At 42.3% G+C, this 52,248-nt stretch overlaps 4 protein-coding genes across 11 annotated transcripts; 1 reads left to right on the plus strand and 3 right to left on the minus strand.

The window, feature by feature from the left end:
* Positions 1–10,720: 10,720 nt before the first annotated feature.
* Positions 10,721–20,075, plus strand: LOC127763182 (DNA repair protein RAD5A). Of its 3 annotated transcripts, none has more exons than XM_052287815.1 (20): positions 10,722–11,380; positions 11,448–11,581; positions 11,676–11,811; positions 12,286–12,339; positions 12,408–12,551; positions 12,636–12,787; positions 12,878–12,962; positions 13,063–13,332; positions 13,496–13,642; positions 14,308–14,463; positions 14,641–14,708; positions 15,434–15,556; positions 15,628–15,727; positions 15,808–15,920; positions 16,131–16,403; positions 16,492–16,692; positions 17,702–17,795; positions 18,403–18,474; positions 19,420–19,518; positions 19,695–20,075. In XM_052287815.1, exons 1-20 carry the CDS (start codon positions 10,829–10,831, stop codon positions 19,815–19,817), a joined length of 3,096 nt encoding a protein of 1,031 aa, XP_052143775.1. In that variant the 5' UTR covers positions 10,722–10,828; the 3' UTR covers positions 19,818–20,075. The 3 variants fall into 3 exon arrangements, with proteins under 3 accessions (XP_052143777.1, XP_052143775.1, XP_052143776.1); XM_052287816.1 differs by having other exon boundaries at positions 10,723–11,380; positions 12,411–12,551; XM_052287817.1 differs by lacking the exons at positions 17,702–17,795; positions 18,403–18,474; positions 19,420–19,518; positions 19,695–20,075 and having other exon boundaries at positions 10,721–11,380; positions 16,131–16,399; positions 16,492–16,632.
* A 399-nt stretch (positions 20,076–20,474) lies between these two features.
* Positions 20,475–21,539, minus strand: LOC127763183 (uncharacterized protein At4g22758-like). The gene is made up of 2 exons (XM_052287818.1): positions 20,983–21,539; positions 20,475–20,858 (listed from the first exon to the last, which is right to left on the minus strand). Exons 1-2 carry the CDS (start codon positions 21,380–21,382, stop codon positions 20,656–20,658), a joined length of 603 nt encoding a protein of 200 aa, XP_052143778.1. The 5' UTR covers positions 21,383–21,539; the 3' UTR covers positions 20,475–20,655.
* A 4,395-nt stretch (positions 21,540–25,934) lies between these two features.
* On the minus strand, positions 25,935–29,467 carry LOC127764376 (heat stress transcription factor A-3). Its single transcript, XM_052289254.1, has 2 exons — positions 28,783–29,467; positions 25,935–27,482 (listed from the first exon to the last, which is right to left on the minus strand). The coding sequence occupies exons 1-2, from the start codon at positions 29,158–29,160 to the stop codon at positions 26,364–26,366; spliced, it is 1,497 nt and encodes a 498-aa protein (XP_052145214.1). The 5' UTR covers positions 29,161–29,467; the 3' UTR covers positions 25,935–26,363.
* Positions 29,468–38,670: 9,203 nt separating this feature from the next.
* On the minus strand, positions 38,671–47,612 carry LOC127762140 (serine/threonine-protein kinase CTR1-like). 6 transcript variants are annotated; one of them, XR_008015389.1, is made up of 18 exons: positions 46,903–47,612; positions 46,522–46,820; positions 46,293–46,440; positions 45,870–45,973; positions 45,325–45,533; positions 44,605–44,761; positions 44,402–44,517; positions 43,695–43,735; positions 43,354–43,422; positions 42,948–43,048; positions 42,761–42,845; positions 42,512–42,610; positions 41,996–42,064; positions 41,777–41,908; positions 41,595–41,689; positions 41,363–41,512; positions 39,867–40,061; positions 38,673–38,814 (listed from the first exon to the last, which is right to left on the minus strand). XR_008015389.1 is itself a non-coding variant. In XM_052286522.1 (16 exons), the coding sequence occupies exons 1-16, from the start codon at positions 47,440–47,442 to the stop codon at positions 41,419–41,421; spliced, it is 2,358 nt and encodes a 785-aa protein (XP_052142482.1). In that variant the 5' UTR covers positions 47,443–47,611; the 3' UTR covers positions 41,102–41,418. The 6 variants fall into 6 exon arrangements, 2 of the variants coding, with proteins under 2 accessions (XP_052142482.1, XP_052142483.1); XR_008015390.1 differs by lacking the exon at positions 39,867–40,061 and having other exon boundaries at positions 38,671–38,814; XR_008015388.1 differs by lacking the exon at positions 38,673–38,814 and having other exon boundaries at positions 39,495–40,053.
* Between the last annotated feature and the right edge of the window lie 4,636 nt (positions 47,613–52,248).

Genomic DNA, 52,248 nt, shown 5'->3' on the forward strand with positions numbered 1-52,248 from the left:
CAATATTATTAGGTGGCTAAATGAAATATTGTAGATGCCCTAATGAGCAGACTTCATGGCTGTAATCAAGAGATTAATTTCAGTCCACGCATATACTTCCTCCGTCCCAAAATATAGTCATTTCTAGCATAGTGTTTTGTCTCAAAATGAAGCTATTTCTCCACCTACCTCATCCTCTCAACCAATCACAACCATTCTTCTCCACCTACTTTTCCTTTCAACCAATCACACACTTCCTCCAATCATTCTCACCTACTTTCTTAATATATGTGCCAACCTTAAAAATAGCTACATTTTGGTACAGATGAAGTATGTGTTTATTCTGCTCCGATTGATTGATAGCCCGACCTCTTCTCGATTGATTGATGTATTAATTATATATATATATATATATATATATATATATATATATATATATATATATATATATGTGTGTGTGTGTGTGTGTGTGTGTGTGTGTGTGTGTGTGTGTGTGTGTGTGTGTGTGTTTGAGAGCTCCAGTTGCTTTATCTTGGATTGTTGCATTGTACAACCGGGACATATGCTAGATTGATGAATCAACACCAGCACTGGAGAAGATTATCTCGGCTCACCACTGTCCTCTTGGTAGGCAGAGATATGTTTTTTTTTTCTCATATTGTCCATCGTTGATCTTGATAATAGGTATCTGGCTCAGATTAACCTTTCACGTTGGAGCCGTTCAGAGTGGTAGCCTTGAAGTTAGAGAGTTTTGCTATTTGGGTTGGGGTCGTCCTTTCTGCGGTGCCCTGGTTTGAAATCAAAACCTCCTCTCTCAGTAGCTACTGAATATGTTCAAGAACATTGGCTGCATTATCATCAGGTCGTGTCAATCCACGGTAGCGCTAGACAGAAACGTTGTTGTCCTCTTGATCTGAGGCAGGCGATTTTATTTTTTATATTTACCCATTCTTCGTTCATTGGATGGTTCAGATTAACCTTTATTTCCCCTTTTGCCTAAACAGATAGTCATCGGTCTATTTGAGAGGTTCAACATTTTTCAGAGTGATTGAACCGATTTAGCCTCTACATGCTAGTGACTTCTGGAAGGTCACCCCTCCTTTTTCATGCTTAGCTCATACGTTCTCTTTTTTCAATTGATTTTGTCACGTATCTTTTCTCTAATGGCGAGGAACAAATAGGTCCCCAATTTTTCTATCTTCCAGTTTCATTGGTTTGTTGCCAATGAGAATAATGTTGTATAATAAGTTGTTGGTTTCACAACATTTGAAGGATTATTTCCACTTTTTTTAGTATCACTTCTTTTCATCCTAATGATGTAATTGCATCGAGCGAATTGATCAAGAAGAAAGGAGAAGTGCAAACGTGCAACTAATATTCATTTGCGTGCAACAATACACAGGTGATTGATTATTAGCCTGTTGAGAACTTACTTTAAGCATACACTAACCAGTTTTTAATTATGTTTTCAGTTTTTTATTACCATCCATTCACGAAGTATTGTTGCTATCCTGGAGTATCTTATGAAATACACAGGATATGATGAACTATTTATGCTGGTGCATCTTCCGTCCTTCTGCTTGCTGTTTCAGAGCATCAAAGGATGGATATTTCTGAAATTTAGTGATCATAACCATCTGAAAACATCCATTTTACCTTATATACTGCAATAGTACACACTATCAGGTGGATTATATCCTAGCAAAGGACTAAAACGGGGGCCTTCTAGGGCTGGTTTGATTTATGGCCTAAATTGACCTTACCGGTATTTGGTAATTTTAATAGTTTTTAGTATTTATTTTGTTTCAAACCAAATTTTGACAAGCCTAGAAAAATATATCATTTCAATAGTTGACTTAGGCTACCGTGACTTCAATCCAAACATAAGTTTTATGGAACAAAAGGAGTAGAGAGTAGTAATCAGCTTGCGCAAATAATCAGTTTGGGTATAACTGTGCTACATGTTAAATTCATGTTGTTTTATTATTTTTATTGTTCTACTGTGTAAAAAAGCATAAAATAAATTATATGATAAATCAAGCCTGACAAGGAATCAAATCAAGAGATTACGTACGTGGAAGCTAAAAGTTACCACATCAATTGGTACGTCTCCTAACTTAGTGTGTTATGTTCAATAAAAGATGGAAAAAATTAAGGTCTTTGATCGCATAGCTTTTTCTCAGTTAACTTACTACGTTGAGATGATAAGCGATTTAAGGAAAATTGGCTTGCAACAGTTTCTTCCACCAGAAAATAGAAACCGACTGGTGCATTTCAGCCAAATTTTATTCATCGGTCTTCTAAATATTTCACTATTCCACTGTATACTTGTGGTATTATCTTCATCCATCCATCAGTTTGTAATAAACAAAATAGCACCAGCCAATAAAACCACTGAATACCTTATTTATTAGCCTATTATAAGCTAATAAAAATTGGACGCCAATTAAGTACTCCACCTATTTTAGAATGCAAGGTATTTTTTTCAAGTCAAAGTATTTCGATTCTGACCGAGTTAATAGAAAAATATAGCAATATTTACAACAGTAAATGAACCACCAATGAATATATTTTTTCTGCTAAATAAACTTGGTTAAACTATTAGTAAAGTTTCACTTCGGGTTAAAAGAAGACCACAAGTATATAGATGGGCTATGAAATAACGGTCGTGCCAACTGGCGCGACAATTTCTAGTTATTAATTAATTCTGAGCGCAAAGTTACTGTAGACTAGATTAAAAGAAATTGCACCAAGCAAAGAGAATAAAAATTGTCACTAACTTGTTGCCATCTTTAATGATTTTTCATCCTAGGCTCTACATTAATCAGTTAATATTAAACCTACGCACTATCAAGATTTCATCAAGAACCAACAGAAGAACCACGGAACACATCTAAACTATCAGCTAGCATTAGCAGTACTAGCAACTAAAAATAAATAAAAGAAACATGGTAATAAGAGTACAAATGTATAATTCTCCTAGGTTGCAGTTTTCCGCCACAGCTGCACGCAATGTTCGGTGTTCCGGTGAACATGTTGATAATAATACCGTGTCCGCATGTGCAATCAGTGTTGTTAATTACAACGGATAGGTGCAGTGTCGCCTCAGTTAATCCTACTTTTTGTTTCGATGGCTACACCAATGGTATTATTAACTCGCCGGTTTTATTCCGTCCTATGTAAGCTTCTTTGCATCTGCACCATATGCTGCCGGTTCACGTGCATAGTTGGCCATGAAAAATAGTTGTTGCTGTGAAATGCAGTACTACTACTTCTACGTGCTAATTGTGGTGATTTGGTGAAAGCTTCCTTTAAACTGAGATAAAAATAGATACGTTTTCACAAATAATTTTGTAATATTACGAATATATACACTATGTAATAATAAAGGAAAAAGAAAATGACTGTAGTAGACGATAGACTAGAGATACATTATCCTTACATGCCACCAGTCATTACCTTTTCAAAAAGAAAACCTAAAAAGTGTAATATGAAGTTTCATGGAACAAGTCTCTTGTCACCATACCTTGTCTTATAGGGAAATTCGATTAATAGGGTGTTTAGATATAGGGGTGTAAAGTTTTGGCGTGTTACATCAGATATACGGACACACATTTGAAGTATTAAACGTAGTCTAATAACAAAACAAATTACATAATCCGCTTGTAAACTGCGAGACGAAATTATTAAGCCTAATTAATCTATCATTAGCAAATGTTTACTATAGCACCCACATTGTCAAACCATGGAGCAATTAGGTTTAAAAAGATTCGTCTCGCAAATTAATCGCAATTTGTGCAATAAGTTATTCTTTAGCCTATGTTTAATACTTCACGCAGATGTTCAAACGTTCAATGTGACAGGATAAAAAATTTTAATGTGGAATTTAAATAGGCCTAATTTTAACTTGCATATTGTAAAAGGGCATATACAATACAATAGCTAGCGTTGTCTTAAAAATAACTAGCAATAATCACGCGCTACGCTGCGTGTGGATTTGAAGGTAACATCATACTCAAAGCAGCCCAAAATGGTCACAGTTGTCAAGTTTGCGCCAAGAGCATACTTGCATTTACAATTTATTAATATTTTCAAGATCAAATGTGAATTGTTCTGATCGGTTCGTTCAGAGAACAATTTGTACAACCAATGCACAATAGTGTAAAAGCCTTTCCAGTGTGATGTAGATTACAGAAAAAGATCAATGTTGAGTCGGTAATCATTAGAAGGCAAGGCGCATACCTGAAAATTTTTCATATAGAAATCTTCATCACGAAACAATGAGATCTTTTCACATAGCACCTGCATTGTGAAGGATATTTTAGTGTTTCGGCGCAATAAAAACAACAGTATATAACCAAATATATGTGCAGCAATTTAGATGGCTGCTGCTTACTTGGAAAGTGCCAGTGACTACTGAGCTATGTCCAATAGGCCAACATTATGTCCAAGAGTTCGGTTTTACATGCATGAAGTGGAAACAAAATGTTGCAATTTCGATTGATTAAGCGCAAAAAGAACTAATGAAATCATAATGTCAAGTCAACCTATGATGCAAACTTCATAGAAGTATATGTAAAAACAGAGATTCAATTTGAAAGATGATGGGTCGGTAGCAAATTCCAGAAATATCGCTGTAAGGAAAAAAAAAGAAAGAAAGACCCCATGTGCACCTATTGAAGCATATTTTTTTTATATCCATCATTTAGAGACTTATTTAGTATATCTGACAATTGTAGTTGCTATGATTAATCGAATTTACGGAGACTACCTAGATGTGATGGCCAAGAGACTTTTAGCATGATATGATATACTTACCTTAATCGTGGCCAAAAGACTTGAAATATGATATGATATAGTTGCTCTGAGGTATGGAGGTATGGCTATTTAAAGTTATCTGCATGATCCAAATATAGGGGTAAAAGGTGGGGGGGGGGGGGGGCAGCAAATCAGCAGAAAAATTATCATAGATGGAAAACATACCAGATGGAACATGTGGTTGCTGATTTACATTCCATGCCAAGGAATAAAAGGGAACGTATAATTTATAAGTTTGTATTGTCCACTTGCTATTTAAATTCAGAATATGTAGATTATTTTAAAGTAATGATATTATCTGAATATCCTTTTTCCAGAATATGCAGACACATTTCAGGTTTATAAGCTTGGAAAAAAAGGCACTAACGAATATTCCATCATTGGTCAAAGAATCCCATCATAGATCAACTGGCCTAAAAAAGAAGAAAAATAAGTGTTTCATGCATAGAAAGTGGTTTCAATTTTATATCCATCTGTTGGATATTAAGACAAAACTTGAAGGAGAATAACTATTCCACATTGGTTCCAGATAATTAATTACATCCTTTTCATGAGAAAGCAACAATTAACAATTGCTTTTGTTCCCCATAACACATTGGGCCAGCTGTACTTCCCAACTATCATGAACAATTTGTTTAAACAAAAATTAGCAATAAAACACATGGGACATTATTCAAATACCAGTATGTCCACTATCATTGTCGGTAAGTTCCAAACACTGTCAATGGATTGTAGCTCCTACACTATAAGAACTACCTCATCCAATATCCTACTATCCCCAACTGGTTGTCAATAACTGTAAGCCTACCTGACCATTTGAAATTAAATATTTGATAGTTTTGGAACACAGGTAGCTGCTTAAATAGTATATAGTCTTCAATATGAAATATCACATTTTAGCAATATGACTATGCATGTAGCATGTTAAGCATATTTCTCATATCAATAACTTTTTCAATTCTAAACAAAAAATACAACAAGAGTATATGTTTTTCTTTATTGCCTAAATTCACACACCTCAGATGAGATACCATACTTCCCAAAAATGCATTAGTGCTCGTACAGAGAGAACCTAGCTAGTATTTCTTAGTATACCTCTAGCTAAGAAGAGGAACCAAATTAGGCGACAAAGACTAATGCACCTCGTGCAAGCTGGTGTATAATAAAAAAAAGTCCCATGGCTACATCATAGGACAATCTTTGTTAAAATTCCAGTTCTAAATAGGTTACAATGACTTCGTATGATGTTCAAAAAAAAGTAATTGATTCGTATCGAGGCAAAACAAAACTTACATAGATATGTTCCACTTCATATGCACTGGGAGGGATACCTGCATCTGGAGAAGCTTATAAGCACTGATAAATAAAGAACAGTAGGGCATTTAGGGCATTTATAGTATGGTCTGAAAGGCTTTGAGTTGGATCTGCACTATTATGTTTCTATTATGTTTCTTGTTTACATAATATGAACTGAATCAGCCCAAGAAGAACTTTAACTTGGCAACCAAAGAGAATCATTACATACGTGTCAAAGGTATCCTAAGCTTGATATAATGAACGAAAGCCCCAAATCGCATAAATATGCCCTGCATCACAAATGGGAACAAATAAACCTATCAACAATATCGTTTTGCCCTCCAAAGCTGTATATGCAATTCCTAACTGAAACAATTAATCACAGCATAGAGAAATTTGAGTAGCAGCGTGTGTTGTTTCAAGCTAAACAGTTTGATCACACATGACAGTGTTGAAGTACATGCAGAGGGAAATTTCTCCACACAACCTACACACTATAACTGAATAATGCCATACACATTAAAAGCAAATCAAGACTGGCACTGTAACTAAATCAAGGCTTACACATTAGAAGCAAATCACGGTTGTAATCATCAACAACTAAGGTCCAACCACTTCCTTCTCATGGCCCTATGGCACTGAGCTAGAACGAAAAGGAAAAAAGAGAACAGGAACGACCAGGCAGCTATTGTCGCGGAGCCGCAGCTGTCTTCATCGCGGTCCTGGCCAAGCCGACACTCTCCCTTCCCTTCTCATGGCACTGAGCGAGGCTCTCATGGAGAGGGAGAGGAGAAGATGGCAGTGGCGGCGGCCTGCTGACTCCGTCTAGGCGGAGAGGGACAGGAGAAGAGGGCAGCGGCGGCGCCCTGTTGACTCCATCTGGGCGACCGATTCAACTGGAGGGGAGGCCAAGATTGATGAATCAGACGGTCCCCGAGCCATATTTGACATCGCAGAGAGGGAGCGGCGGTGGCAGCACGGTAGAGGAGAAGGGAGCTGCGGCGGTGGCAGCGCTTGCGAGCGGAGGAGGTGGGCGTCTGGGCGCCGGATCCGCCGGCGAGGAGACCGGGGTCACCGGATCCGGCGGTCCCGGCCTCCTCACTAGGGGATCCGGCGGCTCATTGGGAGGGAGCGGCGGCCACAGCACAGTAGAGGAAAGGGAGCTGCGGCGACGACGGCGCACACGAGCGCAAGAGGCGGGCGAGGTTGCGGTGCGAGCTGAGGAGGTGGGCGACGGCGCACGCGAGCGCAGGAGGCGGGCGAGGTTGCAGAGTGAGCGGAGGAGGTTGCGGCGCGCGCGTAGGGAGAGGAGAGGACGGGCGGCTAGGGTTTGTACCGGTTGGCGAAATCCAGGCCATCCGTCCATAATCCGACGATCGCACGGGTAAGGAAGGGCCGGCACAGCGGGACACGTGGACGGCCAGATCGACCCTACGGTGAGATCGGACGGTGGAAAGAAGCGAGGACCAGCGCATAACTAACCAAAAGTGCAGGGGTTTTTTCGCAAAAATCGATGATGTGGCACTCCTACTCTTCCAGCGTTCCCACGGCTTTTAAGTAAACCTATATAAGCTGCCCATCAACTGCCAACTACAAATCTACTGACGTGGAGGGGAGAAAAACATGGATGTTAAGCTAACATCGATTCTTAGCGCGAGATTAAACAAAATTTCCCTGAATGATGCCAGAGAAAGGAAAAAAAGAGTAATAGAAAGTTATTTTAGAGGATTAAGCCTTTATGGTATTTGACTTTTTAGAGGATTAATTAACACTCATATAAATATGTGCACACTTAACTATAAAAATGTTGCAAGGGAATACTTTTTTGATGACATGTATTACCTATATTCTTATACCAGGCTCAATTGTTGTATTTATCCTAGGGGAAAAAACTTAAGTTATTTTAAGTGTTTTTGGTTAGTGACTTTTCGTGTTGTGCATTCTGGAGTACATTTTGCGGACTGCCAGCAAAGGTCATTTTGCCTCCATCAATTATAGGGCGAGTTTAATTTTTGTCCCTTAATCGTAAAACCGAGTACAAATGAAGTCCTTAAGACAGTATTGAGTCCGCTTATTATGTGACGCTAACGTGGCTAGTGAACTCCAGAAACAGGCTAACTCATAATAAGCGAGACAAGGCAGGCCACCTAACCAGATAGGCTATAGGCCGAGTTGATCAGGCCCGTTAGGACCCAGTTGTCCTACCGGGCCGATGATTATCGGCTTCTCTTCGAGACGGCCGTACTAATCGGAGCCCATCAAGGAAGCAAAGCCTGCATATGTGCCCTACCGGCTACCGGACGAGGAATAGGTAAGGTCCCTTAACTTGTCAACGAATCCGATTTTCGTCCTTCAACCGCAAAACCAGATACAACAGGTCTCTCAACTATTAAAACCAGTGCAGATTAGGTCCCTCGGCGGTTTTGGCTGACGTGGCACCTACGTGGCTAATTTGACTTGGTCTTGATCTGACGTGGCATTGACGTGGCGCTTACGTGGCAATTCGATCCGCAAAAATAATAAAGCTCGTGGGACCCACATGTTAGTTTCACATAGAAATTAATAAAAAATGGTGGGGCCCACATGGGCCCCACATGTCATCCTCACCCCTCTTCTTCCTCCTCTCTCCCCGTCTCCCCTATCTTCATTTCTCTCTTTCCTCACTGACCGGTGGAGCGGGGCGGCCGGCGGGAGCAGGCCGGCGGAGCGGAGCAGGTTCGCGGGCAGAGCGGCAGCGGCATGTCACCCTCACTCCCCTCTTCTTCCACCTCTCAACCTTTTTGTCGGTGGGGAGCTGGTGCGGTGACTTGGCATCGGCGGCGCGCGGGAACACAAGGCAACGGCGGCGTGGAGGAGGGTGGTGCCGTTGGCGTGGCAAGGGAGGTGCTGGCGACGATGGGGGCGGTGGGAGAGGATGAGAGCGTCGGCAGTGTGGGAAAGGGCGACGGGCGGCGCAGCAAGGGAGGAGTTGAGCAGCGGTGGGCGGCGGGAGAGCGGGAGAGGGCGACGGGCGGCAAGGGAGGAGCTGAGCGGCGGCGCGCGACGGGAGAGAAGCTGGGCGGCTGTCGGCTGCCGTCAGGGAGAAGGTGCAGTTCCCCACTTCTTGCCACTGCCGCTCCACTCCGCCCGCGGCCCATCGCCGCCCTGCTATGCCCCGGCCACCCCGCTCCGGCCGCCGCCGCTCCGCCCGTGGACTTGCTCCGCTCCGGCCGCCCCGTCCTGATGAACTTATTCCTACCAGACGATCCCATACAGATACTTCTAAGATTTGTCTTTTTTAAGAAACATGTATACAAATTCATGAACCGTGGGCGCTTTACTGCTGACAATTACATTGTCTATTACTGAAAAATACATTGTCTATTACTGGAAAATAATTAAGCGTAAATACGAGCACCAATATCAAATTTAGAACTTAAATTCATATGGGCTGATTCAATCATAAGAAGCCTAGGCCATATTTGGTATAGCTCCAACTCCTAAATTTAGCTTCAGGAGTTGGGTTTGGAGTGGAGTTGTGGATCTGCCTAAACCCAGCTCCACAACTATAGTTCATTTTATGAGAGAGCTACACCCAGCTCTACTTCCATTTTTTGTGGAGCTGAAACTATTTGGCTGAGCTCCAGCTCCAAGAGGGGTGGAGCTAGAGCTGGAGCTGTGCTAAACATGCCCCCAGTCAGTTAAGCTACGCTCACTTCACATTTGGAATTGCTTTTGAAACAACCTCATTTCACTTTTCCAGGACGGTAAAAAAAAATAGCATCTTTTGTGCTACTTAAGGATTATTATTTATCCGGAACACAGAAATGCTATAAGTTTCCATAGAAGTTAATTTAAACCATATAAAATTCTTGCGATATTTTTGGGCAAAAAATTGTGCGGTACAAGTACAATTGCCTATCTTGTAATTCACTGGTTCTAATTTGTAAATTAAGCGAAACTTCATGAAAATTGTGAGTTAACTGTGTGTTATTGACCGTGTTTGTCTGCGCTGTTGACTGGATCAGTCTTTTGCTTATTTTCTCCTGAAGATGTAGATTAAAATTAAGATTAAGATTAATTTTTTTACGTAAAACGAGGTGGTATTAAAGTATGATTGATTGAGTTTTAACTATTACAAACTTGAAAATAGATTAATATAATATTTAGAGCAACTTTCATATATAAAATTTTTGCGCGAAACACACCGTTTAATAGTTTAAAAAATATGACATGAAAATTTTAATATTCATCCAACTCTTGTTGGAGAAAAGAACGGCCATACTCACGCCCGCAATCTTGTAGAAAGGTGGTGCCACCAAAGATGCTAATGTTTCCTCTAAAAACGACTCTGAAGTCTGAACTCTGACTGGGTCATTTTTTTCTGAACCAAATTCTCCGCTATTAGATTATGTTAAAACCAACTCAGAAATCCTGTCTCAAAACTAATCACAGACACACCTGAAAATATGGGCTAATGAGAGCAAAAGGAAAATATCATTGGAATTAGCAAACAATCCGTAAACTTATGCTCATTTTTTTGGGTTTAAAATCGCGTATCTGAATTCATGAAAAAGAAAGTAGATCCATCTCAGCACAACCTGGGCAACTCCCATCGCGTTGGACCCCAAAAGGGCAAGCTTCCCGCGAAAGCTATAGGCGGTGGCGCGAAGCCGAAGCGGGAGGGTTTGAGAGGAAAAAAAAAAAAAAAGAGAAGAGGAGAGAAAAATCTCACGGCGAGCAGCGTCGCCGGAAGATGGGGAAGGAGAGGGGAAGGGAGGAGCAGGTGGCGACGGTGCGCGCGGTGCTCGGCGATGGGACGCCGGAGATGGACATCATCCGCGCGCTCCACATGGCCGGCGACGACCCCACCAGGGCCATCAACATCCTCCTCGACTTCACCCACGGGCCGCCACCGCCGCCGCCGCCGTCACCGTCGCCGTCGCCATCGCCTCCGGCGGGTAAACCCACCAAACCACACCCCGAATCGACCCCGCCAACCAAAACCCCTGCCCGTTCGAATCCGGCGGCGGCGGCGGCGGCAGAGAAACCTAGGCCCAGTGTCGCGCCCGAATCCACCAATGGTGGCGGCGGCGGCGGCGAACATTGGTGGTTGGTGGGGAGCGTGGAGATGGCGGGGCTGTCCACGTGCAAGGGCCGGCGCGTTGCCTCCGGGGATGCCGTCACTTTCTCGTTCCCCAACTCCCCGGTCGCCGCCGCCGCCGGGGGCAAGAGCCGTTCCGGCCGCCCCGCCCTCGTTTCCTGCTCCTCCGAGATCATGCGCTTCTCCACCCCGCGCCATGGGGAGGTACATTCGATTCATCACTCCCGCTTTCGCGAATCACCGTGGTCTCACGATTTTTGTTGTTGTTTAGGTCGGTCGAATCCCCAATGAATGGGCGAGGTGCCTGCTCCCCCTTCTCAAGGAGGGGAAGATAAAAATCGATGGCGTATGCAAATCCGCTCCCGAAGTACTTAGCATCATGGACACTGTCCTCTTGTCCGTAAGGTATCTGAAGAATTGCGTCTTAAAATTACTATAATCCATATGCAGTTCTGCTGTTCCATCTATGTTATTGTGATTGTGGCTGTGTGCTCTGTAGTGTCTACATCAACAGCTCAATGTTTCATGGCCAAAAGCAATCGACACCCAAGGCTGCTCGGGCTGCTACCGAGGATTCCACGTTTCATCCGCTGCCTGCACTTTTCAAGTTAACTGGTCTTTCGCCCTTTAAGAAGGTGAGTGTTGTTTGGCTTATGTGTCTCTTGTTCATTGTGTTATCTAGCAAAATATATAAAAAAAAGTGCTGCCAAAGTTTCTTGTTAGAAGAATTGAGACTGCTTTAGATCATGGTACGCATGGGTGTAGAACCCCACTCAGTAAGTTTTAGTCATCTTTGGCTCGAAGTTGAGTGTCAACTGTCTATCATTCGATCAAATTGATGCCAAGTTGCTTCTTGATGCTTCACAAAGTTCACCGCTATAATTACACTCTTGGAATGGATAAAATTATCACTGATAAACATTGTAAAAAAATTGAAAAGTATGAAAAAGGGTACTATTCTGCTCAGCACTGATATATGTATAAATAGGTAACGTAGAAAACCATATGGTTGTTTCTTTTTAAGCCTGCTTGCTCTTTTGCAAAAAAAAAAAAAAATACAGCATATTTAATTGTTAAGATCTTCTCTTTTTTGTTCTAATCAAAACCAGGCAGCATTTACTCCAGAAGATCTCTATTCCAGAAAGCGTCCGCTTGAAACAAAGGTAAACTATTACTGTTTCATAAGCAATGCTAGGTACTGTCATAAAGGTTGGCCTCACATCTGCCTCAGCAGAGCAGTGCACCTGCCACAAAGTTGACTACTGAGAAGTTGAGATTATCGTCTGATGGAAACGAAGATGATCATGCTGAAAGAATTGTTTCAGATTCAGAATTGGATGATATAATTGGAATCTCAGACAGTTCTGCTTTGGAGGTAATTGAACTTATCTGTTTGTTGAAAGTTTCAGAGACAAGCTTATTGTATGACTTCAGCAGTGTGCTAATTTATATTTTGTAGGAAAGGGACCCCCCTGATGCTCTGCAGTGTGATTTACGCCCTTATCAGAAGCAGGCACTTTATTGGATGATGCAGCTTGAGAAAGGCAGTTCTTCTCAGGATGCAGCTACAACGCTGCACCCTTGTTGGGAGGCATATAAACTCGAGGACAAGTATGGCTTGGTTATATTGTTTGAGCCGTTTCTCTATTACAATGATTTTTTGAAATTAACATTAGGACGTTTATACTGCATTCATTTCAGGAGGGAGCTTGTTTTATACTTGAATGTATTTTCAGGCGATGCCACCACTGAATTTCCTAGTACACTGCAACTTGCAAGAGGAGGGGTAAGGATCTTCTCAATATTATACATCCTTCCTTTCTTTCGATAATTATAATTTCTGGTTTTAGCATATCCATTTTATTAACTGAACAATAAATTATAAGATTCTGGCAGATGCAATGGGACTGGGGAAGACTATTATGACAATAGCTCTTCTTCTTGCCGACTCTAGCAAAGGATGCATCACTACTCAGCATTCTACTCACATATGTGAAGAAGCTAGTGGACTGGGTGAATTGCCAATTCAGCCTCATGATGATGTGAAGAAGCTAGCTATCCCTTTCTCTTTTAGTAAGCTTAGGAAACCTAAAACCCCGCTTATTGCAGGCGGCAATCTAATTGTCTGCCCAATGACACTACTTGGTCAGTGGAAGGTATGAATCTGGCACTGTCACCATTTCAACTTTGTCTATTGAGCTATTTTTATGCACGTTTAGTACTTGTAGAAATAATTGGAAATGTAAGCTGGACTTGTTCCTAAATGTGTTGTTAGAACTATTGTCTTAAATTCTCAAATTTTTATTTTTTCCCAAACAGGCAGAAATTGAAGCTCATGCTACACCAGGTTCTGTAAGTATATATGTTCATTATGGGCAAAACAGACCAAAAGAAGCAAACCTTATTGGTCAGAGTGATATTGTCCTGACTACATATGGTGTTCTGTCATCGGAATTTTCAAACGAGGTAACATCTAAGATTTTATAGAACACAGTCACACCTGTCTTCAATATATTATTAGTATGCTGAAGCATTTGCTGAAGTCTTTTTCATTGGCACCAGCACATGTGGCTGACTTGTTTGTATACCACTTGACCCATTGTTAGGCTTTGGCATATGCTACTACACCCTCTGTTCATAATTTAGGACAAAATTTGGTCAAACTTTTCAAATTCTTACCATCAATTTTATATTAGAATAAGTTTATAAAATCTGTCATTTATTTTGTTTTTAAACTAAGCATTTTAGAAAATATTGATGGTTGCAATTGTAAAAATTTGACCGAATCTTGCCCTAAGCATCAAATATTTATGATCCAAGGGGGTATTTACTTGGGTTATTTGTAAAGACTAAAGAGAGAGTTCAATGGAATACAGATAGCACATCATCACTTTGCTTGTGTTCTTCCTTCATTCACATTTTCTGCCAAGGGTAAATATTTGTTTGGTTATGTTGTGCACTTGTGCCTATATAATCTGTTGGTTTAGAAGTTTGGCTTTCTTACAATTTGGTTTAGGGATGAGGATTTTTATATACAAATGATGAAAACTGTTTTGGTCACTACTGCTATTTTATACTTTGTTTGATTATGCGATCTGATTCTTGACTGAAGTCTGCGTGCTTTCTTGCAGAATTCAACAGAAAGTGGGGGTCTGTACTCTATACATTGGTTTAGAGTTGTGCTGGATGAAGCACACATGATAAAATCTCCCAAAAGTTTAATATCCCTCGCTGCTGCTGCTCTTACGGCTGATCGGCGTTGGTGTCTTACTGGTACACCTATTCAGGTGAATACAGGAGTAGATTTGACTGTCCATATAATTGAACCAATCCTATTTAACCCTAGTTTTCATAAGAATGTTGCAGCAGATAAATAGAATGTGCACTCCTAGTTTTCCTGCATCTATCAGCCTCTTAGGTGCTTATGCATTCAATGTTTTTTACGAGTTTTACTCTGATGGCAGAACAACTTGGAGGATATATACAGCCTTTTCCGGTTTTTGAGGGTTGAACCGTGGAGGAACTGGTCTTTGTAAGTGGATCATTTGTTTACCTTCATTGACTAGTTTTGTTCTTTTGTCAAATTTGTGTAGACCTTGTGAAACTTAGATGCATGTAGTCATAGAAATCAATTGTACTGTTGTAGGATGCAAAATTGAAACTTTTGACGTAATTTACTGTTCAGATTCTCTATTTTAGTGCATATGTTTTATGTTGTCTTGTCGATTGTTTTCTTATAGTAGTAGTTCCACCTTTTCTGTTTGAGAACTTTTTTTGGGTTTACCCTAGAGTGTTGCCGTGATAGTTCCAACTTCCAAGGTGCATGACCACTGTTCTCCTTTCTTCCATTTATTAACTTGGCTATGCACTTCATTTTGTTTTGCTGACCTGAATCTGCTGTTTTGCGCAAACGAAGTATGCTCGTGATGTTGTAGAGTTTTTGTATATTCTGTTAGCCCTTACTCCCTCCGGTTCCATAATTCTTGACGTTTTGGACAATGACACGGTCTCCAAAATGTCTTTGACTTTGTTTTCCTATTATAATATATACAATAAATAAATGCATGTCTATATATGTTGTTCTAGTTCCTTCAAACTTAATATTTTTAAAGTTATTGATCATCAAAGTTACAAAAGTTTGACCTCAACCTTTTCCAAAACGTCAAGAATTATGGAACCGGAGGGAGTACCTTGCAATAAATTTCAAATTTACTATTGTCCCATATACACGAATTTTATTATCGTTATGCTATTCAGGTGGCATAAACTTGTGCAAAAACCATATGAAGAAGGCGATGAAAGAGGTTTAAAGCTAGTACAGTCCATTTTGAAGCCAATAATGTTGAGAAGGAATAAAAACAGCACAGACAAGGAAGGAAGGCATGTTCGACCTTGTCTATGAAATATTTCAATTCCTTAGCTCTGTAATTTACACTTCTGTTTTTTTGCAGACCAATCCTTATTTTACCCCCAGCAAATATCGAAGTCAAATACTGTGATTTGTCAGAGACTGAGAAGGATTTCTATGATGCTCTGTTTCGACGATCTAAGGTAATGCATCTTCAACCAAAGAAGTTCTACTCGTTTGGATTTCTGAGAGACAAATTGATAGTCTTGTTCTGCTTTGATAGGTGAAATTTGATCAATTCGTGGAACAAGGAAGGGTCTTGCACAATTATGCTTCAATTTTGGAGTTGCTTTTGCGCCTTCGGCAGTGTTGTGACCACCCATTTCTTGTTCTTAGGTTAGTTTTCAGAAGTCACAATTAGCCTGTTTAACCAGATTTTTCACCAAACAAAGATAAATGCATTTGTGCTCTCCAGAGTAATAGGTTCTGAAAATTTTGGGTCCATTTGATCCTACATGCAGGCAATAACTTCATCTAGAAGTTGCTATCTACATTATCTATTTGTTGCCATTGGTTATTTTCTGATGAGAGCTTCAATGTTGGCAGTCGTGGAGATACACAGGAGTTTGCTGACCTAAACAAACTTGCAAAGCGTTTCTTGCATGGTGGTAATGGTGCTGTGAATGGTGACTCTTCTCTTCCCTCCAGAGCTTACATTGAGGAAGTTGTCCAGGAACTGCAGAAAGGTGAAGGGGAGTGTCCCATATGCCTGGAAGCCTTTGAGGATGCTGTATTGACTCCCTGTGCTCACCGTTTATGCCGAGAATGTCTCTTGTCTAGTTGGCGGAGTGCATCAGCAGGCCTTTGTCCTGTCTGTAGGTAGATTATGCTCACTGTTCCTTATTTATCTCTGAATTTTGTTTACTTGGTATATTCTGATCTTTATCTTTTGATTCCACTGCTACAGAAAGTCTATGAGCAAGCAGGATCTTATTACTGCTCCAACTGACAATCGTTTTCAAATTGATGTCGAGAAGAACTGGGTTGAGTCTTCCAAGATTTCTTTCCTTCTACAGGAGCTAGAAGTTCTTCGCACTTCTGGTGCAAAGAGCATCATTTTTAGCCAGTGGACTGCATTTCTGGATCTCTTACAAATTCCACTTTCCAGGTAAAAACTAGAGTATTAGATTTCAGAGATCTGTCATGAGGCTATTATTTACTTGCTAAGATAACCAGACTTTATAGGCCAGCATTTGTGCATCATGTTTATTTACTTGCTAAGATAACCAGACTTTATAGGCCAGCATTTGTGCATCATGTTTCTCTTTTTCCTTACTGCTGGAATCTCTGTGCGTGATAGTTTTCATATTCTTTATTTCAAACTCTTTCGGACATGTGACTTGTCTGGATCGTTCTAACCTGTTGATCCTGTATCAAGCCCTTATTTTTCCTTAAATGGTTGGATGACAACTCTTTTGGCCTCTTTCTCTATACTAATTGGGCCCCCACAAAGCTAGAAATTCCCATTAATCAGAAAAGCTAGAAGCACCCATTTATTACATCTACGGCTAAGATTTGCTATAATATAATACATGCAGTGATGACAAACAAATAAGTTTTTTGCAACACGTATAGGACTTGACTCCAGTATGGATTCATATTCGGTTGATTGTTGCAAGCAAGAAGTTGTTGAGTCCTTTTCACTAAATATAAAATTTAGTTTAGATCTCTTTATACTGTACTACAGGTTGATGACTAGTTGAATTAATTATAATATTATCTAAAAGGGAAACAGAAAATTTTGTTGTTCCAAATCATGGATACTATGAAAATTCGTGTATCAGTATCAGGTACCATATTGGTGTTTTGGGGAATGGTGTATTGCCACATTGCATATCTGTACCCAGATTGGCCCATCTGGGTATCATAGTTTTGTTACGTATTTTAACATAGCAGCAATTCATGAGCATGTTATCACACTGTCAACAGTCTATTAACCGTTTATCAAATGCTCCTTTGTGACATACTTGAAGTATTTGATCATGGCTCTTTGGAGGAACTCTACTGTTATTTTGAGTCCAGTTCTATATGGATCTTTTATGTTTTCATTGTAGCAACCGGGTCTACCTTTGATTTTTTTTTTGGTACCAATTAGTCTTTGGGTTTTTGCATGGCAGACATAATTTCTCATTTGCTAGACTGGATGGAACCTTGAATCTTCAGCAGAGAGAGAAAGTAATCAAGGAGTTTTCTGAGGACAAAAGCATTTTGGTATGCTCTTCTTTTATTATATCTATTGGCTTCACTTTAACTCTTCTTGGTAGATGTGGGCATGTGGCGCTATAAACAGAAGTATCTAATATTTTCGTTAAACTAGAAAAAATGCCCGTGCGTGTGAAGGCTATTTTAATCTTATTATTGTTATATGTTTTATTTGAGATGAAATTCACTGTTAAATTCGCTTGGATATATATTTTGTTAGAAAATCATGAGCTGCAATTAGGAATCTGATCGTCACAAGTTAGCATGCGAGTTTTTAAAGAGATTTCCTATACAATTCCTTTTGTATTTCCAAAAGCAAACAAACTTAAAAACCGACTCAAATACGGATTTGTATTTCCAAAAGCGAACGAACTTAAAAACGACTCATACACGGATGACGTACCAAAGTACCGACAAAAACATCTTCAATTTTTATAATTGTAGCGAAACGAACGAACTTAAAAACTGACTCAAATACGGATATATATTTCCAAAAGCAAACGAACTTAAAAACTGACTCATACACGGATGACGTACCAAAATACCAGCAAAAACATCTTCAATTTTTATAATAGTAGAGATATGGAAGTATATTCATAGCAATTGACTTATGCAGGTTCTGCTTATGTCCCTGAAAGCTGGTGGTGTTGGAATAAACCTAACTGCTGCATCTAATGCATTTGTCATGGTATGTTACCATCAAGTTCTCTGTGCATAGTTTCTGAATGAAAACATTTCGGCATTAAAACATATAGTTGTGTATACTGGAGCTCTATAACTTCCTTTTTTATGAGATTAGAATTTTGGTCTTCCTACTCTAATCTTCACTATTCATATTTATTGTTAACGAGGTTCACTATCCTGATTGAAAGCAACCTTATGAGATTTTGAATCTCGAGTATAAGTAGAACTAGATTTGTTTACTAGTTTTACAGCTTAACCACCTAAAATCTGGTTTATCTAGATTAAGAATTTAGTATAAAACCATACTAATAAAACACTTTTTCTTTCTCTATAGTTCACAATTATGAGTTTATGAAAACAGTCTAACCCTTTTATCAATCCTAACTGATCACTTAATTTAGAATTACAAAAAAAAAAAATCACTGGAACATATTCACATAAAATCAATTAGAAAGCATAGAAACTCATCAGACAAACAGCTAGTAGGAAATGAAAATAATTGCAACCAATCATTTTTGTTTCATCTGCAATATAACAGTATTTTGAATTTTTTGAAATGCTCAAAATTGATTAGCAAGAATACACAGGAGAACTACATATATCCTACACCAGATAATGTCGTAAAGTTTGTGATGTAACGGCAACTATACGATACTATTTTACTTTTCAAAAGAATGATTTTTCTACAAAAGTGGCTCATAGTATCCAACGTTGAAATGGTCCATACATATGTCTTTATTCTAATGTTACAGTGTATGCTTATAAGGCTAGCATAAGGTAAAACTTTTGCTGAGATCCGTTGGTGAAAAATCCTATGGGCTCATAACAGCCTATAGTGGTCTACCGACTAAAACATTATACATTTCTTGTGCTATAGTGATCTACTAATTTTTTGCCGTGTTAGCATATTCTTAGCATCATTTGAGTATCGTAATCATGGTTCCTTCAGGATCCTTGGTGGAATCCTGCTGTTGAAGAACAAGCTATCATGCGGATCCATCGAATTGGTCAAACAAAGAGTGTTTCCATCAAAAGATTCATCGTCAAGGTACTTTGTAGGTGCCATTTGTTAAATTTAGTCTTCTGATAACTCGCAGAACCTGTGCCATTTGCTCAAGGACTTGAGAAGATGGAAATAGCTTAACTAATACACACTGAATCTGGTCAACATAATGCAAAATCTTCATTGCCATACTTTCTTAATTATGGTTTATGATGACACAGGGCACTGTCGAGGAACGAATGGAGGCTGTGCAGGCTCGTAAGCAGCGAATGATTTCTGGAGCTTTGACAGATCAGGAAGTACGCAGCGCACGTATAGAAGAACTGAAGATGCTTTTCTCCTGACAAACCAAGAGTCGCCATTCGTTTACTGAAAGCCAAGAATAGGAAGGTAAAACGAGGGGTAAGAATTCCAAATGTTGCAAAAACTCGAAATTCAGATATCATACGCCTTCTGGCATTTTGCTGTTGTTGTATACCTTTCTTGTGTATACTAATATGTATGAATAGTGGCGTGGAAGAAAGATTGAGAGCTGACAGAAGAGGTAATTCATTGCATATGTATGTACAACATGGGCTTAATTAATGGTACCCGTAACGTAACCGACCAAGAGTCCCAGACGTTTCACCGAGTGGGACAATAACCGAAAGCAACATGGAAAACGATGTGCATTGCCATGGTGATAATATATACTAGTGCCAATCATTCTTCCACTTGCTTTCAGTATTAGATGCAAAAGATGGCTACAAGACGTGTTAATCAGATATTTATTAGGACCAATAACTATTCTGGACCAATAAAAGTACTCTTCTGAGAATTGACAGTTTTGTAGAAAAATAGAATTGGATTCCCCAGAGGAGATTGAAGCGTCTGACTTTTGCATGCGGGCAGTATATGTTCAATCTCATACAGAATCTAAGTTCGCATTGTACAATTTGCAGCTACATCCAAATGAACAATTCGACTTTGTATGCCAATTATGAGCCACAACAAATCGGATCTCCAAAACTGTAACAGTATAATTTCACTTAGTAAACACTAATGTATATATACATTTAGTAGAAAAAAGAAACTAAGATTACCATAGTTCACAGATGCTGCATACCATTATCCAAAAAAAACAGGTGATACATGCAGCTTACTGTGACCTACACAAATGGCAGTATTAACTAGTACTATAACCTACAGCAGCGGCCAGAAGTGAAGGAACCCTAGCCATGGAGCCAACACGCTGGGCTTCTTGGCAGAGTTGGCCTCGTCTTCCCCGGACAAGCCGCCGGCGTCTTCGCCCGACGAGACGGCAGCCACGGCGGCGGCGGCGGCCTTGGGGCAGAGGAAGAAGCTCCTGCTGCCGAGCTCCATGAGCTTCTCCTCCGGGCTCAAACCTACGCTCAAAAAAACACGACAGCCGTTTCCGATCAGGGGAGGAGCTCTCGCCGTCGCCGGCGCCTCAACGAAGGTGATTAAAGCTATAAGCAGTAGAAGGAGAGGCGTCACCGCGTCACGTACTCTGCAAGCTGAACTGGGAGAAGTGGAGTCCGAAGGCGGCGGGGTCGGCGGACGGCAGCAGCGGCCGGCGCCCCTCCCGGATGTAGAGCTCCACGGCGGCGGCGACCAGGTCGGCCACGCTCCACTCCGCGCGCGCCATCACGTGCAGCGGCCACATGCTCTGCCGCACCGCCACGGTCAGCAGCACCCTGCTCGGCCCCGCCGGCGCCCGCCCCTCGCCGCCGCCTCGCCGGAAGCTCTGCCCCCTGAGGCCGGCGAGCAGGTCGGGCTGCGTCCGCGGCCGCTGCTTCAGCAGCGAGTGTCGCTGCTCCGCCTCGCCGCGCCCGTGGAACGACGCCGACCGCTGCCGCGGCTTAGCCACCGCCGCCGCCGCGTGCCGCTGCCTGTCCTTGTGCTCCATCGTCGATCAATCAAACCAGAAGCAAACAGCGAGGAAGGAAGCAGAGGAGTGAGCTGCGATTCATGGCATGGGAGAATCTCGGACTCGAGCTGCTCTTTATATAAAGCCTCTGAGGAGACTTGGGCGTGCACGAGGAGAGGGAGAAGCGAAGAAGGGAGGAAGAGAAGCGAAGCCGTCGGTTTGTGGTGCGCGTGTACAATTATTGGGGGGGCGCGGGGGGCCACGTGTGAGGTGGCCCGCGCACGACCACCTCGGACGGAGACAAGTGTAAGGTTTAGGACCCGTGTGAGATCGCGGCTCGCGACTGAGGTCTATTGGCGCGCGTGGAGCACGCTACGCTAGTACGATCGATCACCATTGTGGTGCTAGTGTAGCCAGGGCGGACACGTCGATTATTAAGCCCGGAGATGATCGTGATTTTTACCGTGATACGGCACGTATGCCAGCTGTTAATTGGACCTCCCTTTGGATTTCCTCGGAGGTGTTCACGATTCCCCAATTTGTACCCAGCATTACAGAGAAACATTTTTTTTAACGACTCGCACCAAACAATGTGAAGTTCATATTGATATAACAGGAAAAAATACTACATGATTACAAACTCGCTTCGGACCGTGTGAAGTTCATATTGATAGAGCATAAAAAAAAAGTTACAAGATTAAAACCCTGACAGGTCGTAACTAGGAAAACAAAGAAAAATAGCCACCACCCACGCACCGACAGTATCAATACACAAACCCAGGAGAAAGCTACCATCGGATTGGCCGCCACTAAGCGTGGCCAACTGTCGTTAGACCAACAAAGGAACTACAGCTGGGATCGCCCAAAACTCAATCGATACCAAACTCCACTCTATCCGCATCTTTGGAGTTGAGGGAGAAATGGTGAGAGAGAATAATGGAACCGCTCTCCACCTAGACCATCCAACATGGCCAACCTGCATAAATTAGGACACCGACACAAGAGGACTTAATCTAGAGCGAGCTTGTACCCATTGTTTTGGAGGTTTTGGCAAGGACTGCCTAGACGATACCTCCAGGGAAAGAAGCGACGAAAGCGGTGCCGCCGCCGTTCGTCGAGGTCCCAAAGAGAACCGAGACCGAGTTTTCACCTGACAGCCCCGATAGAGGGAATGAGACAGCACACAATGTCCTCAAGAGGGGAAGCGACGCTCGGAAACACCAACATTACCGGCCTGGCCAAAACCGGGCTATGTTTTCACCCGCCGCTTGTCGCCTGCCAATACACAGTGAGACACCATTGCTCCACCACCGTCTGACCTCCGTTGGCACGTAGGCCTTGCTGTACTGGCGTCCCCCGTTGGCCAACCTCTATGTGCCGCCACATGGCCACCCTCGCCGGCCTCCTATGCACGTCCTCACGCTCGCGCCGCGTCGGTCTCGCCATCACCGGCCACGCATCTTGCGCCATGTGGGCCTACCGCCGCCGCCGCCGCCTGCCGCGCCACCTTGCCGCACGCCGGAGATGAACTCAATCAATTAAAAAGAAAGAACTTGTAATAACGATTTAGGATAAAACTAAATAAAATAACTTGTAATATTGCAACATATAGAACGCGGAGGGACTAGGACTATGCCGTAAAGCGTAAGCAGAATCTTTGATAGTTGACACCCACTCGAGGTTACGCGGCATATCCGACTATTCGTCGGACAGATCGACCGTGAGCACCTGACCTGACTCATTTGGCCATTAGCCGGGCCGGATAAGCTCGCAGGTTGGTTGCCGAAGGTTTGTTGGGGTTGATTGGTTTGGTTAGGCATTTTGGTCACGCGCAACCGCGCGCTGGGGAAAAGCGACAGCAGCGCGCGAGTAGTACGTGACTGACGCGGTGGAGCTCTCCCTGTGTCTGTGTGGGGGGCGGGGCTATTTATGACGACGATGGCGGCTGCTAAACAACAGAGGAGCAAGATAGTACTCCGGTCCATAGGCTTACCTATCTCCATTTTTTCTTGTCCATTTTCGAAATGATGTACTAGGTGGTAGTACTGTCTGCCAGTTGTGCCACTCCCAATCAGCCTGAAACATGTTTTTCAGGCTAAACGATGCGTCAACATTAGTCTCTGAATCTGCATGCACGTTTTGCTGGAGTATGAACTAAGGACAGATGAACAGGAAATTCCGTAACCATAACACATGCCATGCGTAAACTTTAAGTTGTGGCTTTAGCTGTAGGGCTGTGCCTATCAGAGAGTCGATGCAATGATAGATTGATTATTTTCTATTGTGGGGATGAGAATTCCCATACTTTCGGAGATATTTCGACCTTCATATTATTCTACTACCCTGTCTATACAGCTGATGGTTGGTAGTCTTGAGATTTGGGAGCCTGAGACATGCTAGTCATTCAACCAATAATGCTATTCTCTTTGTTCTAAAATAAATCAACTTTTATAAATTTGGGCTTAAGATGGAGGAAGCATTGGATACATAAATACATTTAACCAAAAATTTAGACTGACATGGTATTTTATGATTCAGTATTAACGAGCCTAACAGAGTTTAGTTTAGGGATACGTGTTTGCCTCTCAAAGTATAGTCGGTCCATATCATTCAACTAAGAGTATACTTCTATTTCATTTCTTTAGTTCATATTGATAGAGGATCGTAGACCAAACAGTGATCTGAGCAATGGTTCATAGCTCGGTTGTTAGGTTTCTTTTTTCTTGTGATGCTAACTAGGTTAAAATCTAGATTTAACGTGGGTGTTTATATTTTCTTAGGTTATTGGTAGTATATACAGATGTGAGGTTTTACACTTGTCACTGACAAGTGGCAACATGGGTTCTTTGCCACCACACAAAAGCTTTGCGTGTTTAGTTATATCAGAAGCAACAAATGTTTGACTTCAAAAGTTAGGACTCCAATGTGAAATAATTTTTTCGTCCCAAAATATAACAACCTAATTTCGGTTCTAAGTTGCTATATTTTAAAACATATATAGAGAGAGTACTTCCTTCTAAACATGTACTAATGGCTTGTTCACTTTGATGAAAAAAAAATCTTACCAAATTTTGGTATACTTGCTAAAATTTTAGCAGGATTTCTTATATAGTTACCAAAATTTGGCAGCAAACTAAATGTAGCCAATTTTTTTGGCAATTTTACTAAACTTTTATAAGGTTGAAAATGACATCAAAGTGAATAGGCCCTAAATATGCGCATTAGCTGCAGCTGAACATAGCAAGACAGATATTATCTATCCAGGATCTGGGAACAGCAAACACAAAGAGAATATCTATCCAGGATATATAGGAAAAGGACGCCTCCCTCCACTCACATCCATAATGGTTGGTTATTAGGTTTAACAAATCAAAATCAAATTCGATTTCGCATGTACTGCCTGGGTCCTAAAATATAGTAAATTTTAGCATTTGGCATGAGTATTAAAGACAGGTAAGAAGACTTAGTTGTCTTTTTGGTGAGATATATGTCCGAATTAGTTAGGGCAATATATAGTAGGGGTAGTATGGATAGTTTATTGGTAAGAGTCAACTTTTATAAGTATATCGTTATATTTTGATTAAAATTTTAACTCTAAAAGTTTGTTATATTTGAGACGGATGGATTATTAGATATTACTCCCTCCGTTTCACAACGTAAGTCATTCTAGCATTTTCCACATTCATATTGATGTTAATGAATATAGATAGATATATATGTCTAGATTCATTAACATCAATATGAATGTGGAAAATGTTAGAATGACTTATATTGTGAAACGGAGGAAGTAGAAACCAAAGCAAAAGTATGGTTATTGCTAATTATTTGGTTCTATTGGCCAACATAGAGGTTCAGAAAAGTTTGAGTGCGTAGCCTTGCTCCACTCTCAAGCTTAGCAGTACTTATATTGTTGAAAGCATGTGCTCTACTATGCATCCAGTATCGAAAAGAAGCGAGGTCACACAAAATAGAACAATGGCTCAGTAAATAGAGCTGTCACACAAGTCACAACACCAACTTACAACCCAGAGGGAAAAACTAAGGACACTAAGGACCTGCTCTGCCTAAACTTGCCATGTTGAAAAATTGGTAGCACTAGCGCTAGTACTGAGCTACTGATCATTTGGTTTATTGCCATTAAAAAGTTGGCATTGATAAATTCTGGAACCCAACTAAAAGTCTAAAACAGTAAAAATGGGCCACACTTCTGAAAAAACCCAAACGGACACTCTTGACAAATTCTTTTGGCAATCGCCAGAGTTTGTATCGGTGATAAACCAAACAAGCCTAGCATGAACCTTACCAACATTCATAATTCGAAAGATGCGGGCGAATGAGATTGAATCGTGTTACAAATGTCTAAATCCCTCAGGTACCCACTAGAAACAATGCATTCCACGTTCTGCTTGTGAGGCAAGGATTGAGTCCTAGCACAGGGACCACATGCACTGCCAAATTGACTGTCTGTCTTGCATATGACTGCGCCACAACACAGTGAAAGCAAGACAAACCAACACCAACACATTTATCAAAAGCTCTTCAGAATGTGAGAAAATCAATATAATTGCTCGTTTCATGACACTGTCAAAAATATGGGGACAATGATAATAGCCTGAAAAAATGATGATTGGGGGGGTAAACCTGATGCTTCAATCCATTCTTTTTTAGAATGGGAAAAAGGTTCAGTTCCATTGTTCATTTGATGGCATTTAGCCAAACAAAAAAAAGAGAAGAGGATAAATTGTAATGGCAACAGAAAAAAAATGGCCAGAGCAGCTGCTCTGAGGCTCTGAGAAAACCACACAACAACAATTTCCATTCAAAAACAGCAGGGTGAATGAATGGAAAACAAAAACATAACCATACTACTGCTGCTACTGCTACTTCTTAATGCCATAGTGCGCATATTCAGGAGTTAACAAGCCTCCTGAATATCAAATAACTATAGCAATGTTCATAGTGAACTATAGTTTTTAGGTAGATAAAACATCAGGTCCTACTCTCCCAAGCTGCGTTTGATCTACGAATTCATATTTCCTCTCTGTTGCTGAAGAGCAGGGTCATCGATAACACACTTGTCCAGCTGCAGATCTCCATCATCCAGTGCCTGAAAATCGAGCTCCCAGAATTTTTCAGGCTTATTAGCCATCTCCATCAGATAGGGATCACTAACAAGACTACCATATGCTTGCTGACTAGTGCCACTGCAAGAACTTTGTAAAGCCGACGAAGCATCGACGCCCCAAATTCGCTCGTCATCATCTGCATCCATCAATTTACCCGCTGTTTGTAACATGGAGTCAGAAAGCATCCCCATATTGTCAGAAAATGATCCGAGGCAATCAGCTTCAGAAGAGGTAGCATCCAATCCTGGAGACAATACATTCTTTCCCTTGGATCTGCCAATCGTGGGATCTTGGCCACGAGGACCAGAAGCTGGAGGTATTTCCAGTAGCTCAACTCCGCTACCAAGCTCAAGTTCCTCCTGTGTGTCAAATCCCTGAACCAACGCCCCGATGTCGTCTGGTGCTTCGATTCCATCAAGTCCTATGTTCTCTGGCAGCATGGCAAGATTGAGGTCCCCATCTTCCAAAAGAAAATTCTGAAGGTCTAAGATGTCACTGTGCGTGGCTGGAAGGTCCAGGGACGTAGGGGAGAAATCTAAATTGCTCTCTCCAGTGTGTTGTGAGCTGGACTCACCTGAGTCAATGTTGCCATGTGGTACATGCTTGAGGAATTTCCTTTTCACTCTGGTGGAGTCGATTTCCTTTTGCTGTCTGTGCACCTTAAGTTGCCTCAGGAAAGTTGGGTTCTGGAGGAGCTTGGCCAAGAAAGAGACCATCTGTTTCTGCCGATCTTCCGCTGATTCTAGCCTCTGATTCAGCGTGCTCATTTGTTCAATTGTCTGAAGGTGCTCTTGCTTCAGCCTGGTCACCTCCTGAAGCAATGCACTCTTCTCCCTTCTCAGTGTGTTGAGTTCAGGGTCTAAACCGGATTCACCAGAAGAGCCAGGCTGAAGACCACTTTGTTGTGTTGGTGAGGACCTGCGCCGGACAATCTTCTTCAACAAATGTTTGCTATGTCGTAGGAAATCCTCATGAGCAAACTCCCATCTATCAGCATGAACCTTGCGAAAACCCTGAGTACATCACGAAGGAAATCATAACAGGAAAAAAGAGGTAGCATATAGGAAGATCTACCATGATTGTGCAGAGCAGTACAAGTTAGCATGAAAGCATTCGACACGGATTGCAATTGGTGCGGTCAAAATGGCAATGATGTGATGATATTGACTGTCATCGACCTACCTAAACTCTAATACTCTATCAACAAATTATTTTGCACTCATCACTGAACAAGAACTGAACTTATAAAGAACTAGTAGTCTCCTAACCTGACTGTACTGTCTTACAAAGAAACTGGCTGAATAGATGCCAGTGCAACTGAAAGAACAACCAAATAACTGTAGCATTTGTTCTCCTATTTAGTCCCCAACTTGAAAACTAGGGAGTAATGAGTCTAGAATTTATGCCTATTGAACCAGGTAGTTGAAAGGACTGACCCAAACTGTGCATACTCACACAGTTTCCCCTTTTAATCCCACTAATAGAAAGGAAATAAACCTTGTCCTAAAATAACCAAATCATGTGTTGATTGAAATAAGTTAGCCAAAAAGACTGCACCAAATGCATACTGTTCTATGATATATGAAATGAAGTGCAATACAACAACAGAACTGTGCAAACTGCCAGAAATGCTGAATGAAATTTAGATAGGAACTGCGCAAACATCGGAAAACAATCCTACACCTGCACTACACCAAACCTGTGAGGGCAGAGGAGCTGGAAGAACAGGCATATCCACATAGTGCGGCACAACACCGAAAAGAAAAGGGAAAAAAAGAACACTGCAACATTTGACAGGGCAAGAAGGAGCAAATTTCGCAGTACAATACTATTACTATACAGACCAATCCTAGATCCTACAAGAATTGCAACAGAACTGCGTATGCACATGTGGATCGTGGAGCTTACCTTTCAATTACGAGAGCGGCGAATTCCAGCAAACGGATTAAGCTTGCCCATCACAGGATCTATTCCTCAGGATTGTTTCGCTCATCATCTTAATCCAGTTACCCATTTTCGAGTTACATTTCAAGATTCCGCACACAAAAGAAAAAGAGCAGTACAAACTCCACATACATGTTCAATTTACAAGATACTCTCCAACACCAAGAGGGGGAAAAAACCCAAAAGAACACGAGAGAGAGAAAAAAAAACAAGTTGCAAATCAGCAGCATTTTCATCCGCATTCTACAGCTCATGAGTAATCAAAACAGAGTATCACAATGGAAAACAGAGTACATCCATCACGAGCAGATCGCAAGAACGCTGGTATGGAACGGGAGATGGGGAAGGGGCGGGGATTTTGATACGCACATAGGTGTTGAGCTGCCGGACGAAGCTGGAGAAGTTGTTGTGCTTGAAGTGGTGGGGTAGCACGTCGCGCGCGAAGGCGGAGGGGTCCCAGACGACGAAGCTGTTGCCGGCGTGGCCCCAGGAGATGACCCCGTCCAGCTCCGGCTCGCACACCAGGTCGTACGTCTTGGACAGGAAGGGCGGCAGCTGCGGCCCCTGCAGCAGCGCCTCCAGCGGCCGCGGCGGCTGCATCAGCTGGTCCAGCGGAGAGACGAACGGGGCCGGCTGCAGCGGCTCGCCGCCGCCGTCGTCGTCGTACCCCTCCAGCTTGGGCTCCAGCAGCAGCGCCGCCGCGGCGTCCACCATGGTGGTCGGAGGAGGGTCGGTGTTGTGGTCCATTGTGGAGGAGGAGGTGGTGGTGGCGCGGAATTTATAGGCTTCGGGTTCGAAACCGACATACTGTGCGAGGGCGACGGGCGCCCCGCGTGGCGAGGCGCGCGTGACCTCCTTTTTGGCAGGTGATCTCGGCGGGGCCCGGAGGCTGGGATACCGGGGCGCGGCGCCGCTGGCCACCACTTGGCGGCCGCGGCGTACGCGCGGGAGGGGAGGCGGTGGCTGGCCGAAAATATCCGGTGAGATCGGGCGCCGCGTCGGGTTTGCTTGGTGGCGAAGAGAGGATATGGATTGCGGGGGGGATATTTTGCAGCGGGCTCGGCTCAGGTGGGCGGTGCTGTGGCCGCGTGGAGAGGAGGGGATGGGCCAGCGAGCTTTGGGGGAGGGGTGGGGGGGCCCACGTAAGCTCTGGCCCCAGCTGGCCCAGCGTCGCGCACCGGGTGGATGGAAGCCCGGATGACGTCAGCGCGCGAGTCACGTACGTGCGTGCTCGCGTGCGGCGCGAGTGTCCCACGCTAGCGGGAAGGCGACAAACACGCACGCTGCTCTCGGGCGGCCTCTCGCTGAATTAAATTTGAAAATATACTATTTATTTAATTTCTTTCTTATAAATATTTGGGATGTAAATTATTTTTACGGAAATATACCATCGATCTCACACAACCGTTACGTGAAAGTAAGATGGGCGTGACGTCACGAGTGGTATCACGTGGTAAAAGTGCGAGGCACGAGACCGCACGGTCTCGCGGAACGAAAGAGCGAGACCGTTCGGTATTGACAAATCAAACAGCGACACAGTCCAACAGCTCTATTTGGTTAGTGCTTAATTACTTAATTAACTAATAATAATTAGTGATTAATTATCATGACTAAATCAATAATCAGGATAATTAGCCGCTAATTAAATCGGCATGGCACCAGTATCGCTGATTGCTTGAGCGAGGCCGTTCCGTCTGGCACCGGTATCGATAATTGCTTGAGCAAGACCGTTCGGTCTCGCGTCGTGGCCGCGCGAGATAGCGCCCTTGCGCTTTCGCCGCGCGATTCCGCCCGCGACGTCATTACCACGTCATTCTCGCGTAACGGTTGTGCGAGACCGACGGTATATTTCTGTAAAAAATTTTGCATCCCGAATATTCCTAAGAAAAAATTAAATAAAATGTATTTTTTTAAAATTTAATTCGTCTCTCACTGGCCCCCTCAAGCGGGGGCCCCCTAATGGGCGATCGCTCGCCTAGAGACGGGGGCAGCGATCAATTCGCCCCCCCTCCCCCTCCCTCCCTCCCTCCCTCCACATGGTTTCTTTTTTTGGCACTGCATTGTTTTTCTATTTTAGTAAATTTATGCACCTAAAGTTTATACACCTCAAGTTTACACATCCAAAGTTTAGAGACCAAAAGTTTATAAGTCAAAAACTTTATATATCCGATTCAAATTTGAATTTGAATTCAAATTTTTTATATATATAGTATTTCTATACATCTAAAGTTTATACACCTAAAGTTTATAGACCTAAAGTTATATATCCGATTCAAATTTGAATTTGAATTATATCCGATTCAAATTTGAATTTGAATTCAAATATTTTTCATATATAGTATTTCTATACATCTAAAGTTTATACACATAAAGTTTATAGACCAAAGTTTATAAGTCAAAAGTTTACATACCCGTTTTAAATTTGAATTTGAATTCAAATTTTTTATACATAAATTTTTCTAACTTTTTGTTTTTTTAAAAAAATTTTATGGTGTACTGTAATAGAAAGAGAAAAAGAGGGAGAAGAGAGAGGAGCACGGGGGAGGCGCAGGGTGATCGCCAGGGCAGCGCGGGGCGATCACCCACGCTTTAGGATTTCCGCCTCAAGCGTGCGTGTTTGGTTGCTTTCCGCTCGCCACTCGCCTGCCTCGCGCGTAGCTTGGCAGCTGGGGGAGTGGGGTTGGCTTGGCTCGATCGGTGACCACGGTTTTAGTACATGACTTTTGGTAAACAGGTCTGTTGATTGACATCCTTAAGCCCGAATTTTTTTTAACTGTCGTCTAATTTTTATTGGTATCGATAGTTATATGTAATAGAGATGATAGTGGTGGAATCCAAGCAACCGTCTGTCTTGTCCAGAAATTAGCTCTGCCTCCGGGTTTGTTTGCTCCCTTCTGGAGGTGTTTCAGAGATCCTTTGAATAGAATGAATTACAACAAATTTTGGCATTGCTAAAATTTAGTAAGATTAAAAGTAGTAACAAACTGAACAGGTCCCTAGTAAATTTTGATACCGTCAATTTGGGTAGAGTTTCTATTTGGTTTAAAACCAATTTAAACCCAAGCTTTAAGTACATTCCTGAAAGTATCGGCGCTATTAGGCGTGGCTTGATGGGATTTTTACCATTAACTAGTAAACCGATAGTTGTATCTTAGTGCTATGTCTGTTACAGTGCAAGTGTGTAACTACAGGAGCACGGGCTACCAAACATGCCCATTAAATCGAACATTGACAATGTCAATGATTTAGCTTTAAATAAAACCACCATATACACTATTTAAAGAACCAAATATTATACCCTTCGTCTCATAATAAACATAGTTGTGGGTTTTAGTGTCCAATTTTGATCAACCGTTTTATTTGAAATATTGTTATGATTAGTATTTTTATTGTTATTAGATGATAAAACATGAAAAGTATTTTATGTGTGACTTAACTTTTAATTTTTTTAAAATAAAATGGACAGTGAAACGTTTGGCACGAAAACTTATGGCTCCACTTATAAGAGCAAGTATTACAACAGGCTGTAAGCAGACTGATGTCTACGTGGAGGAGGGAGAAACGGAGAGAGAGAACTAGACGGCGACTCGCGACGCGCCTGCTTGAGGCCAGCGGATACGCGCTACTGCCGCTGCTATTGGTTTAGGCTCGTTTCTGTATATTAAATACTAGCAGATCCGTTACCACGCGGTGGTGATTTGGCGCGCGTTACAGCCGACTGCCGGAGAAATCATTAGCCATGCTCTAGGAAGATGAAAGGAGTAGTAGGATACATTTGGTACGAATCCAAAGGAGCCATTAAAAGCAGGATCAATAAACAGCACTCCTACGGATAAGACATGTCCTGGTTTCGACACTTGGCATGAGTTAATTAACTACTTCTTTTGTCCTAAAATATAATTATTTTTAGACCCTAACACGGTTTGATATGCTAATTTGATCAACAATGTCTATAAAAATAAGATGTTTTAAATAAAAAGAGTTGCATATTACGATAGTTTGTTTAATGATAAATCTAGTAACATCATTTTTATATGAATGATCTTTTTTATTTTTTTGCTATTAATAGTTAAAGTTAAAAATATTTGTCTTATCACTATGTTAAAAATACTTATATTTTAGGACGAATGGAGCAGGAGTACTAGATGAACAATTCGATCAGAGTTGGTCCAACAAAAACTTTGTTGTGGGCCTGTACTATGATTTTGTTTATCTGGCTGTCTCATTTGACTAGTAGTACTAAGCATTTAATTTATTTATTATGTCAACTTGACACCTTTTAGCACAGTGAAAAGTAATAGTTCTCGTAAAAAGTATCATAAAATAAATCATATTTTAAAATGAGAATCACAGTGAAAGCAACTGAAATGACGTGGCACCTACTACTGGGTTAATCATGAAACTGGAGAGAAGGTAGGGTATCTCCTACTGAGAGATTCGGTTGGGGAGGAAGATGCCTAACGGGCATCGTCGTGAAGGTTCAAAACAAGTGGGCCGACGAAGCTAGATGCGTCGAGAATGGGGGAGAAGGCTCCTGTTTGCCGACAAAATGTTTGCACCTCCAGCAGTGCGCGACGAGCCCACGGACGAGAGAACCAAAGCTGCTCCTATATTGGGACGAAAGGGACTGCTCAGTTAATCCGTAGTATTTTTATGGAAAAATCCTAAAAACCACTCACATTCCACCTCATAACTAATTTTAGTGTAAATGCCTACCTTCTACTAAGTTCTATTGTAAAAAACCACTAAATGCTCGTGTTTAATCGAATCAGTCCGTTATTACCGATGTAGAGTTATCACAGACTAAACTAGCTAAACCAATATTATCCAAGTGATTGCTATGGACTTATTCTTCATGTTTCACTAGACAAAGCGCATGGCAAAAGCCATACATGGTATAATGAGCCTAGGCCATTGGGCCAAGTGGGGTACCAAACGAATATATCTTTTGGGTTTTGAAAAAAAAATCTATTTCATATTACAAGATGTTTGGGTTTTGAATAAATTCATATATGGATCAATGTATGTGTAGATGTTTTGTGTTTTAAATAAATTTATGTTTCATACTATAAGATTTTTGGGGTTTTGAATAAATTTATACATGGATCAACGTATGTGTTTCATATATGTGTTTAAATTCATATGGATATTAGTGAATATAGATAAGGGGATTGAAAGGCTTAAATATCTTATAATGCGGAACAAGGAAAGTGGTAATTAATTGGAGCTGTGCATGCAAAGTAGGGAGTACGGACTACTGAATGTACCAGTTCATGCATCGATCAGCATGCAACGGGTGTTTGCATATAGAACATCCTACATTTATGCATAATATCTCATTTCATCATCCTTGTAAAGCTGGGTCTCTCTAAATCACCCAACATGTTCTTGTGCCATCGCACGGCCTGCTGAGCCAGGTCTATGGGCCTAATTGCTCGATCGATATATCCGCGAAGAAACTTCTAGACACCCAGTGGCCGGTGCACGCACGCACGCAAGAGCGTTCCTAGATCGCTGCATGCGCATGCGCAAGATCGTTTTATCGAGCCTCTTCCGCGAAGTCGGTGTTACCACGTGGCTCCATTCTCCTTTCTATTTTTTCATTGAATTCGTATTATAAGATTCTTTTTTTTTTTTACATATAGCGAAACTCGGAAAGGTAACGTTTAGACTCTGATCAACAACTGTATTTCTAGAATGAAAAATGGTGTCAACAATGTACTCCTAAATTAAAAGGTAAAGATATGACTTACAATTTACAAAAACATGTTAATTTGCTTCAAACACATACGTGCTGAAGTGGTCTTTTTTAACAAAAAGGGGGGTTCTAAAACTTTCTGGGGTTCTAAAACTTTCTGCAACAGATTTGCTTTGACTGTTTATTTTAAATCATCTAACAGGTTTTTCCATTTTACTCTCGCAAACTATACTGGATAACTTAACACCCTAAACTATTTTTTCCTTATTTTACCACTAAATCATTTTTAGTGATTCAATTTATTGCTTAATAATATTTATCTCCTTTATTTCTCTTTATACGAGTTGTAGTTTAAGATAAACATTTTTAGAAACGTAGATGACACAATTATCAAAGTTTTAAAACATTTTCAAGATTGTTCGTGAATATTTTCTCGGAATTTAAAACCTCAATTCTTAAATCATGCAAGTGTTTTCAACCTACTCCCTCTGTCCTATAAAAAAACAACCTTGTATCGGATGTGACACATACTAGTAGTACGAATCTGGACATACTAGGATGTGTCACACCCGGTACTAGGTTCGTTTTTCATGATACAAAAGGAATATGTAAATAGTGATAAAAAATTCTAAAAAGTATTGAGAACTACTCTCTGTGTCCCATTATAAATGCCCTTCTAGATTCAACCTTTGTTCCAAAATAAATGCAATTTTACCATACTACTTACCGCATCAATCGCATCTCATTCAAATTTCTCTTCATCTTATCCTCAACTACCATCCCACTCCCTATTGTCCTCATTTAATTGGAGCACTTAGGTAATTTTCTCTCCCTCTTACCCTTAACTACCCTCCCATTTCCTACCATCTCTAATTTAATCAAGGCGTTTAGGTAGTTTTCTCCCTCCCTCCTAAAACTCAATTGTAACAAGTAGAAATGAAAAAGAGAAATAATTTTGGGGAGTAAATTGGACCATTTTCAAAAGTTTGGGATGTAAAATAAGCTGAAAAATTACTTAGGGGGTTAAGGCATGTTCTTTTTAGTAACTCCAACCGACCACTTCCTCGTTTTCTATTAGCACGCTTCTCAAAATGCTAAACAATTTGTTGAGTAAAAATTTTCAATATAGAAATTTATTTAAAAATTAAACAAATCTATTTTTCAAGTTTACATTAATTAATAATTAATTAAACATGTACTAATTTTCCGCAAAAAGGTGATCTCTAACTTCAAAATCAAACACGACATAAGTGCTTCAGCGAAATAGTTCATGGGAATATAATTGACTTTTTTCTCATATATATATAATTCTTGTCTATAAAACATACACCATCTGCTTCATATTATAAGCTGTTTCCTAATAAAACTTTTTAAGATTGACCAAGTTTATAGGAACATATCGCAATATTGTTAACACAAAACAAACATATTATCAAAATATATTCAATGTTACATCTAATGAAACTAATTTGGTGTTGTAGATGCTGCTAAATTTTTTTATAAACTTAATTAAATCTAAAGAAGTTTGATTAGAAAAAAGTCAAAACAACTTATAATATGAAATGGATGGAGTAGATCATTCCTCAGCATTCATCTGTGTTTCATCTTATTTATTCGGAGCCAAGTGTGACGAAAACAATGCCAATATATCTAATTAGGGGTTCTTCATTTTGTTACCACAGTCAACCTTACTAAATTTTGGTAATGCTAAATCTTTTTACTAGCAGCAGCGTTTGTTTTAGTTTGAAGTCTTTGCTAAATTTTCAACTACTGTGAGCGGTCTAAACTTCGACCCTTCTTTCTTTCTTCATTTAAAAAAAGGGGAGCAAAGCCTGTTTTTTTTCTCCCTCAATTGATAGATCAGGGCCCCTCCTGCCGGCCCGAACGATAGTGTTTTAAGAGAGGAAGTGTCTAGAACTACCAAAATTTGTACTAATGGTTGAAGCGTATTTGATTTGCTATTTTTTAAAAAAAATGAAAATGACAAAAATTTAGTGTGGTTGGAAGTGGTAACAAGCCCTTAATTTCAAAATCGAGTTGTAAAATTCAAAATTGGCTACGGTCAGACTCACAGCTCAAACAAGCACGCTGTTTTTCTTTCTTTTCCATTATGCTGCAGTTGTTTTCTGCCATCGCTATAGTCAGTTTCCGTCCTTCGGAGGGTCTCCCACTCCGAACCGCCGGTGGGCATTGCCATTCTCCAGTCTACAGGAAGTGGATCCCCTGACTTTGCTATGCAAAATCATGCGTGTGCAGTTCTATTCTATCCACCGTCCGTTCTCATCCAACGGTGCACACTCGTTGCCCCAATTCCTTTCTTCTTCTTGCTCGCTTCATTCGGTAGTTTCTTGGCCCACCACGGCCGCCATCATCTGCTCAAAAACTCCTTCCATCTCGTAATCAGCGACACGAAACACGGAAATGGACTAACCGTTGGCAAATCTTTCGGCCTTGCACCTCATCCCGGTCTCTACCTTCTTGGCATCCGAATCCAGTGGTGCAGCCGTGTGCGCAGAGATGATTCATCTCGATGAAGCGATGACCGGAACATTTGATTATGAAATGTGCCATACGATATACGAAGTCTTGTTACTGTGATGGTTTGAGTACCGGTGAGAGTCCGTCAATTGGAAGAAAATGCTCGTATTGCAGAAGGTGATGTTCACATTCGGTGCTTTGGGTAGAGGTCGTGCAAAGGGAGAAGCTTTTACTGGATTTAGCAACCACCTATCACCATTTTAATTGTTACAACGACAATCTGACTAAAATAGCCTACACCTTTCCAGCAGCTAAAATTGTGATCTGGTTAGGAGTGACGGTCATGGCGCCTGGCCTCAAAGGTGAAGGTGCAGACTCCAGAGCGAAGGGAGCAAGAAGAAAGGAATTGAGAAATAAGAGAGTGTGCACCGTCGGATCAGAACGGGTGGTGGATTGAGCAGAACTGCACGCCCGTGACTTTGCTATCCAAAGTCAGGGGATCCGTTTCCCAGTCCACAACATCACATGCTATGGGTGTAAAAACAAGAAGCAAAAGAAAAAAAAAACAAAAAAAACATCACATATGCTATGGCCGAATAAAACGGAAAGGCACCTGATGCGATTCAGTAGCAACTTGCGGCCAAATAATAGCCGACCTGAAGTAGATCAGACATGGGGACTAGGGCTTTGGACCTGAGCTATCTTGACCATCTTTGATACAGCAAAGATCGTAGTTGTTTGGCGCATTGGTACTGAGGTTTTTGGATACTTTTTCGCTTCCGGAGAGATCAGACAATTCCTCCCTCGGCGGAAAAGTTCCAGCGTGCAGAGAATGAAATACAAAGGATGAGAGCATTCTACGGCTGTTTTCGCAAGTCAAGTTTTCCAACCTCCGCTGTCTCGTTTCGCATACACACGTTTTTCGAGCTACTAAACGGTAAAAAATATGTAGAAAAGTTAATGTAAAAAAATATATTAATCAATTTTCAAATTTTTCTAGCTAATACTTAATAAATTATGCGCTAATAAAAAACCTGTTTTCCGTGCACGGGAGAGAGGTTTCCAACCCCTTCTCCCGAACACAGCCGACGAGTAGATCCTAGCCACAGGTATTTTTGGAACAGATCATGTATGGAGCACTTGGGACAGGTTTGTATAAAGCATTTTACATGTTCTGCAGCATTCTCTTATGTAATTCAAACCTTCTTGCTGTGCACTCCCTCCTCAAAAAGAATGCAATTCTGCATTCGAAATTTGTTGCCAAAAGAATACAATTCTGAAGTACTACTCCTTTGTTGCCAAAAGAATACAATTCTGAAGTACTACTCCAATCATTCCTCATTTAAATTTTTTTCTCAACTTATCCCCAACCATCCTCACACTCCTTACCATTCTCCTTTAACGAGGGTATCTAAGTTATTTCCTTCTTACTGATTTGCCTTTTAGACGTCACTATTGTACTTGTATTTTTTTGGGTGTTTTACAGTACCATCCACTTATACGTGTAGTAGTGTAGTAGGATTAGATCTGACCTTTGATTTTTGGGGGCATTTTAGTCATTCTCTTAATTTTGGTGGAAGGGTATTACAGTAATTTCGTCTTCCAATCGTTTTCACTGTTCGCTAGACCCGCATTCCTCTTCTTCATCCGCCATCTGCGCATCGCCTCCCCTCCCCTCCACCTATTGTGCGCGGCGCCTCGCCGCCCATCCCTGCGACTCGGTGCGCCGCCGCGCCACCCCTCCACCTTCGCGCAACCGCGCTGGCCCTCACCTTTGCGCGACCCGTTGCCGCCCCTCCACTTCCGCGCGGTCGCGGCGCCCCTCCCCTTTCGCGCGAGCGCGACCTGCTGCTCGGCGCGTCGGCGATCCCGTCGTGGCGGACGTCGGGGTTCGTGGAGTACATCCCGTCAGGGAAGAAGCAGGGGGGCATGGTGCTGGTTGTCCCCGAGGGGAGCTACGCGGTGCGGCTCGGGAACGAGGCGTCGATCCGGCAGCGCCTCGCCGGCGCGGCGCGCGGCGCGCGGTACGCGCTCACGTTCAGCGCGGCGCGGACGTGCGCGCAGGCGGAGCGGCTGAACGTGTCGGCGTCGGGGCAGTGGGCGGTGCTCCCCATGCAGACCATGTACAGCAGCAACGGCTGGGACTCGTACGCCTGGACGTGGGACGCCGCTGCCAACGTGTTCGACGTCGTCATCCACAACCCCGGCGTCACCGAGGACCCCGCCTGCGGCTCCCTCATCAGAAACACGGTTGAAAACAGCTCCCAGATAGTCATATATAAAATGTGGAGGCAATGGCTGACAGAAAATTCAAACTCGGTTTGAATTTTGTCATAATTTAGCTAGATTTCAACTGGGAATGTACTGACCGTGTCGAAAAAAAAACAGTCAGTTTTTTCGTTGTGATCACATAAATTAAACAATATCTGCCATTTTAGGACAATATATGTAATGTCCGGATTCCATCCGATCTGTCTAGACCGGGTCGGCAGCCAAAAAAACATGTGTTTTTTCATCGTAAAGACATAAATTAAACAAGATATACCATTTTAGGACAATATATGTTATGTCCGGATTCCATCATGTATGTTCGGACCGGGTTGGCAATGAAAAACACGTCTTTTTTGTCATGATCACATAAATTAAATAAGATATACTCCCTCTGTTACATGTTATAAGACGTTTTGACTTTTAAGTTTGACCAAGTTTATAGAAAAAATAGTAATATTAACGACCTAGGATGAATTTATTATAAAAATGTATTTAATTATTAATTTAATAAAACTAATTTGGTAATGTAAATATTACTATATTTGTTTATAAACTTAATCAATTAAACTTGAATCAGTTTAACTTGATCAAAATCAAAACATCTTATAACCTGAGAAGGAGGGAGTACCATTTTTGGACAGTATATGTAAATATGTTACATCAAGATTCTACCAGGTCGCAACCAAAAACACGTGTTTTTTTTGTCATGATCACATAAATTAAACAAGATCTACCATTTTAGGACAATATATGTTACGTCCGGATTTCATCCGATCTATCTGAATCGGGTCAGCAACCAAAAACACGTATTTTTCGTTGTGATCACATAAATTAAACTAGAACTACCATTTTAGAACAAATTATGTTATGTCTGGATTACAAACATGCGAGGAACCAGCTGGTCCGAACATGCGAGGATAAGATGCTTGTCCAATTTTATTTTGAGTCCATGTATTATCGGCTGGATCAGTGGAGCCCATTTAGGAGTTTGAGTCCAAGTACGTACATCTGGCCCCGTGCTTTGGGAGGCCCATCTTATTGACAGCCCAGGTGATGATTAATCTCCACCTCCGCCGTCAACCACAGGCGAACGCCGATCTGGTCGCCGCCGCCAGTCGAGACCTCCACTGCATGCACCACATCCAGCACGATCTGCAACCATCCACAACGACCAACGCCACAGCCACGAGGATCTGCAGCCCTTTTTTTCCTCGGGTATATGTTAATTAATCAACTAATCCCAAATCGGGACGTAGAATCAATTGAGCCGGCCCTATTGCAGTGCACGCGCAATTACATAATACACCCCATCTTGATGCTGAATCTATAATTTTTCCACAGTTACCCTTTACTACACTACTACACCCTTATACTAGGTGTAGTAATAACGAATTTCTACCCTTAGATCTCATATCTTCTACGGTCCATATTTATTTAAAGGTACACAAAAAAATCCATTTTTTTTGGACCAAGGGAGAGAGTAATTTGAAAATAGACTGGCTGTTTTTGAAAAACTTTTAGTGTGAGTTATGGTAAGGGAATGCTTTGTGATTGTGCGCGTGATGGTAACAGCTTTTGAGGATCTCCAACATGAGATATGACCAGGTACGTAGAAGTTCTCCATCGCGCCTTTCTCCTAAAAGTACTGTATTTTTCTAATGGCGAGCATCCAAGCAGCATGATGTAATAATTCCAAATGTTATAGAATTATTGAGGATTGAACAATAAATGACACTCTAATCCAGTGTTTTACTAATGTATTATTTTTTTTTAGAATTCCATGTTTTAAAGAGGCTAGTGGTACGATGGGTTTAAATCCTAGTGCCCACAAATATTACAAACATGCAAGTGAGCTTTCAATGGAGATGTACCGTTGGTTTCAGTCTCTTAGAGCATATGTACGAGGATGTATTCAAGGGAATGTAAGTGTTGCATTGTGTATGTAGTGGTGTGTGCGCGCGTGTGTCTACCGTATAATTAAAACAAAAAAGAGGCTAAAAGGATTTTTGAACAAAAGATAGATGGATTAAATCCAAAGATAAAATATGTTGTGAAAAGGTTTTGATTTTGGGGATATTGTATCGAACATTTCCATAAATATCTTTACATACACAGACACACAGTCCTTTTCTTCTCAAGGACAATTTAGACAGTGCTAGGGACCAAAGACAATGCAATGGAATTTCACAAGCAATCATACTAGCAACAGCATGCATGAACAATACACCTAAAAGCATTAACTGAGGCAAAAAAAAATGATGGGCTTTATTTAAGGAGTCTGTTCATTTTGTATGTACGGTATAGCATGGTATGAATATATACATTATCATGAAAATGAACTTTACCAGTGAAATAACTAATTTAGCCGTCCAGGGAAGAGCTATAACTATAAGCTTAAATAGCTTTCGGAGCAAAAATATTACTGACAATAATCGGAAGCCAAAAGAAAGAAAAATGTCTGAATTCAAACCTAAGAAGTTAACGACTAAGATAGCTAGTCACCTTTGTAAGTTGTCAAGGGCTCGTATCTTCAGGGTTTTGAAGGTGCCCATGAACCGTTAACTGATATCCTCTTGAAGTTGATGGGGAGTTCTGATTAGAGGTTTCAGGGATTCCATGATACTGGCAAAAGACGGTCGTCGCCAGGGTTCTCTGCAAATAAAAATAAAATATTCATCAAACCAACTTGGCTACAAGTTGTGAGAAGAAACATATAACAGTATATTATAGATACTTTGTCCAGCAGGATTCCATTATTGCCGCCACTTTTGGATCAACACTACTTGGAATTTCAAGCCTTCGCCCATTAAAACCAACAGCTGCTACAACCTGCAAGTGAACAGGTAGACTTTGTTCAATTCAGTTCGTCCGATGTTGGAAAATATCCGTGTGATGAAGAAAACAGGAGATACAAACCTGAGCTGGATTCAAAGTACTCCATGGTTGTTGCAATGTCATGAGCTCCCATAGGATAACACCAAAGCTGTAGACATCAGACTTCTCATTTGATGGCTCATCTCGTATAACTTCTGGTGCCATCCACTCAGGCTAGAGAATATTACATTGAAAGCACTTACTAGCACGATTTAGCTGAAAAAAAATCAACAAATAAAAGTAACGTAAATATGAACTTACAGTCCCTGCTGCAGTCTTGGAAGACAAAAATGTGTTTGCCTTCAATCTGGAGAGACCAAAGTCACAGACCTGCAGCATTGTAGGGGCAATTTGTTGTTTGTTGGAGATAAGATTAAATAGGGAACAACTGCCAATTATATTAGAAAGAAAGATAATCCTAATGATCATAACAACTATACCCATTCAAGTAGAAAAAATAATAATAATAAAGTACCACATAGAGTAATTGAAGATAAAGTTTTCTCATAAAAGGGGAAACACCATTGGTGTGGTGGCGGAGTCATGGGTGCATGATTCCACCCACTAGAGTTCAAATTCTGGTGTCCACAAATATGGCCATGTGCATCTTTGGTTAAAAGGGGAAAAACCATTGGTGTGGTGGCGGAGTCATGGGGCAGAGGCCGGAAGTTATACTTTGTCCAAAAACAAAGTAGAAAAAATAACAAAAAGTACCACAAAGAGTAATGTGAAATCAAACAGGTCTTAAAATATGGCAAAATGGGTAAAAGGATATACCTTCACAGTGTACTTTTTATCAACCAACAGATTTGGTGACTTTAGATCCCGGTGGACTATAGGAGGATTGCGCTTGTGAAGGTAATTCATCCCCTTAGCCTGGATACGAAGGTACACAAAATCAATGATTTTTATAAAGAAGCACCTACAATTTTGATTCTACGGTCAACCTTTACTTTATATAAAGCATATGTCCAGTCATTCTGTTAGACCTAAATTCTGTATTGAGATAAGTATATATGATTTTACCACGTCAAAAGCCATACTCAATCGCCGCTTCTCATCTAGATTTTCCCTTGCACCATGCTTGTGCAAAATCCTGTATAGGCTACCTCTGCATTCAAGAAAAAAACTTATGTGGGAACTACAAGCTAGACTAGAGGTAAGCACATAGTTTACATCAATTTTGAAATAGTAATCAGAAAGTTCAACACACCTTGATAGATATTCTGTCACAATCGAAAGTTTTGGTGGCTGAGTAACAGCACCCATAAAAAGGACAATGTTTGGATGGCGCAGACTTTTCATAATTGCAACCTACAGAGGAGAATACCTAACATGTTAAGTGACATGGACATTACATGATTAAATCAACTTATACATGTGACCTTGAATGGGGCAACATCTTAACATTCTCTGTTAAAAAAAGAAAGAATACTGGGCATTAACTTTGTTGCAGAGGAAAGATCAGTTCAGAAGCATCTAGTCATGCACATCGTTGTATAACATATGTCCATTATATGTAGGAAAATTCAAAGCGCTGCTGCTTTCATCCCTATCAGATTTGGTAGTCGCAAAGGAAGACCAATATAAATTGTCCACTGGAAATTCTGATGTTATACCTCCCTAAGAAATTCTTTGAGACGCTCTGGGTGGAAGTCTTGCTCCATCAAAATCTTTACAGCAACATCCTGAGACATGAAAGGCAAGAGTGTTAATTGAGCTCTCCTATCCTCAATTCCTCACATGAAGAATAAGTACATAACTGTGGGACGGTTGAGTGTTTCAGGTTATTGAAACAACATTTGTTAACATCTCTCCTAAAATCATATATTGGCACACCAAAAAGGATATACAGGAGGCGTAGTTGTATGCAGTACATGTTAGACCGGTCACTATTCAAGTATTAACTTGTAACACATAAGCACACTGTAAAATGTGCTTGTAATAAAAAGAGACATACCGAGCCATTCCAATCCGCATGGTGCACGGTTCCAAATGAGCCTGTCATTTTTCTCAATTAGTGCACACTACAAAAATATCAAAATCTGGAAATAGGCAGCTTCATGATCATTCATTAATTTTCACAATGTGAGGTCACGGATGTCCAAAATATCCAACTTGTTCACCTTCGCAAAATATGTGTAAAATAAAAACTGCATGCTATTAATTTGCCTTGCGCCTTGTTCTAGCCTTGTGCATAACTGTGGTAAAACTCTAGTGAAGAAGGCACCTAGTTTTAGCCTTGTGCCTTGGATGCGCATACCGAACTTTCAGTAATTTGTGGTTTTGTACAAGATTGGCCCTATTTAATATCATGCATTGGTACTATAATCCATGGAGTTAATTGCAAATATTCTTTGTAGTCTCACACTAAACGTTGTGGTTAACTTTCATTAATAACATGCTTATGTAATTAGTAGGGTTAGAAGAGGCTAAATGATACAAAAGAATGCCCAATGTCACTCTTCATTGTACTTGCTCATGTAAGCCAGAACAACTTGCTTTATTGATTGGAGGTTGTATGTGGTATAGAGATTTTTTTTTTTTTAAAAAAAAAAGCTAAGCCAGAACAATTCATTTTGTTGATTGGAGGTCATGTGTAGTATAATAGAGATAAAAAAAACTAAGTACATCGTACAAAAACACTATTACAAAACAAAAACGTACCAGCTCCAATTTTCTCTTTCAAAACAAGTTCACTCCAAGGAATAATCAAGTCTTCAATGTCGAGAGATATATCACTGAAGGGGTCACTTTGTGCAGATTGTGTATCCTCAGGAGAACTGAAATATTCATCAGTATTATCAACTTCGGATGATGGAAAGTGGAAATAACTATAACAATTTTTAGGGAGGATCCTGCTGATGCACCTCTTCTGAATAAGAAAATTGCCATCTTGACCACTGGACTGGGCACCACGACTACGATGTGAAAAGTTAGCTTGAAAATCACTGTTTGTTGCAGGTGATAAGTTTGGACCAATATTTGATCCCATGGCCTCATCTAAGTCAACAACCGTCCCTGAAACTATTCAAAATAGTAAAAGACACAATCTTTTGAAAAGATCTTAAATATTTTTTTTAGTCCTGCTTTCTGAAATTCCAATTCAAGAATTGAAATAGTGATGATAAAAAATATCAATTGGTCAGTTACTCAGTTTGCTTGCTTAGACTAGTAGGCAGTTCATTTTCCATCTTTTCTTTTAAAACTTTTGAAGACCATTCAGGAGAAAATGACTAGACCTGAATTGTGAAACTACAGCTAAGAACTATTGTAAACCATACTATTTCATCCAAAAAAGTTTTAAGTTTTAACATCTAAAATGATTGTGCTGAAAGATTGTTGCCTATATCAAAACTAGATGTCAATGACATAAAGTTTCTCCCAGCAAAAAAAAATCTAAAAACTATCTATTTGAACATAGAACACAACATGCTCACAGCAGCATCAGCTGTTAATTTTAAAAGTTTAATAATGTCAAAATCTCTTCCTATACAGATCAGCCCATTTGAGATATTACTATTAATATCACATCATGCGAAGAGTACTTAAATAAATAGTATTTAGAAGACAGAAAAGTATGATCTGACCTGCTGCTGGATCATTGAACATCATATTTAGCGATTGGCAATCAAGGAAATATTGCTTCGCCAATGACTTGAAGTTATTAACAATATCAGCTGAATTGTATTTTGGTGGGCGCAATGGTGAAGAAACTGAAATGGATGAGAGCCCATTTAAGAGGGAGTCAGGTTCAGATAAGAAGCCTGGGTTCCCTATCAAATCAATCAGATATTCCCTGATACCAAAAATAAAATAGAAGTCAAGAAGTGATTAGATGCTATTTCAACATTGAAAACTGGAGAGTGTAAAAGAACATAGAAAACTGGAAAAATAAAGAATATTCGGAGCAAGATTGTACAGATAACTTGAGAACATAAGTTCCATTTATATTTTTGCCATTTTCACATTTATAACAATGTTATACCCTCTTTCTATGACATTGTTAGATCAGACAAGGAATGTAATTGGTGTAACTGGGGCACAACTCTTTCTTCATATTCTCTCTCTTTTTTAACCTTTGATGACCCAAAATCTGTAGAAATAGTGCAAGTCATTCATCAGGATTACAAACCTGTCATTACCAAAGTGCACCAGGCATGAAGCAGCACCAGCAGATTTGCAGTACCTGCATCCCCTCACAACTCGACATGGGAGACTGATAGTGTCTGCTAAGGTCTTCCCCCACCAAAGAAAACAGAATAGGATTATTATCAAAAACAAATTGAAGAGACAAGAGAGTATCAGGACTGGCAACTAAAATGAAATAGGATCATAAGAAACTGATCTTTTAAAGTAGTGCAGCTCCTATGTATGCTTGTTAGTGCATCAATATCACTATAATTCACCATCTAATGTATTTTAGGGCAATCAGGAATATTGCATGATGAGCTTTGTGAAATCATAAAAACAAAGTTCCAGCGCTAACATGGAAAATATTGCCACTAAATACGAAGATTTAATAGATTTTAGAACATAGCGATAGAAGCAAGGTGACCTTAAACAGCAACGATCGGTGCCGGCAAAGACCGATTGATAACTTCCCAATTGGAAGCACAACAGAACCTGAACTAATCTTCAGGAACCCGGCAGAGTCTCTCCACCAGGGACACAGTTCATGTTCTTCGGTAGACGCTACGGAACCCCTTCAACATTAGTGAGACACATGTAAGACAGAGAAAATGTACCAAAAGTGGCAATTTCCTTATCAACTCCCAGTCTCTCACCCCATCTTTGAGGACACAATGCCAGCAAGGCGAGTGGTGATTTCCCTTGAGTCAGCGCGGCTCCGAGAAACGTCAATCGCCGTGCTTATCAGTTGCCTCAGATCATAGTCGACCACCCTATCTATGAGGACCACCTCCACGGATGACTCGGTGGGATTCATAGCCTTGAGCGACTCGATCGAGGGCACTCGGGCGCCATCGCGCAAGTCATTGCAGAGCGTCCATACGAAGGGATCCATCCCATGAATGAGGTAGAAGCCATCCAGGACCTTGTCGGAGTAGGACAAGCTGCCATTCACCTGCCAAGACAGCGAGATGGTCACTTGGAGAATCGGTATACATCTTTCGGTGAACTGGTGTGTGCGCGCGGTGAGTGCGAACCCAGAAGCGATGCGAGAGGGATTGGGGCGAGGGCGCGTCGCGGTGGTGGTCGTCGGCCGCCGCCACGGCGGAGTCGAGGAAGTTCGGGTCGGGGGCGGTGGAGGCCTCGGAGCAGAGACGGAGCGCGAGGGCGAGCTGGAGCTGGTACGCCTCCTCCGCCTGCTGCGCCCAGCTCTTGCTGCCGCCGCCGCCGCTGCTGCCGGCCGGGCGATCGGCGGGGTCGCCGCCCTTGTCGGCAGTGGCGAGGGTGGAGACGGAGGAGAAGCCATCCCCGTCGTCGCCGGCGCTGCTCCCGCTCGAGTGCCGCTGCAGCCGCAGCCAGTCCGCCACGCCGAGCCCGCGGGACGCGTCGCCGTCGTCGCAGTGCGGCGAGCCGCCACCGTTGCCGATGCTGGCGGGCGGGGAGGTGGCGAGGAGGCTGTACGCCACGGCAGCGGGCGCGGCGGGCGGAGGCGCAGGCCCTGGCGAGGCACGCCTCCCGCCGCCGCCGCCGCCGCCGCCGCCGAGCACCATCGCGGGCCACTTGGCGTCGGCCTTCATCGTCTACCCGCGCTGCTGCGTCGTGGCGGTGGCGGAGTTGCGCTGAAGTCGCATGTGCGGGAGAGGCGATCGAGGCGTGGGCGTGGGCGTGGCCGCGTGGGTGGGGATTCCTTCGCGGACGGAGTTGTCGAGACGGACGGCATGGCCGCATGACGAGGAGGGGAGAAGGGGAGGAGAGGGGGGGGCCGGGGGCGGCAAGCGCACGCGCGACGCGACACGGGCAGAGAGATGGCGGGGGGTGGGCAAGTGGGGGCGCGGGCGCCCCCATTTGCGCAGTGCCTCCGCTCCGGTGCACTGCATTTGCGCGATGGCGACGAACCTCCCGCACTCCGGTGCATTGCATCTGCGACGGCGACGAATTGGAGATTTGGAGTGCACGGGGGGCCACGTCCACGAGTCCGCCACGACCCCCACGACCACTTGCTCTCCCTCCCGGCGGACAAGTGCAGTCCAAATATTCGAAATTACGTCGTTATCAAAATAGGGTTAATCCGATATATGCCATTACAAATTTACTAGTTTTGAGAAATGTCATTACAATTCACCTAATTGGAAATATGCCCATTACAATTCTACTTATGTCTGAGACATGCCATTTTCTACACCCTGTAGATCCTTGGACCCACATGCAGACCATTGTAATTTCGTATAGCCCAAAATGCCCCTGTCTCCACCTCACTGACATATGGGCCCTGTCTTCCGTTTGTTCTCTCCCACAGCCGAGTCTTCTCCTCTTCTCTTCCGCGTCGAGCTCCGAGGCCGCCGGCCAGCCGCGCTGAACCATCATCCCCTCCCGAGCTCCAACGCCGCTGGCCACCTACTTGCCCGACGCCGCTGGCCACCTGCTTGCCCGACGCCGCCGCCCAGCCCCCCCCCCCTCCCAGAGCTCCGACGCCGCCGCGCCGAGCTCTCCGCCGCTTTTCTCCTCCTTCCCGGCATGCTAGATGAAGCGGCACAAAGGGCAGATCCGGCGACCACCACCCGCCCTACCTTGGAGAGCTCGTCGACCACATTGAGCTCTGATGCCGCCGCCGACCAGAATTCCAACCCCCATCACCGAGCTCGCGCTTGGATCTAGCGAGGTGGCCGGACTCCATGGTGGCGGCAGGTGGTGGGATGGAGTAGCGCACGGGGATGGGGCGTGGAGGTCGCCGTTGCCGTCGCCATTCCCGACTACTAGCCACGCCAGCCTCCTCGGGGGGAACCACGTCTGCCAGTCGCCGTCGCCGATCCCGCTACCATCCTCCTCCGTCACTTCCGCGTCCTCGCCGTCGCCACCACCTGCAATGCGCTCGGTGGGGCCGACGGTCTGCCACTAACAAGGCCGCAACTGGCCCACAAACGGCGGAAGCTAGGGCGGTGGCGGTGGCGCAAGCGGAGGCTGGGGTGTGCGACGGCGGTGGTAGTTGAGGCGGACAACGGCGGCGGATGCTATGGATGAGGCCCACAACAGCAACGGAGGCGGAGGATGTGGCGCACGACGACAGCGGCGGAGACTGCGGCTGTGATGGGTGATGATAGCGATGATGGAGCTTGAGGATGAGGCCGGCGACGACGATCGAAGCTGGAGGATGGAGGTGGAGTTGGAGGAAAGGGCATTTTGATCCTATATGAAAATACGGTGACCAAAAACGTTTTAAAAATTGTCCCATCTATATAGAATGGCATGTATCTAATTCTAGGTTCTTGCAGTGGCATGGTTCCAATTATCAAATAGTAATGGCATATTTCAAAACCATAAAAATTATAATGCATGAATCCAATTAACCCATCAAAGAATAAGGCTGTTTTCTATAATTGGATCCATTTCATTAAAAGTTTCATAGTTTTAAAATATACTATTACTCCCTCCGTTTCACAATGTAAGTCATTCTAGCATTTCTCACATTCATATTAATGTTAAAGAATCTAGATAGATTTATGTGTCTAGATTCATTAACATCAATATGAATGTGGGAAATGCTAGAATGACTTACATTGTGAAACGGAAGAAGTAGTATTCATCTATTTAAAACCATGTCATTATACAATTATAGATGAATTTGAAATATGTCATTACATATCCCTTCGCTGCATTTTCTATCCTTTTGAAGGACCAAATTGCTCCTTCATTCATCCACTTCTTCCTTCCTTGATCTCTCTCGTCGGCGAAGGGGTCCAATAGATTGTGATGTTGATGGTGACCGTCTCGTCGGCGCCAAGGGACCCGACGTCACAGGGCACACAAGTCTGAGGGAGCTTGGCATTCCTCTCGCTAAGCCCGCCGTCCTAGCAACTCCCCACTGTCGAGCCCACCGCCCATGCGCATCCCCATTGCGGAGTCTGCCGCCCCTACGAACACGAGCAGAGTGATAATGTGCAACACATATTCAATATACCTCAAAATAAAACTTTTCACATTCCATTCATCATCGACGAAGTGAGCAGCTGTTGCCATGTCTTCTTTCTTTTCATGATTTTTTGTCCATAAATCAGTAGTAGTGGCAACACGGCTTTGAGGCTTGTATAAATAATTAGTGATAGCAACCTTGTTAACCCAAATAACTCAATGATATCCTTCCTAACTGTGTTTTTGGACAGAACTTTGGACAATGGTTGCAATGCACCACGAAGCCTTCGAAAACTAGCATGGTAGTCATGGAGACATATCATTAGTGCAAGTTTTTTCCTAGCAACCACTTGATCAAAGACATATTTTCTTATGGTAACCCTCCTTTTCGCATTTGTTCCTATCTTCAAATTGGATTGATTTAAACCTTTTCTAGCCAGCCTAGACTTGCAAGTTTTAATAAAGTCTAACCAATTTAGTCTCGTTCTACTTTCTGATCCAAGCTTGTTGTGACACCATTTCCATTCAGTTTTTCATACACCATTAATTTTCTTACTAACAAAATCTTACCATGCTATAGATTTCAGCCTCTTATTCTCATGTTCTTGTTCTAATTATGCACCTTGTGAATCCATAGGTTGTTCTTGTTGTTCGATACTTGGAGCATCGTTTGGAGTAGAGCACGGAGTAGAAGTTGGTGTCAATGCAGCAAAAGACTCCTCGGTGGCAGCAGGGTTCGGCATTTTGTCAAAAAGAATGATGTTCAAAACATGGATCAATCAAACATAAATATCTCAAAGTACTACCTCAATATCCCATGCTACAAAGTTTATGTTCTGCTCGGAATCTAAAATGTACCGAACAATGTAAAACTACCTCAAGTGCAGTACCAAATCATGTTCTATGTCATGGGGATGTTACCAACTAATGAAAGAACACATTCAGAAATATAGATTGACAAATACCTCCTCGGTGCATGAATGCTTTGCTCGCTTGTGCGCCTACTCGCCTACTGGCTGGCCATCCTACTCGCTTGAGCGTCGCCCCGCTCGCCGCCCTGCTCATAGCCCTGCTTCGTCCCGCTCGCAGCTGGCATGCCACCCAGCTTGCCACCTGCGAGAACCATAGTCCATAGATGCCCGCCTACGCTGTAACACCCTGAAAATTCGAACAACGAAAAATCAAAACTCCAAAAATATGGGCCTTCAAAAAAAATTTTAAATAAATTGCATTATGCCGATTCTCTTCGCCTATTTCATTGGAATTTGGTTTCGAAGTTTATCAGTCGCGAATAGGAGATAAAAAATTAGGAATAAAACCTAAAATTAGATTGGCAAAAGAAATAATCAAGATATAATTTAAAATAAAGATTAGGTGAGGATAGAAATAAATAAAATATTATCGCGACCATATTTGTATCAATTAAATTTAAATGCGATGGAATAAGAATTAACTCTAATTAAATTCAAGTAAATTATATAAAAATAAAATATGGGTAAAATTAATCTTGAGTGAATCCATTGGTTAGAATAACACAAATATTGAGTGAACTTCATTTATGCAAAAACTAGGATTTATAGAATAAAATTCATATAGGAAATAGGCTAAAATAGGGTTAAATAGGAAAAGTCACTATTCATTGCCCCCTAGGTGTTCGATTGCGGTCTCTAGCCCTAACCCCTCCTCTGCCATGCGCTCTGGCCGCCCCGCGCCCTGCGCCCCGTGCCCTGTCGCGCGTCGCCGCGCCGCCGTCCCGTCGCCGTCGCGTCGCCCGTCCCGTCGCCGCGCGCCGTCCCCTTGGCGCCTCGCGCCCCGCGCCCTGCAGCGCCGCGTCGCCGTCGCGCCGAGCCCCGTGCCGAGCCACGCCGAGCCCCACGTCGCGCCGCCCGCCCATCGCCATCGCCGCCTGCCGCGCGCCGCCCGTCGCGTCGCCATGAGGCCGCCCGCCCCTCTCCCGCGCCCTATAAAACCCCCAGCCTTCATCTTCTTCCCCCACACCCATCCCCCTCCATCTTTCCCCTCTTCCCCGCGCCGCTGCCTTTGAGCCGCCGCGCCGCCGCCCTCGGTGCCGCCGCACCGTGCCGGGTGCCGCGCCGCGACTTGCGCCGCCGTCGTCGCCGCTGTCGGTAAGCCGCCGCCCCCCCCCTCGGTTCGCCGCCGTTGCTGCCGGGGAGCGCAAGCCGAGAGAGAGAGGGAGGAAGAAAGAAGCCGGGGAGAGAGAAAAAGAAAGAGAGGAGAGGAAAAGAAAGAAAAGAAAAGAGAGAAAAAGAAAGAGGAAAGGAAAGAAAAGAAAAGGAGAGAAAAGGAGAGTGAAAGGGGAAATAAAAATAGGGAGATTAATAAGATAGATAATTTAAAATAATTAGAATTTAATTATAGATTAGTTATAGTCGTAAAATTGCGAAATTTAATTATATTTTGGTAATCTCTATGAGTAATCAATTTGCGGTAGGAATTTAGATTTATTTAAGAACTAA

This window comes from Oryza glaberrima, chromosome 2, assembly GCF_000147395.1.
Source record: "Oryza glaberrima chromosome 2, OglaRS2, whole genome shotgun sequence".
Classification (NCBI taxonomy): Eukaryota; Viridiplantae; Streptophyta; class Magnoliopsida; order Poales; family Poaceae; genus Oryza; species Oryza glaberrima.

Excerpts from the sequence above, each read along its gene's own strand:
- LOC127764376 (XM_052289254.1), bottom strand. The coding sequence starts at position 29,160 with ATGGACCACAACACCGACCCTCCTCCGACCACCATGGTGGACGCCGCG. Across the intron at positions 27,483-28,782 it reads TCCGGCAGCTCAACACCTAT|GGTTTTCGCAAGGTTCATGC; the intron begins GTGCGTATCAAA and ends TGATGTACTCAG.
- LOC127762140 (XM_052286522.1), bottom strand. The coding sequence starts at position 47,442 with ATGAAGGCCGACGCCAAGTGGCCCGCGATGGTGCTCGGCGGCGGCGGC. Across the intron at positions 43,423-43,694 it reads ATGCGGATTGGAATGGCTCG|GATGTTGCTGTAAAGATTTT; the intron begins GTATGTCTCTTT and ends TTCATGTCTCAG. Across the intron at positions 42,611-42,760 it reads TGAGTATGGCTTTTGACGTG|GCTAAGGGGATGAATTACCT; the intron begins GTAAAATCATAT and ends CTTCGTATCCAG.
- LOC127763183 (XM_052287818.1), bottom strand. The coding sequence starts at position 21,382 with ATGGAGCACAAGGACAGGCAGCGGCACGCGGCGGCGGCGGTGGCTAAG. Across the intron at positions 20,859-20,982 it reads CTCCCAGTTCAGCTTGCAGA|GTTTGAGCCCGGAGGAGAAG; the intron begins GTACGTGACGCG and ends TTTTGAGCGTAG.
- LOC127763182 (XM_052287815.1), top strand. The coding sequence starts at position 10,829 with ATGGGGAAGGAGAGGGGAAGGGAGGAGCAGGTGGCGACGGTGCGCGCG. Across the intron at positions 12,340-12,407 it reads AGCGTCCGCTTGAAACAAAG|CAGAGCAGTGCACCTGCCAC; the intron begins GTAAACTATTAC and ends CATCTGCCTCAG. Across the intron at positions 12,788-12,877 it reads GCATATAAACTCGAGGACAA|GAGGGAGCTTGTTTTATACT; the intron begins GTATGGCTTGGT and ends CATTCATTTCAG.